Consider the following 70,381-nt stretch of genomic DNA (forward strand, 5'->3'; position numbering starts at 1 on the left):
AGCCGCATCTGGTTTATGCTGCTACCTGTTGTTAGGCGACAACAAGGGCACATGTAGCAAATGCTTTTTCTTGTTTCATTTTGCTAGACCACGCTCTTCTGTGGCTCTTTAGTGCTTGCCAAACTCCTATGTGCGTGTTGCTGCTTCCATCTGACAAGGAGCACAGCCTTCTGACAGCAGCTTTCAACTTGCCTAAGAAAGAGCTTGGCCATTGAGATATGCTGCAAACCTGTGTGTGCGGAAGGGGCAGGTGCCAGCCTCTGACCAAGGTGTTCTCCCCCTTCAGTTTCTATTTGCCAGATGCATTGGAAATATTTTCCTCTGGCATTCGCATCAAGAGTTGCAGATTGCTTAACTCAAGAGCTCAGAGAATGGAGCGGCAAGATGTGTTCCGCTTTCATCATAAACAGTGCTCCAGAGCGCTTAGCAACGGGCAAAACGAATCGTGTGTGCGGGATAGTGAGCATTCACGCCTAGTGCTGGCAATGCACGAGCACTGCCAAAAGGCAAAGGAAGGCGCTTAGCATGCGGCTTGTGCGCAAAGCTTTCAGACTGCCGGAGGACCGTAGCTGTGGTAAGCCGGCTTGCTCATTTGACGTTAAATGTCACCTGCAAGAACTTCACCCGCATCTGCTTTATGCTGCTACCTGTTGTTAGGCGACAACAAGGGCACATGTAGGAAATGCTTTTTCTTGCCGCGTTTTGCTAGACCGCTCTCTTCTGTGGTTCTTTAGTGCTTGCCAAACTGCTATGTGCTTGCTGCTTCTTCCATCTGAGAAGGAGCACAGCCTTCTGACAGCAGCTTTCAACTTGTCTAAGAAAGAGCTTGGCCATTTAGATGTGCTGCAAATCTGTGTGTGTGTAAGGTGCAGGTGCCAGCTCCTAACAAATGTGTTCTCCGGGTTCATTTTCTCCCTGCCAGACACATTGGAAATGTTTTCCTCTGGCATTCGCATCAAGAGTTGCAGATTGCTTAACTCAAGAGCTCAGAGAATGGAGCGGCAAGATGAGTTCCGCTTTCGTCATAAACAGTGTTCCAAAGCGCTTGGCACCGGGTACAACGAATCGTGTGTGCGGGATAGTGAGCATTCACGCCTAGTGCTGGCAATGCACGAGCACTGCCAAAAGGCAAAGGAAGGCGCTTAGCATGCGGCTTGTGCGCAAAGCTTTCAGACTGCCAGAAGACCATAGCTGTGGTAAGCCGGCTTGCTCATTTGACGTTAGGTGTCACCTGCAAGAACTTCAGCCTCATCTGGTTTATGCTGCTACCTGTTGTTAGGCGACAACAAGGGCACATGTAGCAAATGCTTTTTCCTGTTTCATTTTGCTATGCCACGCTCTTCTGTGGCTCTTTAGTGCTTGCCAAACTGCTATGTGCGTGCTGTTGCTTCCATCTGAAAAGGAGCACAGCCTTCAGACAGCAGCTTTCAACTTGCCTAAGAAAAAGCTTGGCCATTTAAATGTGATGTAAATCTGTGTGTGTGTAAGGTGCAGGTGCCAGCTCCTGACAAAGGTTTTGTACAGTTTCGGTTTCTCCCTGCCAGACACATTGGAAATGTTTTCCTCTGGCATTCGCATCAAGAGTTGCAGATTGCTTAACTCAGGAGCTCTGAGAATGGAGCGGCAAGTTGTGTTCCGCTTTCATCATAAACAGTGCTCCAGAGCGCTTGGTAACGGGCAAAACGAATCGTGTGTGCGGGATAGTGAGCATTCACGCCTAGTGCTGGCAATGCACGAGCACTGCCAAAAGGCAAAGGAAGGCGCTTAGCTTGCGGCTTGTGCGCAAAGCTTTAAGACTGCCAGAGGGCCGTAGCTGTGGTAAGCCGGCTTGCTCATTTGACATTAGCTGTCACCTGCAAGAACTTCAGCCGCATCTGGTTTATGCTGCTACCTGTTGTTAGGCGACAACAAGGGCACATGTAGCAAATGCTTTTTCCTGTTTCATTTTGCTATGCCACGCTCTTCTGTGGCTCTTTAGTGCTTGCCAAACTGCTATGTGCGTGCTGTTGCTTCCATCTGAAAAGGAGCACAGCCTTCAGACAGCAGCTTTCAACTTGCCTAAGAAAAAGCTTGGCCATTTAAATGTGATGTAAATCTGTGTGTGTGTAAGGTGCAGGTGCCAGCTCCTGACAAAGGTTTTGTACAGTTTCGGTTTCTCCCTGCCAGACACATTGGAAATGTTTTCCTCTGGCATTCGCATCAAGAGTTGCAGATTGCTTAACTCAGGAGCTCTGAGAATGGAGCGGCAAGTTGTGTTCCGCTTTCATCATAAACAGTGCTCCAGAGCGCTTGGTAACGGGCAAAACGAATCGTGTCTGCGGGATAGTGAGCATTCACGCCTAGTGCTGGCAAGGCACGAGCACTGCCAAAAGGCAAAGGAAGGCGTTTAAGCATGCGGCTTGTGGGCAAAGCTTTAAGACTGCCAGAGGGCCGTAGCTGTGGTAAGCCGGCTTGCTCATTTGACATTAGCTGTCACCTGCAAGAACTTCAGCCGCATCTGGTTTATGCTGCTACCTGTTGTTAGGCGACAACAAGGGCACATGTAGGAAATGCTTTTTCTTGCCGCGTTTTGCTAGACCACGCTCTTCTGTGGCTCTTTAGTGCTTGCCAAACTCCTATGTGCGTGTTGCTGCTTCCATCTGACAAGGAGCACAGCCTTCTGACAACAGCTTTCAACTTGCCTAAGAAAGAGCTTGGCCATTGAGATATGCTGCAAACCTGTGTGTGCGGAAGGGGCAGGTGCCAGCCTCTGACCAAGGTGTTCTCCCCCTTCAGTTTCTATTTGCCAGATGCATTGGAAATGTTTTCCTCTGGCATTCGCATCAAGAGTCGCAGATTGCTTAACTCAGGAGCTCTGAGAATGGAGCGGCAAGATGTGTTCCGCTTTCATCATAAACAGTGCTCCAGAGCGCTTAGCAACGGGCACAACGAATCGTGTGTGCGGGATAGTGAGCATTCACGCCTAGTGCTGGCAATGCACGAGCACTGCCAAAAGGCAAAGGAAGGCGCTTAGCATGCGGCTTGTGCGCAAAGCTTTCAGACTGCCGGAGGACCGTAGCTGTGGTAAGCCGGCTTGCTCATTTGACGTTAAATGTCACCTGCAAGAACTTCACCCGCATCTGCTTTATGCTGCTACCTGTTGTTAGGCGACAACAAGGGCACATGTAGGAAATGCTTTTTCTTGCCGCGTTTTGCTAGACCGCTCTCTTCTGTGGTTCTTTAGTGCTTGCCAAACTGCTATGTGCTTGCTGCTTCTTCCATCTGACAAGGAGCACAGCCTTCTGACAGCAGCTTTCAACTTGTCTAAGAAAGAGCTTGGCCATTTAGATGTGCTGCAAATCTGTGTGTGTGTAAGGTGCAGGTGCCAGCTCCTAACAAATGTGTTCTCCGGGTTCATTTTCTCCCTGCCAGACACATTGGAAATGTTTTCCTCTGGCATTCGCATCAAGAGTTGCAGATTGCTTAACTCAAGAGCTCAGAGAATGGAGCGGCAAGATGAGTTCCGCTTTCGTCATAAACAGTGTTCCAAAGCGCTTGGCACCGGGTACAACGAATCGTGTGTGCGGGATAGTGAGCATTCACGCCTAGTGCTGGCAATGCACGAGCACTACCAAAAGGCAAAGGAAGGCGCTTAGCTTGCGGCTTGTGCGCAAAGCTTTCAGACTGCCAGAAGACCATAGCTGTTGTAAGCCGGCTTGCTCATTTGACGTTAGGTGTCACCTGCAAGAACTTCAGCCTCATCTGGTTTATGCTGCTACCTGTTGTTAGGCGACAACAAGGGCACATGTAGCAAATGCTTTTTCCTGTTTCATTTTGCTATGCCACGCTCTTCTGTGGCTCGTTAGTGCTTGCCAAACTGCTATGTGCGTGCTGTTGCTTCCATCTGAAAAGGAGCACAGCCTTCAGACAGCAGCTTTCAACTTGCCTAAGAAAAAGCTTGGCCATTTAAATGTGATGTAAATCTGTGTGTGTGTAAGGTGCAGGTGCCAGCTCCTGACAAAGGTTTTGTACAGTTTCGGTTTCTCCGTGCCAGACACATTGGAAATGTTTTCCTCTGGCATTCGCATCAAGAGTTGCAGATTGCTTAACTCAGGAGCTCTGAGAATGGAGCGGCAAGTTGTGTTCCGCTTTCATCATAAACAGTGCTCCAGAGCGCTTGGTAACGGGCAAAACGAATCGTGTCTGCGGGATAGTGAGCATTCACGCCTAGTGCTGGCAAGGCACGAGCACTGCCAAAAGGCAAAGGAAGGCGTTTAAGCATGCGGCTTGTGGGCAAAGCTTTAAGACTGCCAGAGGGCCGTAGCTGTGGTAAGCCGGCTTGCTCATTTGACATTAGCTGTCACCTGCAAGAACTTCAGCCGCATCTGGTTTATGCTGCTACCTGTTGTTAGGCGACAACAAGGGCACATGTAGCAAATGCTTTTTCTTGTTTCATTTTGCTAGACCACGCTCTTCTGTGGTTCTTTAGTGCTTGCCAAACTCCTATGTGCGTGTTGCTGCTTCCATCTGACAAGGAGCACAGCCTTCTGACAACAGCTTTCAACTTGCCTAAGAAAGAGCTTGGCCATTGAGATATGCTGCAAACCTGTGTGTGCGGAAGGGGCAGGTGCCAGCCTCTGACCAAGGTGTTCTCCCCCTTCAGTTTCTATTTGCCAGATGCATTGGAAATGTTTTCCTCTGGCATTCGCATCAAGAGTCGCAGATTGCTTAACTCAGGAGCTCTGAGAATGGAGCGGCAAGATGTGTTCCGCTTTCATCATAAACAGTGCTCCAGAGCGCTTAGCAACGGGCACAACAAATCGTGTGTGCGGGATAGTGAGCATTCACGCCTAGTGCTGGCAATGCACGAGCACTGCCAAAAGGCAAAGGAAGGCGCTTAGCTTGCGGCTTGTGCGCAATGCTTTCAGACTGCCAGAAGACCATAGCTGTTGTAAGCCGGCTTGCTCATTTGACGTTAGGTGTCACCTGCAAGAACTTCAGCCTCATCTGGTTTATGCTGCTTCCTGTTGTTAGGCGACAACAAGGGCACATGTAGCAAATGCTTTTTCCTGTTTCATTTTGCTATGCCACGCTCTTCTGTGGCTCTTTAGTGCTTGCCAAACTGCTATGTGCGTGCTGTTGCTTCCATCTGAAAAGGAGCACAGCCTTCAGACAGCAGCTTTCAACTTGCCTAAGAAAAAGCTTGGCCATTTAAATGTGATGTAAATCTGTGTGTGTGTAAGGTGCAGGTGCCAGCTCCTGACAAAGGTTTTGTACAGTTTCGGTTTCTCCCTGCCAGACACATTGGAAATGTTTTCCTCTGGCATTCGCATCAAGAGTTGCAGATTGCTTAACTCAGGAGCTCTGAGAATGGAGCGGCAAGTTGTGTTCCGCTTTCATCATAAACAGTGCTCCAGAGCGCTTGGTAACGGGCAAAACGAATCGTGTCTGCGGGATAGTGAGCATTCACGCCTAGTGCTGGCAATGCACGAGCACTGCCAAAAGGCAAAGGAAGGCGCTTAGCTTGCGGCTTGTGCGCAAAGCTTTAAGACTGCCAGAGGGCCGTAGCTGTGGTAAGCCGGCTTGCTCATTTGACATTAGCTGTCACCTGCAAGAACTTCAGCCGCATCTGGTTTATGCTGCTACCTGTTGTTAGGCGACAACAAGGGCACATGTAGCAAATGCTTTTTCTTGTTTCATTTTGCTAGACCATGCTCTTCTGTGGTTCTTTAGTGCTTGCCAAACTGCTATGTGCGTGTTGCTGCTTCCATCTGACAAGGAGCACAGCCTTCTGACAACAGCTTTCAACTTGCCTAAGAAAGAGCTTGGCCATTGAGATATGCTGCAAACCTGTGTGTGCGGAAGGGGCAGGTGCCAGCCTCTGACCAAGGTGTTCTCCCCCTTCAGTTTCTATTTGCCAGATGCATTGGAAATGTTTTCCTCTGGCATTCGCATCAAGAGTCGCAGATTGCTTAACTCAGGAGCTCTGAGAATGGAGCGGCAAGATGTGTTCCGCTTTCATCATAAACAGTGCTCCAGAGCGCTTAGCAACGGGCACAACGAATCGTGTGTGCGGGATAGTGAGCATTCACGCCTAGTGCTGGCAATGCACGAGCACTGCCAAAAGGCAAAGGAAGGCGCTTAGCATGCGGCTTGTGCGCAAAGCTTTCAGACTGCCGGAGGACCGTAGCTGTGGTAAGCCGGCTTGCTCATTTGACGTTAAATGTCACCTGCAAGAACTTCACCCGCATCTGCTTTATGCTGCTACCTGTTGTTAGGCGACAACAAGGGCACATGTAGGAAATGCTTTTTCTTGCCGCGTTTTGCTAGACCGCTCTCTTCTGTGGTTCTTTAGTGCTTGCCAAACTGCTATGTGCTTGCTGCTTCTTCCATCTGAGAAGGAGCACAGCCTTCTGACAGCAGCTTTCAACTTGTCTAAGAAAGAGCTTGGCCATTTAGATGTGCTGCAAATCTGTGTGTGTGTAAGGTGCAGGTGCCAGCTCCTAACAAATGTGTTCTCCGGGTTCATTTTCTCCCTGCCAGACACATTGGAAATGTTTTCCTCTGGCATTCGCATCAAGAGTTGCAGATTGCTTAACTCAAGAGCTCAGAGAATGGAGCGGTAAGATGAGTTCCGCTTTCGTCATAAACAGTGTTCCAAAGCGCTTGGCACCGGGTACAACGAATCGTGTGTGCGGGATAGTGAGCATTCACGCCTAGTGCTGGCAATGCACGAGCACTGCCAAAAGGCAAAGGAAGGCGCTTAGCTTGCGGCTTGTGCGCAAAGCTTTCAGACTGCCAGAAGACCATAGCTGTTGTAAGCCGGCTTGCTCATTTGACGTTAGGTGTCACCTGCAAGAACTTCAGCCTCATCTGGTTTATGCTGCTACCTGTTGTTAGGCGACAACAAGGGCACATGTAGCAAATGCTTTTTCCTGTTTCATTTTGCTATGCCACGCTCTGCTGTGGCTCTTTAGTGCTTGCCAAACTGCTATGTGCGTGCTGTTGCTTCCATCTGAAAAGGAGCACAGCCTTCAGACAGCAGCTTTCAACTTGCCTAAGAAAAAGCTTGGCCATTTAAATGTGATGTAAATCTGTGTGTGTGTAAGGTGCAGGTGCCAGCTCCTGACAAAGGTTTTGTACAGTTTCGGTTTCTCCGTGCCAGACACATTGGAAATGTTTTCCTCTGGCATTCGCATCAAGAGTTGCAGATTGCTTAACTCAGGAGCTCTGAGAATGGAGCGGCAAGTTGTGTTCCGCTTTCATCATAAACAGTGCTCCAGAGCGCTTGGTAACGGGCAAAACGAATCGTGTCTGCGGGATAGTGAGCATTCACGCCTAGTGCTGGCAAGGCACGAGCACTGCCAAAAGGCAAAGGAAGGCGTTTAAGCATGCGGCTTGTGGGCAAAGCTTTAAGACTGCCAGAGGGCCGTAGCTGTGGTAAGCCGGCTTGCTCATTTGACATTAGCTGTCACCTGCAAGAACTTCAGCCGCATCTGGTTTATGCTGCTACCTGTTGTTAGGCGACAACAAGGGCACATGTAGCAAATGCTTTTTCTTGTTTCATTTTGCTAGACCACGCTCTTCTGTGGTTCTTTAGTGCTTGCCAAACTCCTATGTGCGTGTTGCTGCTTCCATCTGACAAGGAGCACAGCCTTCTGACAACAGCTTTCAACTTGCCTAAGAAAGAGCTTGGCCATTGAGATATGCTGCAAACCTGTGTGTGCGGAAGGGGCAGGTGCCAGCCTCTGACCAAGGTGTTCTCCCCCTTCAGTTTCTATTTGCCAGATGCATTGGAAATGTTTTCCTCTGGCATTCGCATCAAGAGTCGCAGATTGCTTAACTCAGGAGCTCTGAGAATGGAGCGGCAAGATGTGTTCCGCTTTCATCATAAACAGTGCTCCAGAGCGCTTAGCAACGGGCACAACGAATCGTGTGTGCGGGATAGTGAGCATTCACGCCTAGTGCTGGCAATGCACGAGCACTGCCAAAAGGCAAAGGAAGGCGCTTAGCTTGCGGCTTGTGCGCAATGCTTTCAGACTGCCAGAAGACCATAGCTGTTGTAAGCCGGCTTGCTCATTTGACGTTAGGTGTCACCTGCAAGAACTTCAGCCTCATCTGGTTTATGCTGCTTCCTGTTGTTAGGCGACAACAAGGGCACATGTAGCAAATGCTTTTTCCTGTTTCATTTTGCTATGCCACGCTCTTCTGTGGCTCTTTAGTGCTTGCCAAACTGCTATGTGCGTGCTGTTGCTTCCATCTGAAAAGGAGCACAGCCTTCAGACAGCAGCTTTCAACTTGCCTAAGAAAAAGCTTGGCCATTTAAATGTGATGTAAATCTGTGTGTGTGTAAGGTGCAGGTGCCAGCTCCTGACAAAGGTTTTGTACAGTTTCGGTTTCTCCCTGCCAGACACATTGGAAATGTTTTCCTCTGGCATTCGCATCAAGAGTTGCAGATTGCTTAACTCAGGAGCTCTGAGAATGGAGCGGCAAGTTGTGTTCCGCTTTCATCATAAACAGTGCTCCAGAGCGCTTGGTAACGGGCAAAACGAATCGTGTCTGCGGGATAGTGAGCATTCACGCCTAGTGCTGGCAATGCACGAGCACTGCCAAAAGGCAAAGGAAGGCGCTTAGCTTGCGGCTTGTGCGCAAAGCTTTAAGACTGCCAGAGGGCCGTAGCTGTGGTAAGCCGGCTTGCTCATTTGACATTAGCTGTCACCTGCAAGAACTTCAGCCGCATCTGGTTTATGCTGCTACCTGTTGTTAGGCGACAACAAGGGCACATGTAGCAAATGCTTTTTCTTGTTTCATTTTGCTAGACCATGCTCTTCTGTGGTTCTTTAGTGCTTGCCAAACTGCTATGTGCGTGTTGCTGCTTCCATCTGACAAGGAGCACAGCCTTCTGACAACAGCTTTCAACTTGCCTAAGAAAGAGCTTGGCCATTGAGATATGCTGCAAACCTGTGTGTGCGGAAGGGGCAGGTGCCAGCCTCTGACCAAGGTGTTCTCCCCCTTCAGTTTCTATTTGCCAGATGCATTGGAAATGTTTTCCTCTGGCATTCGCATCAAGAGTCGCAGATTGCTTAACTCAGGAGCTCTGAGAATGGAGCGGCAAGATGTGTTCCGCTTTCATCATAAACAGTGCTCCAGAGCGCTTAGCAACGGGCACAACGAATCGTGTGTGCGGGATAGTGAGCATTCACGCCTAGTGCTGGCAATGCACGAGCACTGCCAAAAGGCAAAGGAAGGCGCTTAGCATGCGGCTTGTGCGCAAAGCTTTCAGACTGCCGGAGGACCGTAGCTGTGGTAAGCCGGCTTGCTCATTTGACGTTAAATGTCACCTGCAAGAACTTCACCCGCATCTGCTTTATGCTGCTACCTGTTGTTAGGCGACAACAAGGGCACATGTAGGAAATGCTTTTTCTTGCCGCGTTTTGCTAGACCGCTCTCTTCTGTGGTTCTTTAGTGCTTGCCAAACTGCTATGTGCTTGCTGCTTCTTCCATCTGAGAAGGAGCACAGCCTTCTGACAGCAGCTTTCAACTTGTCTAAGAAAGAGCTTCGCCATTTAGATGTGATGCAAATCTGTGTGTGTGTAAGGTGCAGGTGCCAGCTCCTAACAAATGTGTTCTCCGGGTTCATTTTCTCCCTGCCAGACACATTGGAAATGTTTTCCTCTGGCATTCGCATCAAGAGTTGCAGATTGCTTAACTCAAGAGCTCAGAGAATGGAGCGGTAAGATGAGTTCCGCTTTCGTCATAAACAGTGTTCCAAAGCGCTTGGCACCGGGTACAACGAATCGTGTGTGCGGGATAGTGAGCATTCACGCCTAGTGCTGGCAATGCACGAGCACTGCCAAAAGGCAAAGGAAGGCGCTTAGCTTGCGGCTTGTGCGCAAAGCTTTCAGACTGCCAGAAGACCATAGCTGTTGTAAGCCGGCTTGCTCATTTGACGTTAGGTGTCACCTGCAAGAACTTCAGCCTCATCTGGTTTATGCTGCTACCTGTTGTTAGGCGACAACAAGGGCACATGTAGCAAATGCTTTTTCCTGTTTCATTTTGCTATGCCACGCTCTGCTGTGGCTCTTTAGTGCTTGCCAAACTGCTATGTGCGTGCTGTTGCTTCCATCTGAAAAGGAGCACAGCCTTCAGACAGCAGCTTTCAACTTGCCTAAGAAAAAGCTTGGCCATTTAAATGTGATGTAAATCTGTGTGTGTGTAAGGTGCAGGTGCCAGCTCCTGACAAAGGTTTTGTACAGTTTCGGTTTCTCCCTGCCAGACACATTGGAAATGTTTTCCTCTGGCATTCGCATCAAGAGTTGCAGATTGCTTAACTCAGGAGCTCTGAGAATGGAGCGGCAAGTTGTGTTCCGCTTTCATCATAAACAGTGCTCCAGAGCGCTTGGTAACGGGCAAAACGAATCGTGTCTGCGGGATAGTGAGCATTCACGCCTAGTGCTGGCAATGCACGAGCACTGCCAAAAGGCAAAGGAAGGCGCTTAGCTTGCGGCTTGTGCGCAAAGCTTTAAGACTGCCAGAGGGCCGTAGCTGTGGTAAGCCGGCTTGCTCATTTGACGTTAAATGTCACCTGCAAGAACTTCAGCCTCATCTGGTTTATGCTGCTACCTGTTGTTAGGCGACAACAAGGGCACATGTAGCAAATGCTTTTTCTTGTTTCATTTTGCTAGACCACGCTCTTCTGTGGTTCTTTAGTGCTTGCCAAACTCCTATGTGCGTGTTGCTGCTTCCATCTGACAAGGAGCACAGCCTTCTGACAACAGCTTTCAACTTGCCTAAGAAAGAGCTTGGCCATTGAGATATGCTGCAAACCTGTGTGTGCGGAACGGGCAGGTGCCAGCCTCTGACCAAGGTGTTCTCCCCCTTCAGTTTCTATTTGCCAGATGCATTGGAAATGTTTTCCTCTGGCATTCGCATCAAGAGTCGCAGATTGCTTAACTCAGGAGCTCTGAGAATGGAGCGGCAAGATGTGTTCCGCTTTCATCATAAACAGTGCTCCAGAGCGCTTAGCAACGGGCACAACAAATCGTGTGTGCGGGATAGTGAGCATTCACGCCTAGTGCTGGCAATGCACGAGCACTGCCAAAAGGCAAAGGAAGGCGCTTAGCATGCGGCTTGTGCGCAAAGCTTTCAGACTGCCGGAGGACCGTAGCTGTGGTAAGCCGGCTTGCTCATTTGACGTTAAATGTCACCTGCAAGAACTTCACCCGCATCTGCTTTATGCTGCTACCTGTTGTTAGGCGACAACAAGGGCACATGTAGGAAATGCTTTTTCTTGCCGCGTTTTGCTAGACCGCTCTCTTCTGTGGTTCTTTAGTGCTTGCCAAACTGCTATGTGCTTGCTGCTTCTTCCATCTGAGAAGGAGCACAGCCTTCTGACAGCAGCTTTCAACTTGTCTAAGAAAGAGCTTGGCCATTTAGATGTGCTGCAAATCTGTGTGTGTGTAAGGTGCAGGTGCCAGCTCCTAACAAATGTGTTCTCCGGGTTCATTTTCTCCCTGCCAGACACATTGGAAATGTTTTCCTCTGGCATTCGCATCAAGAGTTGCAGATTGCTTAACTCAAGAGCTCAGAGAATGGAGCGGCAAGATGAGTTCCGCTTTCGTCATAAACAGTGTTCCAAAGCGCTTGGCACCGGGTACAACGAATCGTGTGTGCGGGATAGTGAGCATTCACGCCTAGTGCTGGCAATGCACGAGCACTGCCAAAAGGCAAAGGAAGGCGCTTAGCTTGCGGCTTGTGCGCAAAGCTTTCAGACTGCCAGAAGACCATAGCTGTTGTAAGCCGGCTTGCTCATTTGACGTTAGGTGTCACCTGCAAGAACTTCAGCCTCATCTGGTTTATGCTGCTACCTGTTGTTAGGCGACAACAAGGGCACATGTAGCAAATGCTTTTTCCTGTTTCATTTTGCTATGCCACGCTCTTCTGTGGCTCTTTAGTGCTTGCCAAACTGCTATGTGCGTGCTGTTGCTTCCATCTGAAAAGGAGCACAGCCTTCAGACAGCAGCTTTCAACTTGCCTAAGAAAAAGCTTGGCCATTTAAATGTGATGTAAATCTGTGTGTGTGTAAGGTGCAGGTGCCAGCTCCTGACAAAGGTTTTGTACAGTTTCGGTTTCTCCCTGCCAGACACATTGGAAATGTTTTCCTCTAGCATTCGCATCAAGAGTTGCAGATTGCTTAACTCAGGAGCTCTGAGAATGGAGCGGCAAGTTGTGTTCCGCTTTCATCATAAACAGTGCTCCAGAGCGCTTGGTAACGGGCAAAACGAATCGTGTGTGCGGGATAGTGAGCATTCACGCCTAGTGCTGGCAATGCACGAGCACTGCCAAAAGGCAAAGGAAGGCGCTTAGCTTGCGGCTTGTGCGCAAAGCTTTAAGACTGCCAGAGGGCCGTAGCTGTGGTAAGCCGGCTTGCTCATTTGACGTTAAATGTCACCTGCAAGAACTTCAGCCGCATCTGGTTTATGCTGCTACCTGTTTTTAGGCGACAACAAGGGCACATGTAGCAAATGCTTTTTCTTGTTTCATTTTGCTAGACCACGCTCTTCTGTGGTTCTTTAGTGCTTGCCAAACTCCTATGTGCGTGTTGCTGCTTCCATCTGACAAGGAGCACAGCCTTCTGACAACAGCTTTCAACTTGCCTAAGAAAGAGCTTGGCCATTGAGATATGCTGCAAACCTGTGTGTGCGGAAGGGGCAGGTGCCAGCCTCTGACCAAGGTGTTCTCCCCCTTCAGTTTCTATTTGCCAGATGCATTGGAAATGTTTTCCTCTGGCATTCGCATCAAGAGTCGCAGATTGCTTAACTCAGGAGCTCTGAGAATGGAGCGGCAAGATGTGTTCCGCTTTCATCATAAACAGTGCTCCAGAGCGCTTAGCAACGGGCACAACGAATCGTGTGTGCGGGATAGTGAGCATTCACGCCTAGTGCTGGCAATGCACGAGCACTGCCAAAAGGCAAAGGAAGGCGCTTAGCATGCGGCTTGTGCGCAAAGCTTTCAGACTGCCGGAGGACCGTAGCTGTGGTAAGCCGGCTTGCTCATTTGACGTTAAATGTCACCTGCAAGAACTTCACCCGCATCTGCTTTATGCTGCTACCTGTTGTTAGGCGACAACAAGGGCACATGTAGGAAATGCTTTTTCTTGCCGCGTTTTGCTAGACCGCTCTCTTCTGTGGTTCTTTAGTGCTTGCCAAACTGCTATGTGCTTGCTGCTTCTTCCATCTGAGAAGGAGCACAGCCTTCTGACAGCAGCTTTCAACTTGTCTAAGAAAGAGCTTCGCCATTTAGATGTGATGCAAATCTGTGTGTGTGTAAGGTGCAGGTGCCAGCTCCTAACAAATGTGTTCTCCGGGTTCATTTTCTCCCTGCCAGACACATTGGAAATGTTTTCCTCTGGCATTCGCATCAAGAGTTGCAGATTGCTTAACTCAAGAGCTCAGAGAATGGAGCGGTAAGATGAGTTCCGCTTTCGTCATAAACAGTGTTCCAAAGCGCTTGGCACCGGGTACAACGAATCGTGTGTGCGGGATAGTGAGCATTCACGCCTAGTGCTGGCAATGCACGAGCACTGCCAAAAGGCAAAGGAAGGCGCTTAGCTTGCGGCTTGTGCGCAAAGCTTTCAGACTGCCAGAAGACCATAGCTGTTGTAAGCCGGCTTGCTCATTTGACGTTAGGTGTCACCTGCAAGAACTTCAGCCTCATCTGGTTTATGCTGCTACCTGTTGTTAGGCGACAACAAGGGCACATGTAGCAAATGCTTTTTCCTGTTTCATTTTGCTATGCCACGCTCTTCTGTGGCTCTTTAGTGCTTGCCAAACTGCTATGTGCGTGCTGTTGCTTCCATCTGAAAAGGAGCACAGCCTTCAGACAGCAGCTTTCAACTTGCCTAAGAAAAAGCTTGGCCATTGGAATGTGATGTAAATCTGTGTGTGTGTAAGGTGCAGGTGCCAGCTCCTGACAAAGGTTTTGTACAGTTTCGGTTTCTCCCTGCCAGACACATTGGAAATGTTTTCCTCTGGCATTCGCATCAAGAGTTGCAGATTGCTTAACTCAGGAGCTCTGAGAATGGAGCGGCAAGTTGTGTTCCGCTTTCATCATAAACAGTGCTCCAGAGCGCTTGGTAACGGGCAAAACGAATCGTGTCTGCGGGATAGTGAGCATTCACGCCTAGTGCTGGCAATGCACGAGCACTGCCAAAAGGCAAAGGAAGGCGCTTAGCTTGCGGCTTGTGCGCAAAGCTTTAAGACTGCCAGAGGGCCGTAGCTGTGGTAAGCCGGCTTGCTCATTTGACATTAGCTGTCACCTGCAAGAACTTCAGCCGCATCTGGTTTATGCTGCTACCTGTTGTTAGGCGACAACAAGGGCACATGTAGCAAATGCTTTTTCTTGTTTCATTTTGCTAGACCACGCTCTTCTGTGGTTCTTTAGTGCTTGCCAAACTCCTATGTGCGTGTTGCTGCTTCCATCTGACAAGGAGCACAGCCTTCTGACAACAGCTTTCAACTTGCCTAAGAAAGAGCTTGGCCATTGAGATATGCTGCAAACCTGTGTGTGCGGAAGGGGCAGGTGCCAGCCTCTGACCAAGGTGTTCTCCCCCTTCAGTTTCTATTTGCCAGATGCATTGGAAATGTTTTCCTCTGGCATTCGCATCAAGAGTCGCAGATTGCTTAACTCAGGAGCTCTGAGAATGGAGCGGCAAGATGTGTTCCGCTTTCATCATAAACAGTGCTCCAGAGCGCTTAGCAACGGGCACAACGAATCGTGTGTGCGGGATAGTGAGCATTCACGCCTAGTGCTGGCAATGCACGAGCACTGCCAAAAGGCAAAGGAAGGCGCTTAGCATGCGGCTTGTGCGCAAAGCTTTCAGACTGCCGGAGGACCGTAGCTGTGGTAAGCCGGCTTGCTCATTTGACGTTAAATGTCACCTGCAAGAACTTCACCCGCATCTGCTTTATGCTGCTACCTGTTGTTAGGCGACAACAAGGGCACATGTAGGAAATGCTTTTTCTTGCCGCGTTTTGCTAGACCGCTCTCTTCTGTGGTTCTTTAGTGCTTGCCAAACTGCTATGTGCTTGCTGCTTCTTCCATCTGAGAAGGAGCACAGCCTTCTGACAGCAGCTTTCAACTTGTCTAAGAAAGAGCTTGGCCATTTAGATGTGCTGCAAATCTGTGTGTGTGTAAGGTGCAGGTGCCAGCTCCTAACAAATGTGTTCTCCGGGTTCATTTTCTCCCTGCCAGACACATTGGAAATGTTTTCCTCTGGCATTCGCATCAAGAGTTGCAGATTGCTTAACTCAAGAGCTCAGAGAATGGAGCGGCAAGATGAGTTCCGCTTTCGTCATAAACAGTGTTCCAAAGCGCTTGGCACCGGGTACAACGAATCGTGTGTGCGGGATAGTGAGCATTCACGCCTAGTGCTGGCAATGCACGAGCACTGCCAAAAGGCAAAGGAAGGCGCTTAGCTTGCGGCTTGTGCGCAAAGCTTTCAGACTGCCAGAAGACCATAGCTGTTGTAAGCCGGCTTGCTCATTTGACGTTAGGTGTCACCTGCAAGAACTTCAGCCTCATCTGGTTTATGCTGCTACCTGTTGTTAGGCGACAACAAGGGCACATGTAGCAAATGCTTTTTCCTGTTTCATTTTGCTATGCCACGCTCTTCTGTGGCTCTTTAGTGCTTGCCAAACTGCTATGTGCGTGCTGTTGCTTCCATCTGAAAAGGAGCACAGCCTTCAGACAGCAGCTTTCAACTTGCCTAAGAAAAAGCTTGGCCATTTAAATGTGATGTAAATCTGTGTGTGTGTAAGGTGCAGGTGCCAGCTCCTGACAAAGGTTTTGTACAGTTTCGGTTTCTCCCTGCCAGACACATTGGAAATGTTTTCCTCTGGCATTCGCATCAAGAGTTGCAGATTGCTTAACTCAGGAGCTCTGAGAATGGAGCGGCAAGTTGTGTTCCGCTTTCATCATAAACAGTGCTCCAGAGCGCTTGGTAACGGGCAAAACGAATCGTGTCTGCGGGATAGTGAGCATTCACGCCTAGTGCTGGCAAGGCACGAGCACTGCCAAAAGGCAAAGGAAGGCGTTTAAGCATGCGGCTTGTGGGCAAAGCTTTAAGACTGCCAGAGGGCCGTAGCTGTGGTAAGCCGGCTTGCTCATTTGACATTAGCTGTCACCTGCAAGAACTTCAGCCGCATCTGGTTTATGCTGCTACCTGTTGTTAGGCGACAACAAGGGCACATGTAGCAAATGCTTTTTCTTGTTTCATTTTGCTAGACCACGCTCTTCTGTGGCTCTTTAGTGCTTGCCAAACTCCTATGTGCGTGTTGCTGCTTCCATCTGACAAGGAGCACAGCCTTCTGACAACAGCTTTCAACTTGCCTAAGAAAGAGCTTGGCCATTGAGATATGCTGCAAACCTGTGTGTGCGGAAGGGGCAGGTGCCAGCCTCTGACCAAGGTGTTCTCCCCCTTCAGTTTCTATTTGCCAGATGCATTGGAAATGTTTTCCTCTGGCATTCGCATCAAGAGTCGCAGATTGCTTAACTCAGGAGCTCTGAGAATGGAGCGGCAAGATGTGTTCCGCTTTCATCATAAACAGTGCTCCAGAGCGCTTAGCAACGGGCACAACGAATCGTGTGTGCGGGATAGTGAGCATTCACGCCTAGTGCTGGCAATGCACGAGCACTGCCAAAAGGCAAAGGAAGGCGCTTAGCATGCGGCTTGTGCGCAAAGCTTTCAGACTGCCGGAGGACCGTAGCTGTGGTAAGCCGGCTTGCTCATTTGACGTTAAATGTCACCTGCAAGAACTTCACCCGCATCTGCTTTATGCTGCTACCTGTTGTTAGGCGACAACAAGGGCACATGTAGGAAATGCTTTTTCTTGCCGCGTTTTGCTAGACCGCTCTCTTCTGTGGTTCTTTAGTGCTTGCCAAACTGCTATGTGCTTGCTGCTTCTTCCATCTGAGAAGGAGCACAGCCTTCTGACAGCAGCTTTCAACTTGTCTAAGAAAGAGCTTGGCCATTTAGATGTGCTGCAAATCTGTGTGTGTGTAAGGTGCAGGTGCCAGCTCCTAACAAATGTGTTCTCCGGGTTCATTTTCTCCCTGCCAGACACATTGGAAATGTTTTCCTCTGGCATTCGCATCAAGAGTTGCAGATTGCTTAACTCAAGAGCTCAGAGAATGGAGCGGCAAGATGAGTTCCGCTTTCGTCATAAACAGTGTTCCAAAGCGCTTGGCACCGGGTACAACGAATCGTGTGTGCGGGATAGTGAGCATTCACGCCTAGTGCTGGCAATGCACGAGCACTGCCAAAAGGCAAAGGAAGGCGCTTAGCTTGCGGCTTGTGCGCAAAGCTTTCAGACTGCCAGAAGACCATAGCTGTTGTAAGCCGGCTTGCTCATTTGACGTTAGGTGTCACCTGCAAGAACTTCAGCCTCATCTGGTTTATGCTGCTACCTGTTGTTAGGCGACAACAAGGGCACATGTAGCAAATGCTTTTTCCTGTTTCATTTTGCTATGCCACGCTCTTCTGTGGCTCTTTAGTGCTTGCCAAACTGCTATGTGCGTGCTGTTGCTTCCATCTGAAAAGGAGCACAGCCTTCAGACAGCAGCTTTCAACTTGCCTAAGAAAAAGCTTGGCCATTGGAATGTGATGTAAATCTGTGTGTGTGTAAGGTGCAGGTGCCAGCTCCTGACAAAGGTTTTGTACAGTTTCGGTTTCTCCCTGCCAGACACATTGGAAATGTTTTCCTCTGGCATTCGCATCAAGAGTTGCAGATTGCTTAACTCAGGAGCTCTGAGAATGGAGCGGCAAGTTGTGTTCCGCTTTCATCATAAACAGTGCTCCAGAGCGCTTGGTAACGGGCAAAACGAATCGTGTCTGCGGGATAGTGAGCATTCACGCCTAGTGCTGGCAATGCACGAGCACTGCCAAAAGGCAAAGGAAGGCGCTTAGCTTGCGGCTTGTGCGCAAAGCTTTAAGACTGCCAGAGGGCCGTAGCTGTGGTAAGCCGGCTTGCTCATTTGACGTTAAATGTCACCTGCAAGAACTTCAGCCTCATCTGGTTTATGCTGCTACCTGTTGTTAGGCGACAACAAGGGCACATGTAGCAAATGCTTTTTCCTGTTTCATTTTGCTATGCCACGCTCTTCTGTGGCTCTTTAGTGCTTGCCAAACTGCTATGTGCGTGCTGTTGCTTCCATCTGACAAGGAGCACAGCCTTCTGACAACAGCTTTCAACTTGCCTAAGAAAGAGCTTGGCCATTGAGATATGCTGCAAACCTGTGTGTGCGGAAGGGGCAGGTGCCAGCCTCTGACCAAGGTGTTCTCCCCCTTCAGTTTCTATTTGCCAGATGCATTGGAAATGTTTTCCTCTGGCATTCGCATCAAGAGTCGCAGATTGCTTAACTCAGGAGCTCTGAGAATGGAGCGGCAAGATGTGTTCCGCTTTCATCATAAACAGTGCTCCAGAGCGCTTAGCAACGGGCACAACGAATCGTGTGTGCGGGATAGTGAGCATTCACGCCTAGTGCTGGCAATGCACGAGCACTGCCAAAAGGCAAAGGAAGGCGCTTAGCTTGCGGCTTGTGCGCAAAGCTTTCAGACTGCCAGAAGACCATAGCTGTTGTAAGCCGGCTTGCTCATTTGACGTTAGGTGTCACCTGCAAGAACTTCAGCCTCATCTGGTTTATGCTGCTACCTGTTGTTAGGCGACAACAAGGGCACATGTAGCAAATGCTTTTTCCTGTTTCATTTTGCTATGCCACGCTCTTCTGTGGCTCTTTAGTGCTTGCCAAACTGCTATGTGCGTGCTGTTGCTTCCATCTGAAAAGGAGCACAGCCTTCAGACAGCAGCTTTCAACTTGCCTAAGAAAAAGCTTGGCCATTTAAATGTGATGTAAATCTGTGTGTGTGTAAGGTGCAGGTGCCAGCTCCTGACAAAGGTTTTGTACAGTTTCGGTTTCTCCCTGCCAGACACATTGGAAATGTTTTCCTCTGGCATTCGCATCAAGAGTTGCAGATTGCTTAACTCAGGAGCTCTGAGAATGGAGCGGCAAGTTGTGTTCCGCTTTCATCATAAACAGTGCTCCAGAGCGCTTGGTAACGGGCAAAACGAATCGTGTCTGCGGGATAGTGAGCATTCACGCCTAGTGCTGGCAAGGCACGAGCACTGCCAAAAGGCAAAGGAAGGCGTTTAAGCATGCGGCTTGTGGGCAAAGCTTTAAGACTGCCAGAGGGCCGTAGCTGTGGTAAGCCGGCTTGCTCATTTGACATTAGCTGTCACCTGCAAGAACTTCAGCCGCATCTGGTTTATGCTGCTACCTGTTGTTAGGCGACAACAAGGGCACATGTAGGAAATGCTTTTTCTTGCCGCGTTTTGCTAGACCACGCTCTTCTGTGGCTCTTTAGTGCTTGCCAAACTCCTATGTGCGTGTTGCTGCTTCCATCTGACAAGGAGCACAGCCTTCTGACAACAGCTTTCAACTTGCCTAAGAAAGAGCTTGGCCATTGAGATATGCTGCAAACCTGTGTGTGCGGAAGGGGCAGGTGCCAGCCTCTGACCAAGGTGTTCTCCCCCTTCAGTTTCTATTTGCCAGATGCATTGGAAATGTTTTCCTCTGGCATTCGCATCAAGAGTCGCAGATTGCTTAACTCAGGAGCTCTGAGAATGGAGCGGCAAGATGTGTTCCGCTTTCATCATAAACAGTGCTCCAGAGCGCTTAGCAACGGGCACAACGAATCGTGTGTGCGGGATAGTGAGCATTCACGCCTAGTGCTGGCAATGCACGAGCACTGCCAAAAGGCAAAGGAAGGCGCTTAGCATGCGGCTTGTGCGCAAAGCTTTCAGACTGCCGGAGGACCGTAGCTGTGGTAAGCCGGCTTGCTCATTTGACGTTAAATGTCACCTGCAAGAACTTCACCCGCATCTGCTTTATGCTGCTACCTGTTGTTAGGCGACAACAAGGGCACATGTAGGAAATGCTTTTTCTTGCCGCGTTTTGCTAGACCGCTCTCTTCTGTGGTTCTTTAGTGCTTGCCAAACTGCTATGTGCTTGCTGCTTCTTCCATCTGACAAGGAGCACAGCCTTCTGACAGCAGCTTTCAACTTGTCTAAGAAAGAGCTTGGCCATTTAGATGTGCTGCAAATCTGTGTGTGTGTAAGGTGCAGGTGCCAGCTCCTAACAAATGTGTTCTCCGGGTTCATTTTCTCCCTGCCAGACACATTGGAAATGTTTTCCTCTGGCATTCGCATCAAGAGTTGCAGATTGCTTAACTCAAGAGCTCAGAGAATGGAGCGGCAAGATGAGTTCCGCTTTCGTCATAAACAGTGTTCCAAAGCGCTTGGCACCGGGTACAACGAATCGTGTGTGCGGGATAGTGAGCATTCACGCCTAGTGCTGGCAATGCACGAGCACTACCAAAAGGCAAAGGAAGGCGCTTAGCTTGCGGCTTGTGCGCAAAGCTTTCAGACTGCCAGAAGACCATAGCTGTTGTAAGCCGGCTTGCTCATTTGACGTTAGGTGTCACCTGCAAGAACTTCAGCCTCATCTGGTTTATGCTGCTACCTGTTGTTAGGCGACAACAAGGGCACATGTAGCAAATGCTTTTTCCTGTTTCATTTTGCTATGCCACGCTCTTCTGTGGCTCTTTAGTGCTTGCCAAACTGCTATGTGCGTGCTGTTGCTTCCATCTGAAAAGGAGCACAGCCTTCAGACAGCAGCTTTCAACTTGCCTAAGAAAAAGCTTGGCCATTTAAATGTGATGTAAATCTGTGTGTGTGTAAGGTGCAGGTGCCAGCTCCTGACAAAGGTTTTGTACAGTTTCGGTTTCTCCGTGCCAGACACATTGGAAATGTTTTCCTCTGGCATTCGCATCAAGAGTTGCAGATTGCTTAACTCAGGAGCTCTGAGAATGGAGCGGCAAGTTGTGTTCCGCTTTCATCATAAACAGTGCTCCAGAGCGCTTGGTAACGGGCAAAACGAATCGTGTCTGCGGGATAGTGAGCATTCACGCCTAGTGCTGGCAAGGCACGAGCACTGCCAAAAGGCAAAGGAAGGCGTTTAAGCATGCGGCTTGTGGGCAAAGCTTTAAGACTGCCAGAGGGCCGTAGCTGTGGTAAGCCGGCTTGCTCATTTGACATTAGCTGTCACCTGCAAGAACTTCAGCCTCATCTGGTTTATGCTGCTACCTGTTGTTAGGCGACAACAAGGGCACATGTAGCAAATGCTTTTTCTTGTTTCATTTTGCTAGACCACGCTCTTCTGTGGTTCTTTAGTGCTTGCCAAACTGCTATGTGCGTGTTGCTGCTTCCATCTGACAAGGAGCACAGCCTTCTGACAACAGCTTTCAACTTGCCTAAGAAAGAGCTTGGCCATTGAGATATGCTGCAAACCTGTGTGTGCGGAAGGGGCAGGTGCCAGCCTCTGACCAAGGTGTTCTCCCCCTTCAGTTTCTATTTGCCAGATGCATTGGAAATGTTTTCCTCTGGCATTCGCATCAAGAGTCGCAGATTGCTTAACTCAGGAGCTCTGAGAATGGAGCGGCAAGATGTGTTCCGCTTTCATCATAAACAGTGCTCCAGAGCGCTTAGCAACGGGCACAACAAATCGTGTGTGCGGGATAGTGAGCATTCACGCCTAGTGCTGGCAATGCACGAGCACTGCCAAAAGGCAAAGGAAGGCGCTTAGCTTGCGGCTTGTGCGCAATGCTTTCAGACTGCCAGAAGACCATAGCTGTTGTAAGCCGGCTTGCTCATTTGACGTTAGGTGTCACCTGCAAGAACTTCAGCCTCATCTGGTTTATGCTGCTTCCTGTTGTTAGGCGACAACAAGGGCACATGTAGCAAATGCTTTTTCCTGTTTCATTTTGCTATGCCACGCTCTTCTGTGGCTCTTTAGTGCTTGCCAAACTGCTATGTGCGTGCTGTTGCTTCCATCTGAAAAGGAGCACAGCCTTCAGACAGCAGCTTTCAACTTGCCTAAGAAAAAGCTTGGCCATTTAAATGTGATGTAAATCTGTGTGTGTGTAAGGTGCAGGTGCCAGCTCCTGACAAAGGTTTTGTACAGTTTCGGTTTCTCCCTGCCAGACACATTGGAAATGTTTTCCTCTGGCATTCGCATCAAGAGTTGCAGATTGCTTAACTCAGGAGCTCTGAGAATGGAGCGGCAAGTTGTGTTCCGCTTTCATCATAAACAGTGCTCCAGAGCGCTTGGTAACGGGCAAAACGAATCGTGTCTGCGGGATAGTGAGCATTCACGCCTAGTGCTGGCAATGCACGAGCACTGCCAAAAGGCAAAGGAAGGCGCTTAGCTTGCGGCTTGTGCGCAAAGCTTTAAGACTGCCAGAGGGCCGTAGCTGTGGTAAGCCGGCTTGCTCATTTGACATTAGCTGTCACCTGCAAGAACTTCAGCCGCATCTGGTTTATGCTGCTACCTGTTGTTAGGCGACAACAAGGGCACATGTAGCAAATGCTTTTTCTTGTTTCATTTTGCTAGACCATGCTCTTCTGTGGTTCTTTAGTGCTTGCCAAACTGCTATGTGCGTGTTGCTGCTTCCATCTGACAAGGAGCACAGCCTTCTGACAACAGCTTTCAACTTGCCTAAGAAAGAGCTTGGCCATTGAGATATGCTGCAAACCTGTGTGTGCGGAAGGGGCAGGTGCCAGCCTCTGACCAAGGTGTTCTCCCCCTTCAGTTTCTATTTGCCAGATGCATTGGAAATGTTTTCCTCTGGCATTCGCATCAAGAGTCGCAGATTGCTTAACTCAGGAGCTCTGAGAATGGAGCGGCAAGATGTGTTCCGCTTTCATCATAAACAGTGCTCCAGAGCGCTTAGCAACGGGCACAACGAATCGTGTGTGCGGGATAGTGAGCATTCACGCCTAGTGCTGGCAATGCACGAGCACTGCCAAAAGGCAAAGGAAGGCGCTTAGCATGCGGCTTGTGCGCAAAGCTTTCAGACTGCCGGAGGACCGTAGCTGTGGTAAGCCGGCTTGCTCATTTGACGTTAAATGTCACCTGCAAGAACTTCACCCGCATCTGGTTTATGCTGCTTCCTGTTGTTAGGCGACAACAAGGGCACATGTAGCAAATGCTTTTTCCTGTTTCATTTTGCTATGCCACGCTCTTCTGTGGCTCTTTAGTGCTTGCCAAACTGCTATGTGCGTGCTGTTGCTTCCATCTGAAAAGGAGCACAGCCTTCAGACAGCAGCTTTCAACTTGCCTAAGAAAAAGCTTGGCCATTTAAATGTGATGTAAATCTGTGTGTGTGTAAGGTGCAGGTGCCAGCTCCTGACAAAGGTTTTGTACAGTTTCGGTTTCTCCCTGCCAGACACATTGGAAATGTTTTCCTCTGGCATTCGCATCAAGAGTTGCAGATTGCTTAACTCAGGAGCTCTGAGAATGGAGCGGCAAGTTGTGTTCCGCTTTCATCATAAACAGTGCTCCAGAGCGCTTGGTAACGGGCAAAACGAATCGTGTCTGCGGGATAGTGAGCATTCACGCCTAGTGCTGGCAATGCACGAGCACTGCCAAAAGGCAAAGGAAGGCGCTTAGCTTGCGGCTTGTGCGCAAAGCTTTAAGACTGCCAGAGGGCCGTAGCTGTGGTAAGCCGGCTTGCTCATTTGACATTAGCTGTCACCTGCAAGAACTTCAGCCGCATCTGGTTTATGCTGCTACCTGTTGTTAGGCGACAACAAGGGCACATGTAGCAAATGCTTTTTCTTGTTTCATTTTGCTAGACCATGCTCTTCTGTGGTTCTTTAGTGCTTGCCAAACTGCTATGTGCGTGTTGCTGCTTCCATCTGACAAGGAGCACAGCCTTCTGACAACAGCTTTCAACTTGCCTAAGAAAGAGCTTGGCCATTGAGATATGCTGCAAACCTGTGTGTGCGGAAGGGGCAGGTGCCAGCCTCTGACCAAGGTGTTCTCCCCCTTCAGTTTCTATTTGCCAGATGCATTGGAAATGTTTTCCTCTGGCATTCGCATCAAGAGTCGCAGATTGCTTAACTCAGGAGCTCTGAGAATGGAGCGGCAAGATGTGTTCCGCTTTCATCATAAACAGTGCTCCAGAGCGCTTAGCAACGGGCACAACGAATCGTGTGTGCGGGATAGTGAGCATTCACGCCTAGTGCTGGCAATGCACGAGCACTGCCAAAAGGCAAAGGAAGGCGCTTAGCATGCGGCTTGTGCGCAAAGCTTTCAGACTGCCGGAGGACCGTAGCTGTGGTAAGCCGGCTTGCTCATTTGACGTTAAATGTCACCTGCAAGAACTTCACCCGCATCTGCTTTATGCTGCTACCTGTTGTTAGGCGACAACAAGGGCACATGTAGGAAATGCTTTTTCTTGCCGCGTTTTGCTAGACCGCTCTCTTCTGTGGTTCTTTAGTGCTTGCCAAACTGCTATGTGCTTGCTGCTTCTTCCATCTGAGAAGGAGCACAGCCTTCTGACAGCAGCTTTCAACTTGTCTAAGAAAGAGCTTCGCCATTTAGATGTGATGCAAATCTGTGTGTGTGTAAGGTGCAGGTGCCAGCTCCTAACAAATGTGTTCTCCGGGTTCATTTTCTCCCTGCCAGACACATTGGAAATGTTTTCCTCTGGCATTCGCATCAAGAGTTGCAGATTGCTTAACTCAAGAGCTCAGAGAATGGAGCGGTAAGATGAGTTCCGCTTTCGTCATAAACAGTGTTCCAAAGCGCTTGGCACCGGGTACAACGAATCGTGTGTGCGGGATAGTGAGCATTCACGCCTAGTGCTGGCAATGCACGAGCACTGCCAAAAGGCAAAGGAAGGCGCTTAGCTTGCGGCTTGTGCGCAAAGCTTTCAGACTGCCAGAAGACCATAGCTGTTGTAAGCCGGCTTGCTCATTTGACGTTAGGTGTCACCTGCAAGAACTTCAGCCTCATCTGGTTTATGCTGCTACCTGTTGTTAGGCGACAACAAGGGCACATGTAGCAAATGCTTTTTCCTGTTTCATTTTGCTATGCCACGCTCTGCTGTGGCTCTTTAGTGCTTGCCAAACTGCTATGTGCGTGCTGTTGCTTCCATCTGAAAAGGAGCACAGCCTTCAGACAGCAGCTTTCAACTTGCCTAAGAAAAAGCTTGGCCATTTAAATGTGATGTAAATCTGTGTGTGTGTAAGGTGCAGGTGCCAGCTCCTGACAAAGGTTTTGTACAGTTTCGGTTTCTCCCTGCCAGACACATTGGAAATGTTTTCCTCTGGCATTCGCATCAAGAGTTGCAGATTGCTTAACTCAGGAGCTCTGAGAATGGAGCGGCAAGTTGTGTTCCGCTTTCATCATAAACAGTGCTCCAGAGCGCTTGGTAACGGGCAAAACGAATCGTGTCTGCGGGATAGTGAGCATTCACGCCTAGTGCTGGCAATGCACGAGCACTGCCAAAAGGCAAAGGAAGGCGCTTAGCTTGCGGCTTGTGCGCAAAGCTTTAAGACTGCCAGAGGGCCGTAGCTGTGGTAAGCCGGCTTGCTCATTTGACGTTAAATGTCACCTGCAAGAACTTCAGCCTCATCTGGTTTATGCTGCTACCTGTTGTTAGGCGACAACAAGGGCACATGTAGCAAATGCTTTTTCTTGTTTCATTTTGCTAGACCACGCTCTTCTGTGGTTCTTTAGTGCTTGCCAAACTCCTATGTGCGTGTTGCTGCTTCCATCTGACAAGGAGCACAGCCTTCTGACAACAGCTTTCAACTTGCCTAAGAAAGAGCTTGGCCATTGAGATATGCTGCAAACCTGTGTGTGCGGAAGGGGCAGGTGCCAGCCTCTGACCAAGGTGTTCTCCCCCTTCAGTTTCTATTTGCCAGATGCATTGGAAATGTTTTCCTCTGGCATTCGCATCAAGAGTCGCAGATTGCTTAACTCAGGAGCTCTGAGAATGGAGCGGCAAGATGTGTTCCGCTTTCATCATAAACAGTGCTCCAGAGCGCTTAGCAACGGGCACAACAAATCGTGTGTGCGGGATAGTGAGCATTCACGCCTAGTGCTGGCAATGCACGAGCACTGCCAAAAGGCAAAGGAAGGCGCTTAGCATGCGGCTTGTGCGCAAAGCTTTCAGACTGCCGGAGGACCGTAGCTGTGGTAAGCCGGCTTGCTCATTTGACGTTAAATGTCACCTGCAAGAACTTCACCCGCATCTGCTTTATGCTGCTACCTGTTGTTAGGCGACAACAAGGGCACATGTAGGAAATGCTTTTTCTTGCCGCGTTTTGCTAGACCGCTCTCTTCTGTGGTTCTTTAGTGCTTGCCAAACTGCTATGTGCTTGCTGCTTCTTCCATCTGAGAAGGAGCACAGCCTTCTGACAGCAGCTTTCAACTTGTCTAAGAAAGAGCTTGGCCATTTAGATGTGCTGCAAATCTGTGTGTGTGTAAGGTGCAGGTGCCAGCTCCTAACAAATGTGTTCTCCGGGTTCATTTTCTCCCTGCCAGACACATTGGAAATGTTTTCCTCTGGCATTCGCATCAAGAGTTGCAGATTGCTTAACTCAAGAGCTCAGAGAATGGAGCGGCAAGATGAGTTCCGCTTTCGTCATAAACAGTGTTCCAAAGCGCTTGGCACCGGGTACAACGAATCGTGTGTGCGGGATAGTGAGCATTCACGCCTAGTGCTGGCAATGCACGAGCACTGCCAAAAGGCAAAGGAAGGCGCTTAGCTTGCGGCTTGTGCGCAAAGCTTTCAGACTGCCAGAAGACCATAGCTGTTGTAAGCCGGCTTGCTCATTTGACGTTAGGTGTCACCTGCAAGAACTTCAGCCTCATCTGGTTTATGCTGCTACCTGTTGTTAGGCGACAACAAGGGCACATGTAGCAAATGCTTTTTCCTGTTTCATTTTGCTATGCCACGCTCTTCTGTGGCTCTTTAGTGCTTGCCAAACTGCTATGTGCGTGCTGTTGCTTCCATCTGAAAAGGAGCACAGCCTTCAGACAGCAGCTTTCAACTTGCCTAAGAAAAAGCTTGGCCATTTAAATGTGATGTAAATCTGTGTGTGTGTAAGGTGCAGGTGCCAGCTCCTGACAAAGGTTTTGTACAGTTTCGGTTTCTCCCTGCCAGACACATTGGAAATGTTTTCCTCTAGCATTCGCATCAAGAGTTGCAGATTGCTTAACTCAGGAGCTCTGAGAATGGAGCGGCAAGTTGTGTTCCGCTTTCATCATAAACAGTGCTCCAGAGCGCTTGGTAACGGGCAAAACGAATCGTGTGTGCGGGATAGTGAGCATTCACGCCTAGTGCTGGCAATGCACGAGCACTGCCAAAAGGCAAAGGAAGGCGCTTAGCTTGCGGCTTGTGCGCAAAGCTTTAAGACTGCCAGAGGGCCGTAGCTGTGGTAAGCCGGCTTGCTCATTTGACGTTAAATGTCACCTGCAAGAACTTCAGCCGCATCTGGTTTATGCTGCTACCTGTTTTTAGGCGACAACAAGGGCACATGTAGCAAATGCTTTTTCTTGTTTCATTTTGCTAGACCACGCTCTTCTGTGGTTCTTTAGTGCTTGCCAAACTCCTATGTGCGTGTTGCTGCTTCCATCTGACAAGGAGCACAGCCTTCTGACAACAGCTTTCAACTTGCCTAAGAAAGAGCTTGGCCATTGAGATATGCTGCAAACCTGTGTGTGCGGAAGGGGCAGGTGCCAGCCTCTGACCAAGGTGTTCTCCCCCTTCAGTTTCTATTTGCCAGATGCATTGGAAATGTTTTCCTCTGGCATTCGCATCAAGAGTCGCAGATTGCTTAACTCAGGAGCTCTGAGAATGGAGCGGCAAGATGTGTTCCGCTTTCATCATAAACAGTGCTCCAGAGCGCTTAGCAACGGGCACAACGAATCGTGTGTGCGGGATAGTGAGCATTCACGCCTAGTGCTGGCAATGCACGAGCACTGCCAAAAGGCAAAGGAAGGCGCTTAGCATGCGGCTTGTGCGCAAAGCTTTCAGACTGCCGGAGGACCGTAGCTGTGGTAAGCCGGCTTGCTCATTTGACGTTAAATGTCACCTGCAAGAACTTCACCCGCATCTGCTTTATGCTGCTACCTGTTGTTAGGCGACAACAAGGGCACATGTAGGAAATGCTTTTTCTTGCCGCGTTTTGCTAGACCGCTCTCTTCTGTGGTTCTTTAGTGCTTGCCAAACTGCTATGTGCTTGCTGCTTCTTCCATCTGAGAAGGAGCACAGCCTTCTGACAGCAGCTTTCAACTTGTCTAAGAAAGAGCTTCGCCATTTAGATGTGATGCAAATCTGTGTGTGTGTAAGGTGCAGGTGCCAGCTCCTAACAAATGTGTTCTCCGGGTTCATTTTCTCCCTGCCAGACACATTGGAAATGTTTTCCTCTGGCATTCGCATCAAGAGTTGCAGATTGCTTAACTCAAGAGCTCAGAGAATGGAGCGGTAAGATGAGTTCCGCTTTCGTCATAAACAGTGTTCCAAAGCGCTTGGCACCGGGTACAACGAATCGTGTGTGCGGGATAGTGAGCATTCACGCCTAGTGCTGGCAATGCACGAGCACTGCCAAAAGGCAAAGGAAGGCGCTTAGCTTGCGGCTTGTGCGCAAAGCTTTCAGACTGCCAGAAGACCATAGCTGTTGTAAGCCGGCTTGCTCATTTGACGTTAGGTGTCACCTGCAAGAACTTCAGCCTCATCTGGTTTATGCTGCTACCTGTTGTTAGGCGACAACAAGGGCACATGTAGCAAATGCTTTTTCCTGTTTCATTTTGCTATGCCACGCTCTTCTGTGGCTCTTTAGTGCTTGCCAAACTGCTATGTGCGTGCTGTTGCTTCCATCTGAAAAGGAGCACAGCCTTCAGACAGCAGCTTTCAACTTGCCTAAGAAAAAGCTTGGCCATTGGAATGTGATGTAAATCTGTGTGTGTGTAAGGTGCAGGTGCCAGCTCCTGACAAAGGTTTTGTACAGTTTCGGTTTCTCCCTGCCAGACACATTGGAAATGTTTTCCTCTGGCATTCGCATCAAGAGTTGCAGATTGCTTAACTCAGGAGCTCTGAGAATGGAGCGGCAAGTTGTGTTCCGCTTTCATCATAAACAGTGCTCCAGAGCGCTTGGTAACGGGCAAAACGAATCGTGTGTGCGGGATAGTGAGCATTCACGCCTAGTGCTGGCAATGCACGAGCACTGCCAAAAGGCAAAGGAAGGCGCTTAGCTTGCGGCTTGTGCGCAAAGCTTTAAGACTGCCAGAGGGCCGTAGCTGTGGTAAGCCGGCTTGCTCATTTGACATTAGCTGTCACCTGCAAGAACTTCAGCCGCATCTGGTTTATGCTGCTACCTGTTGTTAGGCGACAACAAGGGCACATGTAGCAAATGCTTTTTCTTGTTTCATTTTGCTAGACCACGCTCTTCTGTGGTTCTTTAGTGCTTGCCAAACTGCTATGTGCGTGTTGCTGCTTCCATCTGACAAGGAGCACAGCCTTCTGACAACAGCTTTCAACTTGCCTAAGAAAGAGCTTGGCCATTGAGATATGCTGCAAACCTGTGTGTGCGGAAGGGGCAGGTGCCAGCCTCTGACCAAGGTGTTCTCCCCCTTCAGTTTCTATTTGCCAGATGCATTGGAAATGTTTTCCTCTGGCATTCGCATCAAGAGTCGCAGATTGCTTAACTCAGGAGCTCTGAGAATGGAGCGGCAAGATGTGTTCCGCTTTCATCATAAACAGTGCTCCAGAGCGCTTAGCAACGGGCACAACGAATCGTGTGTGCGGGATAGTGAGCATTCACGCCTAGTGCTGGCAATGCACGAGCACTGCCAAAAGGCAAAGGAAGGCGCTTAGCATGCGGCTTGTGCGCAAAGCTTTCAGACTGCCGGAGGACCGTAGCTGTGGTAAGCCGGCTTGCTCATTTGACGTTAAATGTCACCTGCAAGAACTTCACCCGCATCTGCTTTATGCTGCTACCTGTTGTTAGGCGACAACAAGGGCACATGTAGGAAATGCTTTTTCTTGCCGCGTTTTGCTAGACCGCTCTCTTCTGTGGTTCTTTAGTGCTTGCCAAACTGCTATGTGCTTGCTGCTTCTTCCATCTGAGAAGGAGCACAGCCTTCTGACAGCAGCTTTCAACTTGTCTAAGAAAGAGCTTGGCCATTTAGATGTGCTGCAAATCTGTGTGTGTGTAAGGTGCAGGTGCCAGCTCCTAACAAATGTGTTCTCCGGGTTCATTTTCTCCCTGCCAGACACATTGGAAATGTTTTCCTCTGGCATTCGCATCAAGAGTTGCAGATTGCTTAACTCAAGAGCTCAGAGAATGGAGCGGCAAGATGAGTTCCGCTTTCGTCATAAACAGTGTTCCAAAGCGCTTGGCACCGGGTACAACGAATCGTGTGTGCGGGATAGTGAGCATTCACGCCTAGTGCTGGCAATGCACGAGCACTGCCAAAAGGCAAAGGAAGGCGCTTAGCTTGCGGCTTGTGCGCAAAGCTTTCAGACTGCCAGAAGACCATAGCTGTTGTAAGCCGGCTTGCTCATTTGACGTTAGGTGTCACCTGCAAGAACTTCAGCCTCATCTGGTTTATGCTGCTACCTGTTGTTAGGCGACAACAAGGGCACATGTAGCAAATGCTTTTTCCTGTTTCATTTTGCTATGCCACGCTCTTCTGTGGCTCTTTAGTGCTTGCCAAACTGCTATGTGCGTGCTGTTGCTTCCATCTGAAAAGGAGCACAGCCTTCAGACAGCAGCTTTCAACTTGCCTAAGAAAAAGCTTGGCCATTTAAATGTGATGTAAATCTGTGTGTGTGTAAGGTGCAGGTGCCAGCTCCTGACAAAGGTTTTGTACAGTTTCGGTTTCTCCCTGCCAGACACATTGGAAATGTTTTCCTCTGGCATTCGCATCAAGAGTTGCAGATTGCTTAACTCAGGAGCTCTGAGAATGGAGCGGCAAGTTGTGTTCCGCTTTCATCATAAACAGTGCTCCAGAGCGCTTGGTAACGGGCAAAACGAATCGTGTCTGCGGGATAGTGAGCATTCACGCCTAGTGCTGGCAAGGCACGAGCACTGCCAAAAGGCAAAGGAAGGCGTTTAAGCATGCGGCTTGTGGGCAAAGCTTTAAGACTGCCAGAGGGCCGTAGCTGTGGTAAGCCGGCTTGCTCATTTGACATTAGCTGTCACCTGCAAGAACTTCAGCCGCATCTGGTTTATGCTGCTACCTGTTGTTAGGCGACAACAAGGGCACATGTAGCAAATGCTTTTTCTTGTTTCATTTTGCTAGACCACGCTCTTCTGTGGCTCTTTAGTGCTTGCCAAACTCCTATGTGCGTGTTGCTGCTTCCATCTGACAAGGAGCACAGCCTTCTGACAACAGCTTTCAACTTGCCTAAGAAAGAGCTTGGCCATTGAGATATGCTGCAAACCTGTGTGTGCGGAAGGGGCAGGTGCCAGCCTCTGACCAAGGTGTTCTCCCCCTTCAGTTTCTATTTGCCAGATGCATTGGAAATGTTTTCCTCTGGCATTCGCATCAAGAGTCGCAGATTGCTTAACTCAGGAGCTCTGAGAATGGAGCGGCAAGATGTGTTCCGCTTTCATCATAAACAGTGCTCCAGAGCGCTTAGCAACGGGCACAACGAATCGTGTGTGCGGGATAGTGAGCATTCACGCCTAGTGCTGGCAATGCACGAGCACTGCCAAAAGGCAAAGGAAGGCGCTTAGCATGCGGCTTGTGCGCAAAGCTTTCAGACTGCCGGAGGACCGTAGCTGTGGTAAGCCGGCTTGCTCATTTGACGTTAAATGTCACCTGCAAGAACTTCACCCGCATCTGCTTTATGCTGCTACCTGTTGTTAGGCGACAACAAGGGCACATGTAGGAAATGCTTTTTCTTGCCGCGTTTTGCTAGACCGCTCTCTTCTGTGGTTCTTTAGTGCTTGCCAAACTGCTATGTGCTTGCTGCTTCTTCCATCTGAGAAGGAGCACAGCCTTCTGACAGCAGCTTTCAACTTGTCTAAGAAAGAGCTTGGCCATTTAGATGTGCTGCAAATCTGTGTGTGTGTAAGGTGCAGGTGCCAGCTCCTAACAAATGTGTTCTCCGGGTTCATTTTCTCCCTGCCAGACACATTGGAAATGTTTTCCTCTGGCATTCGCATCAAGAGTTGCAGATTGCTTAACTCAAGAGCTCAGAGAATGGAGCGGCAAGATGAGTTCCGCTTTCGTCATAAACAGTGTTCCAAAGCGCTTGGCACCGGGTACAACGAATCGTGTGTGCGGGATAGTGAGCATTCACGCCTAGTGCTGGCAATGCACGAGCACTGCCAAAAGGCAAAGGAAGGCGCTTAGCTTGCGGCTTGTGCGCAAAGCTTTCAGACTGCCAGAAGACCATAGCTGTTGTAAGCCGGCTTGCTCATTTGACGTTAGGTGTCACCTGCAAGAACTTCAGCCTCATCTGGTTTATGCTGCTACCTGTTGTTAGGCGACAACAAGGGCACATGTAGCAAATGCTTTTTCCTGTTTCATTTTGCTATGCCACGCTCTTCTGTGGCTCTTTAGTGCTTGCCAAACTGCTATGTGCGTGCTGTTGCTTCCATCTGAAAAGGAGCACAGCCTTCAGACAGCAGCTTTCAACTTGCCTAAGAAAAAGCTTGGCCATTGGAATGTGATGTAAATCTGTGTGTGTGTAAGGTGCAGGTGCCAGCTCCTGACAAAGGTTTTGTACAGTTTCGGTTTCTCCCTGCCAGACACATTGGAAATGTTTTCCTCTGGCATTCGCATCAAGAGTTGCAGATTGCTTAACTCAGGAGCTCTGAGAATGGAGCGGCAAGTTGTGTTCCGCTTTCATCATAAACAGTGCTCCAGAGCGCTTGGTAACGGGCAAAACGAATCGTGTCTGCGGGATAGTGAGCATTCACGCCTAGTGCTGGCAATGCACGAGCACTGCCAAAAGGCAAAGGAAGGCGCTTAGCTTGCGGCTTGTGCGCAAAGCTTTAAGACTGCCAGAGGGCCGTAGCTGTGGTAAGCCGGCTTGCTCATTTGACGTTAAATGTCACCTGCAAGAACTTCAGCCTCATCTGGTTTATGCTGCTACCTGTTGTTAGGCGACAACAAGGGCACATGTAGCAAATGCTTTTTCCTGTTTCATTTTGCTATGCCACGCTCTTCTGTGGCTCTTTAGTGCTTGCCAAACTGCTATGTGCGTGCTGTTGCTTCCATCTGACAAGGAGCACAGCCTTCTGACAACAGCTTTCAACTTGCCTAAGAAAGAGCTTGGCCATTGAGATATGCTGCAAACCTGTGTGTGCGGAAGGGGCAGGTGCCAGCCTCTGACCAAGGTGTTCTCCCCCTTCAGTTTCTATTTGCCAGATGCATTGGAAATGTTTTCCTCTGGCATTCGCATCAAGAGTCGCAGATTGCTTAACTCAGGAGCTCTGAGAATGGAGCGGCAAGATGTGTTCCGCTTTCATCATAAACAGTGCTCCAGAGCGCTTAGCAACGGGCACAACGAATCGTGTGTGCGGGATAGTGAGCATTCACGCCTAGTGCTGGCAATGCACGAGCACTGCCAAAAGGCAAAGGAAGGCGCTTAGCTTGCGGCTTGTGCGCAAAGCTTTCAGACTGCCAGAAGACCATAGCTGTTGTAAGCCGGCTTGCTCATTTGACGTTAGGTGTCACCTGCAAGAACTTCAGCCTCATCTGGTTTATGCTGCTACCTGTTGTTAGGCGACAACAAGGGCACATGTAGCAAATGCTTTTTCCTGTTTCATTTTGCTATGCCACGCTCTTCTGTGGCTCTTTAGTGCTTGCCAAACTGCTATGTGCGTGCTGTTGCTTCCATCTGAAAAGGAGCACAGCCTTCAGACAGCAGCTTTCAACTTGCCTAAGAAAAAGCTTGGCCATTTAAATGTGATGTAAATCTGTGTGTGTGTAAGGTGCAGGTGCCAGCTCCTGACAAAGGTTTTGTACAGTTTCGGTTTCTCCCTGCCAGACACATTGGAAATGTTTTCCTCTGGCATTCGCATCAAGAGTTGCAGATTGCTTAACTCAGGAGCTCTGAGAATGGAGCGGCAAGTTGTGTTCCGCTTTCATCATAAACAGTGCTCCAGAGCGCTTGGTAACGGGCAAAACGAATCGTGTCTGCGGGATAGTGAGCATTCACGCCTAGTGCTGGCAAGGCACGAGCACTGCCAAAAGGCAAAGGAAGGCGTTTAAGCATGCGGCTTGTGGGCAAAGCTTTAAGACTGCCAGAGGGCCGTAGCTGTGGTAAGCCGGCTTGCTCATTTGACATTAGCTGTCACCTGCAAGAACTTCAGCCGCATCTGGTTTATGCTGCTACCTGTTGTTAGGCGACAACAAGGGCACATGTAGGAAATGCTTTTTCTTGCCGCGTTTTGCTAGACCACGCTCTTCTGTGGCTCTTTAGTGCTTGCCAAACTCCTATGTGCGTGTTGCTGCTTCCATCTGACAAGGAGCACAGCCTTCTGACAACAGCTTTCAACTTGCCTAAGAAAGAGCTTGGCCATTGAGATATGCTGCAAACCTGTGTGTGCGGAAGGGGCAGGTGCCAGCCTCTGACCAAGGTGTTCTCCCCCTTCAGTTTCTATTTGCCAGATGCATTGGAAATGTTTTCCTCTGGCATTCGCATCAAGAGTCGCAGATTGCTTAACTCAGGAGCTCTGAGAATGGAGCGGCAAGATGTGTTCCGCTTTCATCATAAACAGTGCTCCAGAGCGCTTAGCAACGGGCACAACGAATCGTGTGTGCGGGATAGTGAGCATTCACGCCTAGTGCTGGCAATGCACGAGCACTGCCAAAAGGCAAAGGAAGGCGCTTAGCATGCGGCTTGTGCGCAAAGCTTTCAGACTGCCGGAGGACCGTAGCTGTGGTAAGCCGGCTTGCTCATTTGACGTTAAATGTCACCTGCAAGAACTTCACCCGCATCTGCTTTATGCTGCTACCTGTTGTTAGGCGACAACAAGGGCACATGTAGGAAATGCTTTTTCTTGCCGCGTTTTGCTAGACCGCTCTCTTCTGTGGTTCTTTAGTGCTTGCCAAACTGCTATGTGCTTGCTGCTTCTTCCATCTGACAAGGAGCACAGCCTTCTGACAGCAGCTTTCAACTTGTCTAAGAAAGAGCTTGGCCATTTAGATGTGCTGCAAATCTGTGTGTGTGTAAGGTGCAGGTGCCAGCTCCTAACAAATGTGTTCTCCGGGTTCATTTTCTCCCTGCCAGACACATTGGAAATGTTTTCCTCTGGCATTCGCATCAAGAGTTGCAGATTGCTTAACTCAAGAGCTCAGAGAATGGAGCGGCAAGATGAGTTCCGCTTTCGTCATAAACAGTGTTCCAAAGCGCTTGGCACCGGGTACAACGAATCGTGTGTGCGGGATAGTGAGCATTCACGCCTAGTGCTGGCAATGCACGAGCACTACCAAAAGGCAAAGGAAGGCGCTTAGCTTGCGGCTTGTGCGCAAAGCTTTCAGACTGCCAGAAGACCATAGCTGTTGTAAGCCGGCTTGCTCATTTGACGTTAGGTGTCACCTGCAAGAACTTCAGCCTCATCTGGTTTATGCTGCTACCTGTTGTTAGGCGACAACAAGGGCACATGTAGCAAATGCTTTTTCCTGTTTCATTTTGCTATGCCACGCTCTTCTGTGGCTCTTTAGTGCTTGCCAAACTGCTATGTGCGTGCTGTTGCTTCCATCTGAAAAGGAGCACAGCCTTCAGACAGCAGCTTTCAACTTGCCTAAGAAAAAGCTTGGCCATTTAAATGTGATGTAAATCTGTGTGTGTGTAAGGTGCAGGTGCCAGCTCCTGACAAAGGTTTTGTACAGTTTCGGTTTCTCCGTGCCAGACACATTGGAAATGTTTTCCTCTGGCATTCGCATCAAGAGTTGCAGATTGCTTAACTCAGGAGCTCTGAGAATGGAGCGGCAAGTTGTGTTCCGCTTTCATCATAAACAGTGCTCCAGAGCGCTTGGTAACGGGCAAAACGAATCGTGTCTGCGGGATAGTGAGCATTCACGCCTAGTGCTGGCAAGGCACGAGCACTGCCAAAAGGCAAAGGAAGGCGTTTAAGCATGCGGCTTGTGGGCAAAGCTTTAAGACTGCCAGAGGGCCGTAGCTGTGGTAAGCCGGCTTGCTCATTTGACATTAGCTGTCACCTGCAAGAACTTCAGCCGCATCTGGTTTATGCTGCTACCTGTTGTTAGGCGACAACAAGGGCACATGTAGCAAATGCTTTTTCTTGTTTCATTTTGCTAGACCACGCTCTTCTGTGGTTCTTTAGTGCTTGCCAAACTCCTATGTGCGTGTTGCTGCTTCCATCTGACAAGGAGCACAGCCTTCTGACAACAGCTTTCAACTTGCCTAAGAAAGAGCTTGGCCATTGAGATATGCTGCAAACCTGTGTGTGCGGAAGGGGCAGGTGCCAGCCTCTGACCAAGGTGTTCTCCCCCTTCAGTTTCTATTTGCCAGATGCATTGGAAATGTTTTCCTCTGGCATTCGCATCAAGAGTCGCAGATTGCTTAACTCAGGAGCTCTGAGAATGGAGCGGCAAGATGTGTTCCGCTTTCATCATAAACAGTGCTCCAGAGCGCTTAGCAACGGGCACAACAAATCGTGTGTGCGGGATAGTGAGCATTCACGCCTAGTGCTGGCAATGCACGAGCACTGCCAAAAGGCAAAGGAAGGCGCTTAGCTTGCGGCTTGTGCGCAATGCTTTCAGACTGCCAGAAGACCATAGCTGTTGTAAGCCGGCTTGCTCATTTGACGTTAGGTGTCACCTGCAAGAACTTCAGCCTCATCTGGTTTATGCTGCTTCCTGTTGTTAGGCGACAACAAGGGCACATGTAGCAAATGCTTTTTCCTGTTTCATTTTGCTATGCCACGCTCTTCTGTGGCTCTTTAGTGCTTGCCAAACTGCTATGTGCGTGCTGTTGCTTCCATCTGAAAAGGAGCACAGCCTTCAGACAGCAGCTTTCAACTTGCCTAAGAAAAAGCTTGGCCATTTAAATGTGATGTAAATCTGTGTGTGTGTAAGGTGCAGGTGCCAGCTCCTGACAAAGGTTTTGTACAGTTTCGGTTTCTCCCTGCCAGACACATTGGAAATGTTTTCCTCTGGCATTCGCATCAAGAGTTGCAGATTGCTTAACTCAGGAGCTCTGAGAATGGAGCGGCAAGTTGTGTTCCGCTTTCATCATAAACAGTGCTCCAGAGCGCTTGGTAACGGGCAAAACGAATCGTGTCTGCGGGATAGTGAGCATTCACGCCTAGTGCTGGCAATGCACGAGCACTGCCAAAAGGCAAAGGAAGGCGCTTAGCTTGCGGCTTGTGCGCAAAGCTTTAAGACTGCCAGAGGGCCGTAGCTGTGGTAAGCCGGCTTGCTCATTTGACATTAGCTGTCACCTGCAAGAACTTCAGCCGCATCTGGTTTATGCTGCTACCTGTTGTTAGGCGACAACAAGGGCACATGTAGCAAATGCTTTTTCTTGTTTCATTTTGCTAGACCATGCTCTTCTGTGGTTCTTTAGTGCTTGCCAAACTGCTATGTGCGTGTTGCTGCTTCCATCTGACAAGGAGCACAGCCTTCTGACAACAGCTTTCAACTTGCCTAAGAAAGAGCTTGGCCATTGAGATATGCTGCAAACCTGTGTGTGCGGAAGGGGCAGGTGCCAGCCTCTGACCAAGGTGTTCTCCCCCTTCAGTTTCTATTTGCCAGATGCATTGGAAATGTTTTCCTCTGGCATTCGCATCAAGAGTCGCAGATTGCTTAACTCAGGAGCTCTGAGAATGGAGCGGCAAGATGTGTTCCGCTTTCATCATAAACAGTGCTCCAGAGCGCTTAGCAACGGGCACAACGAATCGTGTGTGCGGGATAGTGAGCATTCACGCCTAGTGCTGGCAATGCACGAGCACTGCCAAAAGGCAAAGGAAGGCGCTTAGCATGCGGCTTGTGCGCAAAGCTTTCAGACTGCCGGAGGACCGTAGCTGTGGTAAGCCGGCTTGCTCATTTGACGTTAAATGTCACCTGCAAGAACTTCACCCGCATCTGCTTTATGCTGCTACCTGTTGTTAGGCGACAACAAGGGCACATGTAGGAAATGCTTTTTCTTGCCGCGTTTTGCTAGACCGCTCTCTTCTGTGGTTCTTTAGTGCTTGCCAAACTGCTATGTGCTTGCTGCTTCTTCCATCTGAGAAGGAGCACAGCCTTCTGACAGCAGCTTTCAACTTGTCTAAGAAAGAGCTTCGCCATTTAGATGTGATGCAAATCTGTGTGTGTGTAAGGTGCAGGTGCCAGCTCCTAACAAATGTGTTCTCCGGGTTCATTTTCTCCCTGCCAGACACATTGGAAATGTTTTCCTCTGGCATTCGCATCAAGAGTTGCAGATTGCTTAACTCAAGAGCTCAGAGAATGGAGCGGTAAGATGAGTTCCGCTTTCGTCATAAACAGTGTTCCAAAGCGCTTGGCACCGGGTACAACGAATCGTGTGTGCGGGATAGTGAGCATTCACGCCTAGTGCTGGCAATGCACGAGCACTGCCAAAAGGCAAAGGAAGGCGCTTAGCTTGCGGCTTGTGCGCAAAGCTTTCAGACTGCCAGAAGACCATAGCTGTTGTAAGCCGGCTTGCTCATTTGACGTTAGGTGTCACCTGCAAGAACTTCAGCCTCATCTGGTTTATGCTGCTACCTGTTGTTAGGCGACAACAAGGGCACATGTAGCAAATGCTTTTTCCTGTTTCATTTTGCTATGCCACGCTCTGCTGTGGCTCTTTAGTGCTTGCCAAACTGCTATGTGCGTGCTGTTGCTTCCATCTGAAAAGGAGCACAGCCTTCAGACAGCAGCTTTCAACTTGCCTAAGAAAAAGCTTGGCCATTTAAATGTGATGTAAATCTGTGTGTGTGTAAGGTGCAGGTGCCAGCTCCTGACAAAGGTTTTGTACAGTTTCGGTTTCTCCGTGCCAGACACATTGGAAATGTTTTCCTCTGGCATTCGCATCAAGAGTTGCAGATTGCTTAACTCAGGAGCTCTGAGAATGGAGCGGCAAGTTGTGTTCCGCTTTCATCATAAACAGTGCTCCAGAGCGCTTGGTAACGGGCAAAACGAATCGTGTCTGCGGGATAGTGAGCATTCACGCCTAGTGCTGGCAAGGCACGAGCACTGCCAAAAGGCAAAGGAAGGCGTTTAAGCATGCGGCTTGTGGGCAAAGCTTTAAGACTGCCAGAGGGCCGTAGCTGTGGTAAGCCGGCTTGCTCATTTGACATTAGCTGTCACCTGCAAGAACTTCAGCCGCATCTGGTTTATGCTGCTACCTGTTGTTAGGCGACAACAAGGGCACATGTAGCAAATGCTTTTTCTTGTTTCATTTTGCTAGACCACGCTCTTCTGTGGTTCTTTAGTGCTTGCCAAACTCCTATGTGCGTGTTGCTGCTTCCATCTGACAAGGAGCACAGCCTTCTGACAACAGCTTTCAACTTGCCTAAGAAAGAGCTTGGCCATTGAGATATGCTGCAAACCTGTGTGTGCGGAAGGGGCAGGTGCCAGCCTCTGACCAAGGTGTTCTCCCCCTTCAGTTTCTATTTGCCAGATGCATTGGAAATGTTTTCCTCTGGCATTCGCATCAAGAGTCGCAGATTGCTTAACTCAGGAGCTCTGAGAATGGAGCGGCAAGATGTGTTCCGCTTTCATCATAAACAGTGCTCCAGAGCGCTTAGCAACGGGCACAACGAATCGTGTGTGCGGGATAGTGAGCATTCACGCCTAGTGCTGGCAATGCACGAGCACTGCCAAAAGGCAAAGGAAGGCGCTTAGCTTGCGGCTTGTGCGCAATGCTTTCAGACTGCCAGAAGACCATAGCTGTTGTAAGCCGGCTTGCTCATTTGACGTTAGGTGTCACCTGCAAGAACTTCAGCCTCATCTGGTTTATGCTGCTTCCTGTTGTTAGGCGACAACAAGGGCACATGTAGCAAATGCTTTTTCCTGTTTCATTTTGCTATGCCACGCTCTTCTGTGGCTCTTTAGTGCTTGCCAAACTGCTATGTGCGTGCTGTTGCTTCCATCTGAAAAGGAGCACAGCCTTCAGACAGCAGCTTTCAACTTGCCTAAGAAAAAGCTTGGCCATTTAAATGTGATGTAAATCTGTGTGTGTGTAAGGTGCAGGTGCCAGCTCCTGACAAAGGTTTTGTACAGTTTCGGTTTCTCCCTGCCAGACACATTGGAAATGTTTTCCTCTGGCATTCGCATCAAGAGTTGCAGATTGCTTAACTCTGGAGCTCTGAGAATGGAGCGGCAAGTTGTGTTCCGCTTTCATCATAAACAGTGCTCCAGAGCGCTTGGTAACGGGCAAAACGAATCGTGTCTGCGGGATAGTGAGCATTCACGCCTAGTGCTGGCAATGCACGAGCACTGCCAAAAGGCAAAGGAAGGCGCTTAGCTTGCGGCTTGTGCGCAAAGCTTTAAGACTGCCAGAGGGCCGTAGCTGTGGTAAGCCGGCTTGCTCATTTGACATTAGCTGTCACCTGCAAGAACTTCAGCCGCATCTGGTTTATGCTGCTACCTGTTGTTAGGCGACAACAAGGGCACATGTAGCAAATGCTTTTTCTTGTTTCATTTTGCTAGACCATGCTCTTCTGTGGTTCTTTAGTGCTTGCCAAACTCCTATGTGCGTGTTGCTGCTTCCATCTGACAAGGAGCACAGCCTTCTGACAACAGCTTTCAACTTGCCTAAGAAAGAGCTTGGCCATTGAGATATGCTGCAAACCTGTGTGTGCGGAAGGGGCAGGTGCCAGCCTCTGACCAAGGTGTTCTCCCCCTTCAGTTTCTATTTGCCAGATGCATTGGAAATGTTTTCCTCTGGCATTCGCATCAAGAGTCGCAGATTGCTTAACTCAGGAGCTCTGAGAATGGAGCGGCAAGATGTGTTCCGCTTTCATCATAAACAGTGCTCCAGAGCGCTTAGCAACGGGCACAACGAATCGTGTGTGCGGGATAGTGAGCATTCACGCCTAGTGCTGGCAATGCACGAGCACTGCCAAAAGGCAAAGGAAGGCGCTTAGCATGCGGCTTGTGCGCAAAGCTTTCAGACTGCCGGAGGACCGTAGCTGTGGTAAGCCGGCTTGCTCATTTGACGTTAAATGTCACCTGCAAGAACTTCACCCGCATCTGCTTTATGCTGCTACCTGTTGTTAGGCGACAACAAGGGCACATGTAGGAAATGCTTTTTCTTGCCGCGTTTTGCTAGACCGCTCTCTTCTGTGGTTCTTTAGTGCTTGCCAAACTGCTATGTGCTTGCTGCTTCTTCCATCTGAGAAGGAGCACAGCCTTCTGACAGCAGCTTTCAACTTGTCTAAGAAAGAGCTTCGCCATTTAGATGTGATGCAAATCTGTGTGTGTGTAAGGTGCAGGTGCCAGCTCCTAACAAATGTGTTCTCCGGGTTCATTTTCTCCCTGCCAGACACATTGGAAATGTTTTCCTCTGGCATTCGCATCAAGAGTTGCAGATTGCTTAACTCAAGAGCTCAGAGAATGGAGCGGTAAGATGAGTTCCGCTTTCGTCATAAACAGTGTTCCAAAGCGCTTGGCACCGGGTACAACGAATCGTGTGTGCGGGATAGTGAGCATTCACGCCTAGTGCTGGCAATGCACGAGCACTGCCAAAAGGCAAAGGAAGGCGCTTAGCTTGCGGCTTGTGCGCAAAGCTTTCAGACTGCCAGAAGACCATAGCTGTTGTAAGCCGGCTTGCTCATTTGACGTTAGGTGTCACCTGCAAGAACTTCAGCCTCATCTGGTTTATGCTGCTACCTGTTGTTAGGCGACAACAAGGGCACATGTAGCAAATGCTTTTTCCTGTTTCATTTTGCTATGCCACGCTCTGCTGTGGCTCTTTAGTGCTTGCCAAACTGCTATGTGCGTGCTGTTGCTTCCATCTGAAAAGGAGCACAGCCTTCAGACAGCAGCTTTCAACTTGCCTAAGAAAAAGCTTGGCCATTTAAATGTGATGTAAATCTGTGTGTGTGTAAGGTGCAGGTGCCAGCTCCTGACAAAGGTTTTGTACAGTTTCGGTTTCTCCCTGCCAGACACATTGGAAATGTTTTCCTCTGGCATTCGCATCAAGAGTTGCAGATTGCTTAACTCAGGAGCTCTGAGAATGGAGCGGCAAGTTGTGTTCCGCTTTCATCATAAACAGTGCTCCAGAGCGCTTGGTAACGGGCAAAACGAATCGTGTCTGCGGGATAGTGAGCATTCACGCCTAGTGCTGGCAATGCACGAGCACTGCCAAAAGGCAAAGGAAGGCGCTTAGCTTGCGGCTTGTGCGCAAAGCTTTAAGACTGCCAGAGGGCCGTAGCTGTGGTAAGCCGGCTTGCTCATTTGACGTTAAATGTCACCTGCAAGAACTTCAGCCTCATCTGGTTTATGCTGCTACCTGTTGTTAGGCGACAACAAGGGCACATGTAGCAAATGCTTTTTCTTGTTTCATTTTGCTAGACCACGCTCTTCTGTGGTTCTTTAGTGCTTGCCAAACTCCTATGTGCGTGTTGCTGCTTCCATCTGACAAGGAGCACAGCCTTCTGACAACAGCTTTCAACTTGCCTAAGAAAGAGCTTGGCCATTGAGATATGCTGCAAACCTGTGTGTGCGGAAGGGGCAGGTGCCAGCCTCTGACCAAGGTGTTCTCCCCCTTCAGTTTCTATTTGCCAGATGCATTGGAAATGTTTTCCTCTGGCATTCGCATCAAGAGTCGCAGATTGCTTAACTCAGGAGCTCTGAGAATGGAGCGGCAAGATGTGTTCCGCTTTCATCATAAACAGTGCTCCAGAGCGCTTAGCAACGGGCACAACAAATCGTGTGTGCGGGATAGTGAGCATTCACGCCTAGTGCTGGCAATGCACGAGCACTGCCAAAAGGCAAAGGAAGGCGCTTAGCATGCGGCTTGTGCGCAAAGCTTTCAGACTGCCGGAGGACCGTAGCTGTGGTAAGCCGGCTTGCTCATTTGACGTTAAATGTCACCTGCAAGAACTTCACCCGCATCTGCTTTATGCTGCTACCTGTTGTTAGGCGACAACAAGGGCACATGTAGGAAATGCTTTTTCTTGCCGCGTTTTGCTAGACCGCTCTCTTCTGTGGTTCTTTAGTGCTTGCCAAACTGCTATGTGCTTGCTGCTTCTTCCATCTGAGAAGGAGCACAGCCTTCTGACAGCAGCTTTCAACTTGTCTAAGAAAGAGCTTGGCCATTTAGATGTGCTGCAAATCTGTGTGTGTGTAAGGTGCAGGTGCCAGCTCCTAACAAATGTGTTCTCCGGGTTCATTTTCTCCCTGCCAGACACATTGGAAATGTTTTCCTCTGGCATTCGCATCAAGAGTTGCAGATTGCTTAACTCAAGAGCTCAGAGAATGGAGCGGCAAGATGAGTTCCGCTTTCGTCATAAACAGTGTTCCAAAGCGCTTGGCACCGGGTACAACGAATCGTGTGTGCGGGATAGTGAGCATTCACGCCTAGTGCTGGCAATGCACGAGCACTGCCAAAAGGCAAAGGAAGGCGCTTAGCTTGCGGCTTGTGCGCAAAGCTTTCAGACTGCCAGAAGACCATAGCTGTTGTAAGCCGGCTTGCTCATTTGACGTTAGGTGTCACCTGCAAGAACTTCAGCCTCATCTGGTTTATGCTGCTACCTGTTGTTAGGCGACAACAAGGGCACATGTAGCAAATGCTTTTTCCTGTTTCATTTTGCTATGCCACGCTCTTCTGTGGCTCTTTAGTGCTTGCCAAACTGCTATGTGCGTGCTGTTGCTTCCATCTGAAAAGGAGCACAGCCTTCAGACAGCAGCTTTCAACTTGCCTAAGAAAAAGCTTGGCCATTTAAATGTGATGTAAATCTGTGTGTGTGTAAGGTGCAGGTGCCAGCTCCTGACAAAGGTTTTGTACAGTTTCGGTTTCTCCCTGCCAGACACATTGGAAATGTTTTCCTCTAGCATTCGCATCAAGAGTTGCAGATTGCTTAACTCAGGAGCTCTGAGAATGGAGCGGCAAGTTGTGTTCCGCTTTCATCATAAACAGTGCTCCAGAGCGCTTGGTAACGGGCAAAACGAATCGTGTGTGCGGGATAGTGAGCATTCACGCCTAGTGCTGGCAATGCACGAGCACTGCCAAAAGGCAAAGGAAGGCGCTTAGCTTGCGGCTTGTGCGCAAAGCTTTAAGACTGCCAGAGGGCCGTAGCTGTGGTAAGCCGGCTTGCTCATTTGACGTTAAATGTCACCTGCAAGAACTTCAGCCGCATCTGGTTTATGCTGCTACCTGTTTTTAGGCGACAACAAGGGCACATGTAGCAAATGCTTTTTCTTGTTTCATTTTGCTAGACCACGCTCTTCTGTGGTTCTTTAGTGCTTGCCAAACTCCTATGTGCGTGTTGCTGCTTCCATCTGACAAGGAGCACAGCCTTCTGACAACAGCTTTCAACTTGCCTAAGAAAGAGCTTGGCCATTGAGATATGCTGCAAACCTGTGTGTGCGGAAGGGGCAGGTGCCAGCCTCTGACCAAGGTGTTCTCCCCCTTCAGTTTCTATTTGCCAGATGCATTGGAAATGTTTTCCTCTGGCATTCGCATCAAGAGTCGCAGATTGCTTAACTCAGGAGCTCTGAGAATGGAGCGGCAAGATGTGTTCCGCTTTCATCATAAACAGTGCTCCAGAGCGCTTAGCAACGGGCACAACGAATCGTGTGTGCGGGATAGTGAGCATTCACGCCTAGTGCTGGCAATGCACGAGCACTGCCAAAAGGCAAAGGAAGGCGCTTAGCATGCGGCTTGTGCGCAAAGCTTTCAGACTGCCGGAGGACCGTAGCTGTGGTAAGCCGGCTTGCTCATTTGACGTTAAATGTCACCTGCAAGAACTTCACCCGCATCTGCTTTATGCTGCTACCTGTTGTTAGGCGACAACAAGGGCACATGTAGGAAATGCTTTTTCTTGCCGCGTTTTGCTAGACCGCTCTCTTCTGTGGTTCTTTAGTGCTTGCCAAACTGCTATGTGCTTGCTGCTTCTTCCATCTGAGAAGGAGCACAGCCTTCTGACAGCAGCTTTCAACTTGTCTAAGAAAGAGCTTGGCCATTTAGATGTGCTGCAAATCTGTGTGTGTGTAAGGTGCAGGTGCCAGCTCCTAACAAATGTGTTCTCCGGGTTCATTTTCTCCCTGCCAGACACATTGGAAATGTTTTCCTCTGGCATTCGCATCAAGAGTTGCAGATTGCTTAACTCAAGAGCTCAGAGAATGGAGCGGTAAGATGAGTTCCGCTTTCGTCATAAACAGTGTTCCAAAGCGCTTGGCACCGGGTACAACGAATCGTGTGTGCGGGATAGTGAGCATTCACGCCTAGTGCTGGCAATGCACGAGCACTGCCAAAAGGCAAAGGAAGGCGCTTAGCTTGCGGCTTGTGCGCAAAGCTTTCAGACTGCCAGAAGACCATAGCTGTTGTAAGCCGGCTTGCTCATTTGACGTTAGGTGTCACCTGCAAGAACTTCAGCCTCATCTGGTTTATGCTGCTACCTGTTGTTAGGCGACAACAAGGGCACATGTAGCAAATGCTTTTTCCTGTTTCATTTTGCTATGCCACGCTCTTCTGTGGCTCTTTAGTGCTTGCCAAACTGCTATGTGCGTGCTGTTGCTTCCATCTGAAAAGGAGCACAGCCTTCAGACAGCAGCTTTCAACTTGCCTAAGAAAAAGCTTGGCCATTGGAATGTGATGTAAATCTGTGTGTGTGTAAGGTGCAGGTGCCAGCTCCTGACAAAGGTTTTGTACAGTTTCGGTTTCTCCCTGCCAGACACATTGGAAATGTTTTCCTCTGGCATTCGCATCAAGAGTTGCAGATTGCTTAACTCAGGAGCTCTGAGAATGGAGCGGCAAGTTGTGTTCCGCTTTCATCATAAACAGTGCTCCAGAGCGCTTGGTAACGGGCAAAACGAATCGTGTGTGCGGGATAGTGAGCATTCACGCCTAGTGCTGGCAATGCACGAGCACTGCCAAAAGGCAAAGGAAGGCGCTTAGCTTGCGGCTTGTGCGCAAAGCTTTAAGACTGCCAGAGGGCCGTAGCTGTGGTAAGCCGGCTTGCTCATTTGACATTAGCTGTCACCTGCAAGAACTTCAGCCGCATCTGGTTTATGCTGCTACCTGTTGTTAGGCGACAACAAGGGCACATGTAGCAAATGCTTTTTCTTGTTTCATTTTGCTAGACCACGCTCTTCTGTGGTTCTTTAGTGCTTGCCAAACTCCTATGTGCGTGTTGCTGCTTCCATCTGACAAGGAGCACAGCCTTCTGACAACAGCTTTCAACTTGCCTAAGAAAGAGCTTGGCCATTGAGATATGCTGCAAACCTGTGTGTGCGGAAGGGGCAGGTGCCAGCCTCTGACCAAGGTGTTCTCCCCCTTCAGTTTCTATTTGCCAGATGCATTGGAAATGTTTTCCTCTGGCATTCGCATCAAGAGTCGCAGATTGCTTAACTCAGGAGCTCTGAGAATGGAGCGGCAAGATGTGTTCCGCTTTCATCATAAACAGTGCTCCAGAGCGCTTAGCAACGGGCACAACAAATCGTGTGTGCGGGATAGTGAGCATTCACGCCTAGTGCTGGCAATGCACGAGCACTGCCAAAAGGCAAAGGAAGGCGCTTAGCTTGCGGCTTGTGCGCAATGCTTTCAGACTGCCAGAAGACCATAGCTGTTGTAAGCCGGCTTGCTCATTTGACGTTAGGTGTCACCTGCAAGAACTTCAGCCTCATCTGGTTTATGCTGCTTCCTGTTGTTAGGCGACAACAAGGGCACATGTAGCAAATGCTTTTTCCTGTTTCATTTTGCTATGCCACGCTCTTCTGTGGCTCTTTAGTGCTTGCCAAACTGCTATGTGCGTGCTGTTGCTTCCATCTGAAAAGGAGCACAGCCTTCAGACAGCAGCTTTCAACTTGCCTAAGAAAAAGCTTGGCCATTTAAATGTGATGTAAATCTGTGTGTGTGTAAGGTGCAGGTGCCAGCTCCTGACAAAGGTTTTGTACAGTTTCGGTTTCTCCCTGCCAGACACATTGGAAATGTTTTCCTCTGGCATTCGCATCAAGAGTTGCAGATTGCTTAACTCAGGAGCTCTGAGAATGGAGCGGCAAGTTGTGTTCCGCTTTCATCATAAACAGTGCTCCAGAGCGCTTGGTAACGGGCAAAACGAATCGTGTCTGCGGGATAGTGAGCATTCACGCCTAGTGCTGGCAATGCACGAGCACTGCCAAAAGGCAAAGGAAGGCGCTTAGCTTGCGGCTTGTGCGCAAAGCTTTAAGACTGCCAGAGGGCCGTAGCTGTGGTAAGCCGGCTTGCTCATTTGACATTAGCTGTCACCTGCAAGAACTTCAGCCGCATCTGGTTTATGCTGCTACCTGTTGTTAGGCGACAACAAGGGCACATGTAGCAAATGCTTTTTCTTGTTTCATTTTGCTAGACCATGCTCTTCTGTGGTTCTTTAGTGCTTGCCAAACTGCTATGTGCGTGTTGCTGCTTCCATCTGACAAGGAGCACAGCCTTCTGACAACAGCTTTCAACTTGCCTAAGAAAGAGCTTGGCCATTGAGATATGCTGCAAACCTGTGTGTGCGGAAGGGGCAGGTGCCAGCCTCTGACCAAGGTGTTCTCCCCCTTCAGTTTCTATTTGCCAGATGCATTGGAAATGTTTTCCTCTGGCATTCGCATCAAGAGTCGCAGATTGCTTAACTCAGGAGCTCTGAGAATGGAGCGGCAAGATGTGTTCCGCTTTCATCATAAACAGTGCTCCAGAGCGCTTAGCAACGGGCACAACGAATCGTGTGTGCGGGATAGTGAGCATTCACGCCTAGTGCTGGCAATGCACGAGCACTGCCAAAAGGCAAAGGAAGGCGCTTAGCATGCGGCTTGTGCGCAAAGCTTTCAGACTGCCGGAGGACCGTAGCTGTGGTAAGCCGGCTTGCTCATTTGACGTTAAATGTCACCTGCAAGAACTTCACCCGCATCTGCTTTATGCTGCTACCTGTTGTTAGGCGACAACAAGGGCACATGTAGGAAATGCTTTTTCTTGCCGCGTTTTGCTAGACCGCTCTCTTCTGTGGTTCTTTAGTGCTTGCCAAACTGCTATGTGCTTGCTGCTTCTTCCATCTGAGAAGGAGCACAGCCTTCTGACAGCAGCTTTCAACTTGTCTAAGAAAGAGCTTCGCCATTTAGATGTGATGCAAATCTGTGTGTGTGTAAGGTGCAGGTGCCAGCTCCTAACAAATGTGTTCTCCGGGTTCATTTTCTCCCTGCCAGACACATTGGAAATGTTTTCCTCTGGCATTCGCATCAAGAGTTGCAGATTGCTTAACTCAAGAGCTCAGAGAATGGAGCGGTAAGATGAGTTCCGCTTTCGTCATAAACAGTGTTCCAAAGCGCTTGGCACCGGGTACAACGAATCGTGTGTGCGGGATAGTGAGCATTCACGCCTAGTGCTGGCAATGCACGAGCACTGCCAAAAGGCAAAGGAAGGCGCTTAGCTTGCGGCTTGTGCGCAAAGCTTTCAGACTGCCAGAAGACCATAGCTGTTGTAAGCCGGCTTGCTCATTTGACGTTAGGTGTCACCTGCAAGAACTTCAGCCTCATCTGGTTTATGCTGCTACCTGTTGTTAGGCGACAACAAGGGCACATGTAGCAAATGCTTTTTCCTGTTTCATTTTGCTATGCCACGCTCTGCTGTGGCTCTTTAGTGCTTGCCAAACTGCTATGTGCGTGCTGTTGCTTCCATCTGAAAAGGAGCACAGCCTTCAGACAGCAGCTTTCAACTTGCCTAAGAAAAAGCTTGGCCATTTAAATGTGATGTAAATCTGTGTGTGTGTAAGGTGCAGGTGCCAGCTCCTGACAAAGGTTTTGTACAGTTTCGGTTTCTCCGTGCCAGACACATTGGAAATGTTTTCCTCTGGCATTCGCATCAAGAGTTGCAGATTGCTTAACTCAGGAGCTCTGAGAATGGAGCGGCAAGTTGTGTTCCGCTTTCATCATAAACAGTGCTCCAGAGCGCTTGGTAACGGGCAAAACGAATCGTGTCTGCGGGATAGTGAGCATTCACGCCTAGTGCTGGCAAGGCACGAGCACTGCCAAAAGGCAAAGGAAGGCGTTTAAGCATGCGGCTTGTGGGCAAAGCTTTAAGACTGCCAGAGGGCCGTAGCTGTGGTAAGCCGGCTTGCTCATTTGACATTAGCTGTCACCTGCAAGAACTTCAGCCGCATCTGGTTTATGCTGCTACCTGTTGTTAGGCGACAACAAGGGCACATGTAGCAAATGCTTTTTCTTGTTTCATTTTGCTAGACCACGCTCTTCTGTGGTTCTTTAGTGCTTGCCAAACTCCTATGTGCGTGTTGCTGCTTCCATCTGACAAGGAGCACAGCCTTCTGACAACAGCTTTCAACTTGCCTAAGAAAGAGCTTGGCCATTGAGATATGCTGCAAACCTGTGTGTGCGGAAGGGGCAGGTGCCAGCCTCTGACCAAGGTGTTCTCCCCCTTCAGTTTCTATTTGCCAGATGCATTGGAAATGTTTTCCTCTGGCATTCGCATCAAGAGTCGCAGATTGCTTAACTCAGGAGCTCTGAGAATGGAGCGGCAAGATGTGTTCCGCTTTCATCATAAACAGTGCTCCAGAGCGCTTAGCAACGGGCACAACGAATCGTGTGTGCGGGATAGTGAGCATTCACGCCTAGTGCTGGCAATGCACGAGCACTGCCAAAAGGCAAAGGAAGGCGCTTAGCTTGCGGCTTGTGCGCAATGCTTTCAGACTGCCAGAAGACCATAGCTGTTGTAAGCCGGCTTGCTCATTTGACGTTAGGTGTCACCTGCAAGAACTTCAGCCTCATCTGGTTTATGCTGCTTCCTGTTGTTAGGCGACAACAAGGGCACATGTAGCAAATGCTTTTTCCTGTTTCATTTTGCTATGCCACGCTCTTCTGTGGCTCTTTAGTGCTTGCCAAACTGCTATGTGCGTGCTGTTGCTTCCATCTGAAAAGGAGCACAGCCTTCAGACAGCAGCTTTCAACTTGCCTAAGAAAAAGCTTGGCCATTTAAATGTGATGTAAATCTGTGTGTGTGTAAGGTGCAGGTGCCAGCTCCTGACAAAGGTTTTGTACAGTTTCGGTTTCTCCCTGCCAGACACATTGGAAATGTTTTCCTCTGGCATTCGCATCAAGAGTTGCAGATTGCTTAACTCTGGAGCTCTGAGAATGGAGCGGCAAGTTGTGTTCCGCTTTCATCATAAACAGTGCTCCAGAGCGCTTGGTAACGGGCAAAACGAATCGTGTCTGCGGGATAGTGAGCATTCACGCCTAGTGCTGGCAATGCACGAGCACTGCCAAAAGGCAAAGGAAGGCGCTTAGCTTGCGGCTTGTGCGCAAAGCTTTAAGACTGCCAGAGGGCCGTAGCTGTGGTAAGCCGGCTTGCTCATTTGACATTAGCTGTCACCTGCAAGAACTTCAGCCGCATCTGGTTTATGCTGCTACCTGTTGTTAGGCGACAACAAGGGCACATGTAGCAAATGCTTTTTCTTGTTTCATTTTGCTAGACCATGCTCTTCTGTGGTTCTTTAGTGCTTGCCAAACTCCTATGTGCGTGTTGCTGCTTCCATCTGACAAGGAGCACAGCCTTCTGACAACAGCTTTCAACTTGCCTAAGAAAGAGCTTGGCCATTGAGATATGCTGCAAACCTGTGTGTGCGGAAGGGGCAGGTGCCAGCCTCTGACCAAGGTGTTCTCCCCCTTCAGTTTCTATTTGCCAGATGCATTGGAAATGTTTTCCTCTGGCATTCGCATCAAGAGTCGCAGATTGCTTAACTCAGGAGCTCTGAGAATGGAGCGGCAAGATGTGTTCCGCTTTCATCATAAACAGTGCTCCAGAGCGCTTAGCAACGGGCACAACGAATCGTGTGTGCGGGATAGTGAGCATTCACGCCTAGTGCTGGCAATGCACGAGCACTGCCAAAAGGCAAAGGAAGGCGCTTAGCATGCGGCTTGTGCGCAAAGCTTTCAGACTGCCGGAGGACCGTAGCTGTGGTAAGCCGGCTTGCTCATTTGACGTTAAATGTCACCTGCAAGAACTTCACCCGCATCTGCTTTATGCTGCTACCTGTTGTTAGGCGACAACAAGGGCACATGTAGGAAATGCTTTTTCTTGCCGCGTTTTGCTAGACCGCTCTCTTCTGTGGTTCTTTAGTGCTTGCCAAACTGCTATGTGCTTGCTGCTTCTTCCATCTGAGAAGGAGCACAGCCTTCTGACAGCAGCTTTCAACTTGTCTAAGAAAGAGCTTCGCCATTTAGATGTGATGCAAATCTGTGTGTGTGTAAGGTGCAGGTGCCAGCTCCTAACAAATGTGTTCTCCGGGTTCATTTTCTCCCTGCCAGACACATTGGAAATGTTTTCCTCTGGCATTCGCATCAAGAGTTGCAGATTGCTTAACTCAAGAGCTCAGAGAATGGAGCGGTAAGATGAGTTCCGCTTTCGTCATAAACAGTGTTCCAAAGCGCTTGGCACCGGGTACAACGAATCGTGTGTGCGGGATAGTGAGCATTCACGCCTAGTGCTGGCAATGCACGAGCACTGCCAAAAGGCAAAGGAAGGCGCTTAGCTTGCGGCTTGTGCGCAAAGCTTTCAGACTGCCAGAAGACCATAGCTGTTGTAAGCCGGCTTGCTCATTTGACGTTAGGTGTCACCTGCAAGAACTTCAGCCTCATCTGGTTTATGCTGCTACCTGTTGTTAGGCGACAACAAGGGCACATGTAGCAAATGCTTTTTCCTGTTTCATTTTGCTATGCCACGCTCTGCTGTGGCTCTTTAGTGCTTGCCAAACTGCTATGTGCGTGCTGTTGCTTCCATCTGAAAAGGAGCACAGCCTTCAGACAGCAGCTTTCAACTTGCCTAAGAAAAAGCTTGGCCATTTAAATGTGATGTAAATCTGTGTGTGTGTAAGGTGCAGGTGCCAGCTCCTGACAAAGGTTTTGTACAGTTTCGGTTTCTCCCTGCCAGACACATTGGAAATGTTTTCCTCTGGCATTCGCATCAAGAGTTGCAGATTGCTTAACTCAGGAGCTCTGAGAATGGAGCGGCAAGTTGTGTTCCGCTTTCATCATAAACAGTGCTCCAGAGCGCTTGGTAACGGGCAAAACGAATCGTGTCTGCGGGATAGTGAGCATTCACGCCTAGTGCTGGCAATGCACGAGCACTGCCAAAAGGCAAAGGAAGGCGCTTAGCTTGCGGCTTGTGCGCAAAGCTTTAAGACTGCCAGAGGGCCGTAGCTGTGGTAAGCCGGCTTGCTCATTTGACGTTAAATGTCACCTGCAAGAACTTCAGCCTCATCTGGTTTATGCTGCTACCTGTTGTTAGGCGACAACAAGGGCACATGTAGCAAATGCTTTTTCTTGTTTCATTTTGCTAGACCACGCTCTTCTGTGGTTCTTTAGTGCTTGCCAAACTCCTATGTGCGTGTTGCTGCTTCCATCTGACAAGGAGCACAGCCTTCTGACAACAGCTTTCAACTTGCCTAAGAAAGAGCTTGGCCATTGAGATATGCTGCAAACCTGTGTGTGCGGAAGGGGCAGGTGCCAGCCTCTGACCAAGGTGTTCTCCCCCTTCAGTTTCTATTTGCCAGATGCATTGGAAATGTTTTCCTCTGGCATTCGCATCAAGAGTCGCAGATTGCTTAACTCAGGAGCTCTGAGAATGGAGCGGCAAGATGTGTTCCGCTTTCATCATAAACAGTGCTCCAGAGCGCTTAGCAACGGGCACAACAAATCGTGTGTGCGGGATAGTGAGCATTCACGCCTAGTGCTGGCAATGCACGAGCACTGCCAAAAGGCAAAGGAAGGCGCTTAGCATGCGGCTTGTGCGCAAAGCTTTCAGACTGCCGGAGGACCGTAGCTGTGGTAAGCCGGCTTGCTCATTTGACGTTAAATGTCACCTGCAAGAACTTCACCCGCATCTGCTTTATGCTGCTACCTGTTGTTAGGCGACAACAAGGGCACATGTAGGAAATGCTTTTTCTTGCCGCGTTTTGCTAGACCGCTCTCTTCTGTGGTTCTTTAGTGCTTGCCAAACTGCTATGTGCTTGCTGCTTCTTCCATCTGAGAAGGAGCACAGCCTTCTGACAGCAGCTTTCAACTTGTCTAAGAAAGAGCTTGGCCATTTAGATGTGCTGCAAATCTGTGTGTGTGTAAGGTGCAGGTGCCAGCTCCTAACAAATGTGTTCTCCGGGTTCATTTTCTCCCTGCCAGACACATTGGAAATGTTTTCCTCTGGCATTCGCATCAAGAGTTGCAGATTGCTTAACTCAAGAGCTCAGAGAATGGAGCGGCAAGATGAGTTCCGCTTTCGTCATAAACAGTGTTCCAAAGCGCTTGGCACCGGGTACAACGAATCGTGTGTGCGGGATAGTGAGCATTCACGCCTAGTGCTGGCAATGCACGAGCACTGCCAAAAGGCAAAGGAAGGCGCTTAGCTTGCGGCTTGTGCGCAAAGCTTTCAGACTGCCAGAAGACCATAGCTGTTGTAAGCCGGCTTGCTCATTTGACGTTAGGTGTCACCTGCAAGAACTTCAGCCTCATCTGGTTTATGCTGCTACCTGTTGTTAGGCGACAACAAGGGCACATGTAGCAAATGCTTTTTCCTGTTTCATTTTGCTATGCCACGCTCTTCTGTGGCTCTTTAGTGCTTGCCAAACTGCTATGTGCGTGCTGTTGCTTCCATCTGAAAAGGAGCACAGCCTTCAGACAGCAGCTTTCAACTTGCCTAAGAAAAAGCTTGGCCATTTAAATGTGATGTAAATCTGTGTGTGTGTAAGGTGCAGGTGCCAGCTCCTGACAAAGGTTTTGTACAGTTTCGGTTTCTCCCTGCCAGACACATTGGAAATGTTTTCCTCTAGCATTCGCATCAAGAGTTGCAGATTGCTTAACTCAGGAGCTCTGAGAATGGAGCGGCAAGTTGTGTTCCGCTTTCATCATAAACAGTGCTCCAGAGCGCTTGGTAACGGGCAAAACGAATCGTGTGTGCGGGATAGTGAGCATTCACGCCTAGTGCTGGCAATGCACGAGCACTGCCAAAAGGCAAAGGAAGGCGCTTAGCTTGCGGCTTGTGCGCAAAGCTTTAAGACTGCCAGAGGGCCGTAGCTGTGGTAAGCCGGCTTGCTCATTTGACGTTAAATGTCACCTGCAAGAACTTCAGCCGCATCTGGTTTATGCTGCTACCTGTTTTTAGGCGACAACAAGGGCACATGTAGCAAATGCTTTTTCTTGTTTCATTTTGCTAGACCACGCTCTTCTGTGGTTCTTTAGTGCTTGCCAAACTCCTATGTGCGTGTTGCTGCTTCCATCTGACAAGGAGCACAGCCTTCTGACAACAGCTTTCAACTTGCCTAAGAAAGAGCTTGGCCATTGAGATATGCTGCAAACCTGTGTGTGCGGAAGGGGCAGGTGCCAGCCTCTGACCAAGGTGTTCTCCCCCTTCAGTTTCTATTTGCCAGATGCATTGGAAATGTTTTCCTCTGGCATTCGCATCAAGAGTCGCAGATTGCTTAACTCAGGAGCTCTGAGAATGGAGCGGCAAGATGTGTTCCGCTTTCATCATAAACAGTGCTCCAGAGCGCTTAGCAACGGGCACAACGAATCGTGTGTGCGGGATAGTGAGCATTCACGCCTAGTGCTGGCAATGCACGAGCACTGCCAAAAGGCAAAGGAAGGCGCTTAGCATGCGGCTTGTGCGCAAAGCTTTCAGACTGCCGGAGGACCGTAGCTGTGGTAAGCCGGCTTGCTCATTTGACGTTAAATGTCACCTGCAAGAACTTCACCCGCATCTGCTTTATGCTGCTACCTGTTGTTAGGCGACAACAAGGGCACATGTAGGAAATGCTTTTTCTTGCCGCGTTTTGCTAGACCGCTCTCTTCTGTGGTTCTTTAGTGCTTGCCAAACTGCTATGTGCTTGCTGCTTCTTCCATCTGAGAAGGAGCACAGCCTTCTGACAGCAGCTTTCAACTTGTCTAAGAAAGAGCTTGGCCATTTAGATGTGCTGCAAATCTGTGTGTGTGTAAGGTGCAGGTGCCAGCTCCTAACAAATGTGTTCTCCGGGTTCATTTTCTCCCTGCCAGACACATTGGAAATGTTTTCCTCTGGCATTCGCATCAAGAGTTGCAGATTGCTTAACTCAAGAGCTCAGAGAATGGAGCGGTAAGATGAGTTCCGCTTTCGTCATAAACAGTGTTCCAAAGCGCTTGGCACCGGGTACAACGAATCGTGTGTGCGGGATAGTGAGCATTCACGCCTAGTGCTGGCAATGCACGAGCACTGCCAAAAGGCAAAGGAAGGCGCTTAGCTTGCGGCTTGTGCGCAAAGCTTTCAGACTGCCAGAAGACCATAGCTGTTGTAAGCCGGCTTGCTCATTTGACGTTAGGTGTCACCTGCAAGAACTTCAGCCTCATCTGGTTTATGCTGCTACCTGTTGTTAGGCGACAACAAGGGCACATGTAGCAAATGCTTTTTCCTGTTTCATTTTGCTATGCCACGCTCTTCTGTGGCTCTTTAGTGCTTGCCAAACTGCTATGTGCGTGCTGTTGCTTCCATCTGAAAAGGAGCACAGCCTTCAGACAGCAGCTTTCAACTTGCCTAAGAAAAAGCTTGGCCATTGGAATGTGATGTAAATCTGTGTGTGTGTAAGGTGCAGGTGCCAGCTCCTGACAAAGGTTTTGTACAGTTTCGGTTTCTCCCTGCCAGACACATTGGAAATGTTTTCCTCTGGCATTCGCATCAAGAGTTGCAGATTGCTTAACTCAGGAGCTCTGAGAATGGAGCGGCAAGTTGTGTTCCGCTTTCATCATAAACAGTGCTCCAGAGCGCTTGGTAACGGGCAAAACGAATCGTGTGTGCGGGATAGTGAGCATTCACGCCTAGTGCTGGCAATGCACGAGCACTGCCAAAAGGCAAAGGAAGGCGCTTAGCTTGCGGCTTGTGCGCAAAGCTTTAAGACTGCCAGAGGGCCGTAGCTGTGGTAAGCCGGCTTGCTCATTTGACATTAGCTGTCACCTGCAAGAACTTCAGCCGCATCTGGTTTATGCTGCTACCTGTTGTTAGGCGACAACAAGGGCACATGTAGCAAATGCTTTTTCTTGTTTCATTTTGCTAGACCACGCTCTTCTGTGGTTCTTTAGTGCTTGCCAAACTCCTATGTGCGTGTTGCTGCTTCCATCTGACAAGGAGCACAGCCTTCTGACAACAGCTTTCAACTTGCCTAAGAAAGAGCTTGGCCATTGAGATATGCTGCAAACCTGTGTGTGCGGAAGGGGCAGGTGCCAGCCTCTGACCAAGGTGTTCTCCCCCTTCAGTTTCTATTTGCCAGATGCATTGGAAATGTTTTCCTCTGGCATTCGCATCAAGAGTCGCAGATTGCTTAACTCAGGAGCTCTGAGAATGGAGCGGCAAGATGTGTTCCGCTTTCATCATAAACAGTGCTCCAGAGCGCTTAGCAACGGGCACAACGAATCGTGTGTGCGGGATAGTGAGCATTCACGCCTAGTGCTGGCAATGCACGAGCACTGCCAAAAGGCAAAGGAAGGCGCTTAGCATGCGGCTTGTGCGCAAAGCTTTCAGACTGCCGGAGGACCGTAGCTGTGGTAAGCCGGCTTGCTCATTTGACGTTAAATGTCACCTGCAAGAACTTCACCCGCATCTGCTTTATGCTGCTACCTGTTGTTAGGCGACAACAAGGGCACATGTAGGAAATGCTTTTTCTTGCCGCGTTTTGCTAGACCGCTCTCTTCTGTGGTTCTTTAGTGCTTGCCAAACTGCTATGTGCTTGCTGCTTCTTCCATCTGAGAAGGAGCACAGCCTTCTGACAGCAGCTTTCAACTTGTCTAAGAAAGAGCTTGGCCATTTAGATGTGCTGCAAATCTGTGTGTGTGTAAGGTGCAGGTGCCAGCTCCTAACAAATGTGTTCTCCGGGTTCATTTTCTCCCTGCCAGACACATTGGAAATGTTTTCCTCTGGCATTCGCATCAAGAGTTGCAGATTGCTTAACTCAAGAGCTCAGAGAATGGAGCGGCAAGATGAGTTCCGCTTTCGTCATAAACAGTGTTCCAAAGCGCTTGGCACCGGGTACAACGAATCGTGTGTGCGGGATAGTGAGCATTCACGCCTAGTGCTGGCAATGCACGAGCACTGCCAAAAGGCAAAGGAAGGCGCTTAGCTTGCGGCTTGTGCGCAAAGCTTTCAGACTGCCAGAAGACCATAGCTGTTGTAAGCCGGCTTGCTCATTTGACGTTAGGTGTCACCTGCAAGAACTTCAGCCTCATCTGGTTTATGCTGCTACCTGTTGTTAGGCGACAACAAGGGCACATGTAGCAAATGCTTTTTCCTGTTTCATTTTGCTATGCCACGCTCTTCTGTGGCTCTTTAGTGCTTGCCAAACTGCTATGTGCGTGCTGTTGCTTCCATCTGAAAAGGAGCACAGCCTTCAGACAGCAGCTTTCAACTTGCCTAAGAAAAAGCTTGGCCATTTAAATGTGATGTAAATCTGTGTGTGTGTAAGGTGCAGGTGCCAGCTCCTGACAAAGGTTTTGTACAGTTTCGGTTTCTCCCTGCCAGACACATTGGAAATGTTTTCCTCTGGCATTCGCATCAAGAGTTGCAGATTGCTTAACTCAGGAGCTCTGAGAATGGAGCGGCAAGTTGTGTTCCGCTTTCATCATAAACAGTGCTCCAGAGCGCTTGGTAACGGGCAAAACGAATCGTGTCTGCGGGATAGTGAGCATTCACGCCTAGTGCTGGCAAGGCACGAGCACTGCCAAAAGGCAAAGGAAGGCGTTTAAGCATGCGGCTTGTGGGCAAAGCTTTAAGACTGCCAGAGGGCCGTAGCTGTGGTAAGCCGGCTTGCTCATTTGACATTAGCTGTCACCTGCAAGAACTTCAGCCGCATCTGGTTTATGCTGCTACCTGTTGTTAGGCGACAACAAGGGCACATGTAGCAAATGCTTTTTCTTGTTTCATTTTGCTAGACCACGCTCTTCTGTGGCTCTTTAGTGCTTGCCAAACTCCTATGTGCGTGTTGCTGCTTCCATCTGACAAGGAGCACAGCCTTCTGACAACAGCTTTCAACTTGCCTAAGAAAGAGCTTGGCCATTGAGATATGCTGCAAACCTGTGTGTGCGGAAGGGGCAGGTGCCAGCCTCTGACCAAGGTGTTCTCCCCCTTCAGTTTCTATTTGCCAGATGCATTGGAAATGTTTTCCTCTGGCATTCGCATCAAGAGTCGCAGATTGCTTAACTCAGGAGCTCTGAGAATGGAGCGGCAAGATGTGTTCCGCTTTCATCATAAACAGTGCTCCAGAGCGCTTAGCAACGGGCACAACGAATCGTGTGTGCGGGATAGTGAGCATTCACGCCTAGTGCTGGCAATGCACGAGCACTGCCAAAAGGCAAAGGAAGGCGCTTAGCATGCGGCTTGTGCGCAAAGCTTTCAGACTGCCGGAGGACCGTAGCTGTGGTAAGCCGGCTTGCTCATTTGACGTTAAATGTCACCTGCAAGAACTTCACCCGCATCTGCTTTATGCTGCTACCTGTTGTTAGGCGACAACAAGGGCACATGTAGGAAATGCTTTTTCTTGCCGCGTTTTGCTAGACCGCTCTCTTCTGTGGTTCTTTAGTGCTTGCCAAACTGCTATGTGCTTGCTGCTTCTTCCATCTGAGAAGGAGCACAGCCTTCTGACAGCAGCTTTCAACTTGTCTAAGAAAGAGCTTGGCCATTTAGATGTGCTGCAAATCTGTGTGTGTGTAAGGTGCAGGTGCCAGCTCCTAACAAATGTGTTCTCCGGGTTCATTTTCTCCCTGCCAGACACATTGGAAATGTTTTCCTCTGGCATTCGCATCAAGAGTTGCAGATTGCTTAACTCAAGAGCTCAGAGAATGGAGCGGCAAGATGAGTTCCGCTTTCGTCATAAACAGTGTTCCAAAGCGCTTGGCACCGGGTACAACGAATCGTGTGTGCGGGATAGTGAGCATTCACGCCTAGTGCTGGCAATGCACGAGCACTGCCAAAAGGCAAAGGAAGGCGCTTAGCTTGCGGCTTGTGCGCAAAGCTTTCAGACTGCCAGAAGACCATAGCTGTTGTAAGCCGGCTTGCTCATTTGACGTTAGGTGTCACCTGCAAGAACTTCAGCCTCATCTGGTTTATGCTGCTACCTGTTGTTAGGCGACAACAAGGGCACATGTAGCAAATGCTTTTTCCTGTTTCATTTTGCTATGCCACGCTCTTCTGTGGCTCTTTAGTGCTTGCCAAACTGCTATGTGCGTGCTGTTGCTTCCATCTGAAAAGGAGCACAGCCTTCAGACAGCAGCTTTCAACTTGCCTAAGAAAAAGCTTGGCCATTGGAATGTGATGTAAATCTGTGTGTGTGTAAGGTGCAGGTGCCAGCTCCTGACAAAGGTTTTGTACAGTTTCGGTTTCTCCCTGCCAGACACATTGGAAATGTTTTCCTCTGGCATTCGCATCAAGAGTTGCAGATTGCTTAACTCAGGAGCTCTGAGAATGGAGCGGCAAGTTGTGTTCCGCTTTCATCATAAACAGTGCTCCAGAGCGCTTGGTAACGGGCAAAACGAATCGTGTGTGCGGGATAGTGAGCATTCACGCCTAGTGCTGGCAATGCACGAGCACTGCCAAAAGGCAAAGGAAGGCGCTTAGCTTGCGGCTTGTGCGCAAAGCTTTAAGACTGCCAGAGGGCCGTAGCTGTGGTAAGCCGGCTTGCTCATTTGACGTTAAATGTCACCTGCAAGAACTTCAGCCTCATCTGGTTTATGCTGCTACCTGTTGTTAGGCGACAACAAGGGCACATGTAGCAAATGCTTTTTCCTGTTTCATTTTGCTATGCCACGCTCTTCTGTGGCTCTTTAGTGCTTGCCAAACTGCTATGTGCGTGCTGTTGCTTCCATCTGACAAGGAGCACAGCCTTCTGACAACAGCTTTCAACTTGCCTAAGAAAGAGCTTGGCCATTGAGATATGCTGCAAACCTGTGTGTGCGGAAGGGGCAGGTGCCAGCCTCTGACCAAGGTGTTCTCCCCCTTCAGTTTCTATTTGCCAGATGCATTGGAAATGTTTTCCTCTGGCATTCGCATCAAGAGTCGCAGATTGCTTAACTCAGGAGCTCTGAGAATGGAGCGGCAAGATGTGTTCCGCTTTCATCATAAACAGTGCTCCAGAGCGCTTAGCAACGGGCACAACGAATCGTGTGTGCGGGATAGTGAGCATTCACGCCTAGTGCTGGCAATGCACGAGCACTGCCAAAAGGCAAAAGAAGGCGCTTAGCATGCGGCTTGTGCGCAAAGCTTTCAGACTGCCGGAGGACCGTAGCTGTGGTAAGCCGGCTTGCTCATTTGACGTTAAATGTCACCTGCAAGAACTTCACCCGCATCTGCTTTATGCTGCTACCTGTTGTTAGGCGACAACAAGGGCACATGTAGGAAATGCTTTTTCTTGCCGCGTTTTGCTAGACCGCTCTCTTCTGTGGTTCTTTAGTGCTTGCCAAACTGCTATGTGCTTGCTGCTTCTTCCATCTGACAAGGAGCACAGCCTTCTGACAGCAGCTTTCAACTTGTCTAAGAAAGAGCTTGGCCATTTAGATGTGCTGCAAATCTGTGTGTGTGTAAGGTGCAGGTGCCAGCTCCTAACAAATGTGTTCTCCGGGTTCATTTTCTCCCTGCCAGACACATTGGAAATGTTTTCCTCTGGCATTCGCATCAAGAGTTGCAGATTGCTTAACTCAAGAGCTCAGAGAATGGAGCGGCAAGATGAGTTCCGCTTTCGTCATAAACAGTGTTCCAAAGCGCTTGGCACCGGGTACAACGAATCGTGTGTGCGGGATAGTGAGCATTCACGCCTAGTGCTGGCAATGCACGAGCACTGCCAAAAGGCAAAGGAAGGCGCTTAGCTTGCGGCTTGTGCGCAAAGCTTTCAGACTGCCAGAAGACCATAGCTGTTGTAAGCCGGCTTGCTCATTTGACGTTAGGTGTCACCTGCAAGAACTTCAGCCTCATCTGGTTTATGCTGCTACCTGTTGTTAGGCGACAACAAGGGCACATGTAGGAAATGCTTTTTCCTGTTTCATTTTGCTATGCCACGCTCTTCTGTGGCTCTTTAGTGCTTGCCAAACTGCTATGTGCGTGCTGTTGCTTCCATCTGAAAAGGAGCACAGCCTTCAGACAGCAGCTTTCAACTTGCCTAAGAAAAAGCTTGGCCATTGGAATGTGATGTAAATCTGTGTGTGTGTAAGGTGCAGGTGCCAGCTCCTGACAAAGGTTTTGTACAGTTTCGGTTTCTCCCTGCCAGACACATTGGAAATGTTTTCCTCTGGCATTCGCATCAAGAGTTGCAGATTGCTTAACTCAGGAGCTCTGAGAATGGAGCGGCAAGTTGTGTTCCGCTTTCATCATAAACAGTGCTCCAGAGCGCTTGGTAACGGGCAAAACGAATCGTGTCTGCGGGATAGTGAGCATTCACGCCTAGTGCTGGCAAGGCACGAGCACTGCCAAAAGGCAAAGGAAGGCGTTTAAGCATGCGGCTTGTGGGCAAAGCTTTAAGACTGCCAGAGGGCCGTAGCTGTGGTAAGCCGGCTTGCTCATTTGACATTAGCTGTCACCTGCAAGAACTTCAGCCGCATCTGGTTTATGCTGCTACCTGTTGTTAGGCGACAACAAGGGCACATGTAGCAAATGCTTTTTCTTGTTTCATTTTGCTAGACCACGCTCTTCTGTGGCTCTTTAGTGCTTGCCAAACTCCTATGTGCGTGTTGCTGCTTCCATCTGACAAGGAGCACAGCCTTCTGACAACAGCTTTCAACTTGCCTAAGAAAGAGCTTGGCCATTGAGATATGCTGCAAACCTGTGTGTGCGGAAGGGGCAGGTGCCAGCCTCTGACCAAGGTGTTCTCCCCCTTCAGTTTCTATTTGCCAGATGCATTGGAAATGTTTTCCTCTGGCATTCGCATCAAGAGTCGCAGATTGCTTAACTCAGGAGCTCTGAGAATGGAGCGGCAAGATGTGTTCCGCTTTCATCATAAACAGTGCTCCAGAGCGCTTAGCAACGGGCACAACGAATCGTGTGTGCGGGATAGTGAGCATTCACGCCTAGTGCTGGCAATGCACGAGCACTGCCAAAAGGCAAAGGAAGGCGCTTAGCATGCGGCTTGTGCGCAAAGCTTTCAGACTGCCGGAGGACCGTAGCTGTGGTAAGCCGGCTTGCTCATTTGACGTTAAATGTCACCTGCAAGAACTTCACCCGCATCTGCTTTATGCTGCTACCTGTTGTTAGGCGACAACAAGGGCACATGTAGGAAATGCTTTTTCTTGCCGCGTTTTGCTAGACCGCTCTCTTCTGTGGTTCTTTAGTGCTTGCCAAACTGCTATGTGCTTGCTGCTTCTTCCATCTGAGAAGGAGCACAGCCTTCTGACAGCAGCTTTCAACTTGTCTAAGAAAGAGCTTGGCCATTTAGATGTGCTGCAAATCTGTGTGTGTGTAAGGTGCAGGTGCCAGCTCCTAACAAATGTGTTCTCCGGGTTCATTTTCTCCCTGCCAGACACATTGGAAATGTTTTCCTCTGGCATTCGCATCAAGAGTTGCAGATTGCTTAACTCAAGAGCTCAGAGAATGGAGCGGCAAGATGAGTTCCGCTTTCGTCATAAACAGTGTTCCAAAGCGCTTGGCACCGGGTACAACGAATCGTGTGTGCGGGATAGTGAGCATTCACGCCTAGTGCTGGCAATGCACGAGCACTGCCAAAAGGCAAAGGAAGGCGCTTAGCTTGCGGCTTGTGCGCAAAGCTTTCAGACTGCCAGAAGACCATAGCTGTTGTAAGCCGGCTTGCTCATTTGACGTTAGGTGTCACCTGCAAGAACTTCAGCCTCATCTGGTTTATGCTGCTACCTGTTGTTAGGCGACAACAAGGGCACATGTAGCAAATGCTTTTTCCTGTTTCATTTTGCTATGCCACGCTCTTCTGTGGCTCTTTAGTGCTTGCCAAACTGCTATGTGCGTGCTGTTGCTTCCATCTGAAAAGGAGCACAGCCTTCAGACAGCAGCTTTCAACTTGCCTAAGAAAAAGCTTGGCCATTGGAATGTGATGTAAATCTGTGTGTGTGTAAGGTGCAGGTGCCAGCTCCTGACAAAGGTTTTGTACAGTTTCGGTTTCTCCCTGCCAGACACATTGGAAATGTTTTCCTCTGGCATTCGCATCAAGAGTTGCAGATTGCTTAACTCAGGAGCTCTGAGAATGGAGCGGCAAGTTGTGTTCCGCTTTCATCATAAACAGTGCTCCAGAGCGCTTGGTAACGGGCAAAACGAATCGTGTGTGCGGGATAGTGAGCATTCACGCCTAGTGCTGGCAATGCACGAGCACTGCCAAAAGGCAAAGGAAGGCGCTTAGCTTGCGGCTTGTGCGCAAAGCTTTAAGACTGCCAGAGGGCCGTAGCTGTGGTAAGCCGGCTTGCTCATTTGACGTTAAATGTCACCTGCAAGAACTTCAGCCTCATCTGGTTTATGCTGCTACCTGTTGTTAGGCGACAACAAGGGCACATGTAGCAAATGCTTTTTCCTGTTTCATTTTGCTATGCCACGCTCTTCTGTGGCTCTTTAGTGCTTGCCAAACTGCTATGTGCGTGCTGTTGCTTCCATCTGACAAGGAGCACAGCCTTCTGACAACAGCTTTCAACTTGCCTAAGAAAGAGCTTGGCCATTGAGATATGCTGCAAACCTGTGTGTGCGGAAGGGGCAGGTGCCAGCCTCTGACCAAGGTGTTCTCCCCCTTCAGTTTCTATTTGCCAGATGCATTGGAAATGTTTTCCTCTGGCATTCGCATCAAGAGTCGCAGATTGCTTAACTCAGGAGCTCTGAGAATGGAGCGGCAAGATGTGTTCCGCTTTCATCATAAACAGTGCTCCAGAGCGCTTAGCAACGGGCACAACGAATCGTGTGTGCGGGATAGTGAGCATTCACGCCTAGTGCTGGCAATGCACGAGCACTGCCAAAAGGCAAAAGAAGGCGCTTAGCATGCGGCTTGTGCGCAAAGCTTTCAGACTGCCGGAGGACCGTAGCTGTGGTAAGCCGGCTTGCTCATTTGACGTTAAATGTCACCTGCAAGAACTTCACCCGCATCTGCTTTATGCTGCTACCTGTTGTTAGGCGACAACAAGGGCACATGTAGGAAATGCTTTTTCTTGCCGCGTTTTGCTAGACCGCTCTCTTCTGTGGTTCTTTAGTGCTTGCCAAACTGCTATGTGCTTGCTGCTTCTTCCATCTGAGAAGGAGCACAGCCTTCTGACAGCAGCTTTCAACTTGTCTAAGAAAGAGCTTGGCCATTTAGATGTGCTGCAAATCTGTGTGTGTGTAAGGTGCAGGTGCCAGCTCCTAACAAATGTGTTCTCCGGGTTCATTTTCTCCCTGCCAGACACATTGGAAATGTTTTCCTCTGGCATTCGCATCAAGAGTTGCAGATTGCTTAACTCAAGAGCTCAGAGAATGGAGCGGCAAGATGAGTTCCGCTTTCGTCATAAACAGTGTTCCAAAGCGCTTGGCACCGGGTACAACGAATCGTGTGTGCGGGATAGTGAGCATTCACGCCTAGTGCTGGCAATGCACGAGCACTGCCAAAAGGCAAAGGAAGGCGCTTAGCTTGCGGCTTGTGCGCAAAGCTTTCAGACTGCCAGAAGACCATAGCTGTTGTAAGCCGGCTTGCTCATTTGACGTTAGGTGTCACCTGCAAGAACTTCAGCCTCATCTGGTTTATGCTGCTACCTGTTGTTAGGCGACAACAAGGGCACATGTAGGAAATGCTTTTTCCTGTTTCATTTTGCTATGCCACGCTCTTCTGTGGCTCTTTAGTGCTTGCCAAACTGCTATGTGCGTGCTGTTGCTTCCATCTGAAAAGGAGCACAGCCTTCAGACAGCAGCTTTCAACTTGCCTAAGAAAAAGCTTGGCCATTGGAATGTGATGTAAATCTGTGTGTGTGTAAGGTGCAGGTGCCAGCTCCTGACAAAGGTTTTGTACAGTTTCGGTTTCTCCCTGCCAGACACATTGGAAATGTTTTCCTCTGGCATTCGCATCAAGAGTTGCAGATTGCTTAACTCAGGAGCTCTGAGAATGGAGCGGCAAGTTGTGTTCCGCTTTCATCATAAACAGTGCTCCAGAGCGCTTGGTAACGGGCAAAACGAATCGTGTCTGCGGGATAGTGAGCATTCACGCCTAGTGCTGGCAAGGCACGAGCACTGCCAAAAGGCAAAGGAAGGCGTTTAAGCATGCGGCTTGTGGGCAAAGCTTTAAGACTGCCAGAGGGCCGTAGCTGTGGTAAGCCGGCTTGCTCATTTGACATTAGCTGTCACCTGCAAGAACTTCAGCCGCATCTGGTTTATGCTGCTACCTGTTGTTAGGCGACAACAAGGGCACATGTAGCAAATGCTTTTTCTTGTTTCATTTTGCTAGACCACGCTCTTCTGTGGCTCTTTAGTGCTTGCCAAACTGCTATGTGCGTGTTGCTGCTTCCATCTGACAAGGAGCACAGCCTTCTGACAACAGCTTTCAACTTGCCTAAGAAAGAGCTTGGCCATTGAGATATGCTGCAAACCTGTGTGTGCGGAAGGGGCAGGTGCCAGCCTCTGACCAAGGTGTTCTCCCCCTTCAGTTTCTATTTGCCAGATGCATTGGAAATGTTTTCCTCTGGCATTCGCATCAAGAGTCGCAGATTGCTTAACTCAGGAGCTCTGAAAATGGAGCGGCAAGATGTGTTCCGCTTTCATCATAAACAGTGCTCCAGAGCGCTTAGCAACGGGCACAACGAATCGTGTGTGCGGGATAGTGAGCATTCACGCCTAGTGCTGGCAATGCACGAGCACTGCCAAAAGGCAAAGGAAGGCGCTTAGCATGCGGCTTGTGCGCAAAGCTTTCAGACTGCCGGAGGACCGTAGCTGTGGTAAGCCGGCTTGCTCATTTGACGTTAAATGTCACCTGCAAGAACTTCACCCGCATCTGCTTTATGCTGCTACCTGTTGTTAGGCGACAACAAGGGCACATGTAGGAAATGCTTTTTCTTGCCGCGTTTTGCTAGACCGCTCTCTTCTGTGGTTCTTTAGTGCTTGCCAAACTGCTATGTGCTTGCTGCTTCTTCCATCTGACAAGGAGCACAGCCTTCTGACAGCAGCTTTCAACTTGTCTAAGAAAGAGCTTGGCCATTTAGATGTGCTGCAAATCTGTGTGTGTGTAAGGTGCAGGTGCCAGCTCCTAACAAATGTGTTCTCCGGGTTCATTTTCTCCCTGCCAGACACATTGGAAATGTTTTCCTCTGGCATTCGCATCAAGAGTTGCAGATTGCTTAACTCAAGAGCTCAGAGAATGGAGCGGCAAGATGAGTTCCGCTTTCGTCATAAACAGTGTTCCAAAGCGCTTGGCACCGGGTACAACGAATCGTGTGTGCGGGATAGTGAGCATTCACGCCTAGTGCTGGCAATGCACGAGCACTGCCAAAAGGCAAAGGAAGGCGCTTAGCTTGCGGCTTGTGCGCAAAGCTTTCAGACTGCCAGAAGACCATAGCTGTTGTAAGCCGGCTTGCTCATTTGACGTTAGGTGTCACCTGCAAGAACTTCAGCCTCATCTGGTTTATGCTGCTACCTGTTGTTAGGCGACAACAAGGGCACATGTAGCAAATGCTTTTTCCTGTTTCATTTTGCTATGCCACGCTCTTCTGTGGCTCTTTAGTGCTTGCCAAACTGCTATGTGCGTGCTGTTGCTTCCATCTGAAAAGGAGCACAGCCTTCAGACAGCAGCTTTCAACTTGCCTAAGAAAAAGCTTGGCCATTTAAATGTGATGTAAATCTGTGTGTGTGTAAGGTGCAGGTGCCAGCTCCTGACAAAGGTTTTGTACAGTTTCGGTTTCTCCCTGCCAGACACATTGGAAATGTTTTCCTCTAGCATTCGCATCAAGAGTTGCAGATTGCTTAACTCAGGAGCTCTGAGAATGGAGCGGCAAGTTGTGTTCCGCTTTCATCATAAACAGTGCTCCAGATCGCTTGGTAACGGGCAAAACGAATCGTGTGTGCGGGATAGTGAGCATTCACGCCTAGTGCTGGCAATGCACGAGCACTGCCAAAAGGCAAAGGAAGGCGTTTAAGCATGCGGCTTGTGGGCAAAGCTTTAAGACTGCCAGAGGGCCGTAGCTGTGGTAAGCCGGCTTGCTCATTTGACATTAGCTGTCACCTGCAAGAACTTCAGCCGCATCTGGTTTATGCTGCTACCTGTTGTTAGGCGACAACAAGGGCACATGTAGCAAATGCTTTTTCTTGTTTCATTTTGCTAGACCACGCTCTTCTGTGGCTCTTTAGTGCTTGCCAAACTGCTATGTGCGTGTTGCTGCTTCCATCTGACAAGGAGCACAGCCTTCTGACAACAGCTTTCAACTTGCCTAAGAAAGAGCTTGGCCATTGAGATATGCTGCAAACCTGTGTGTGCGGAAGGGGCAGGTGCCAGCCTCTGACCAAGGTGTTCTCCCCCTTCAGTTTCTATTTGCCAGATGCATTGGAAATGTTTTCCTCTGGCATTCGCATCAAGAGTCGCAGATTGCTTAACTCAGGAGCTCTGAGAATGGAGCGGCAAGATGTGTTCCGCTTTCATCATAAACAGTGCTCCAGAGCGCTTAGCAACGGGCACAACAAATCGTGTGTGCGGGATAGTGAGCATTCACGCCTAGTGCTGGCAATGCACGAGCACTGCCAAAAGGCAAAGGAAGGCGCTTAGCATGCGGCTTGTGCGCAAAGCTTTCAGACTGCCGGAGGACCGTAGCTGTGGTAAGCCGGCTTGCTCATTTGACGTTAAATGTCACCTGCAAGAACTTCACCCGCATCTGCTTTATGCTGCTACCTGTTGTTAGGCGACAACAAGGGCACATGTAGGAAATGCTTTTTCTTGCCGCGTTTTGCTAGACCGCTCTCTTCTGTGGTTCTTTAGTGCTTGCCAAACTGCTATGTGCTTGCTGCTTCTTCCATCTGAGAAGGAGCACAGCCTTCTGACAGCAGCTTTCAACTTGTCTAAGAAAGAGCTTGGCCATTTAGATGTGCTGCAAATCTGTGTGTGTGTAAGGTGCAGGTGCCAGCTCCTAACAAATGTGTTCTCCGGGTTCATTTTCTCCCTGCCAGACACATTGGAAATGTTTTCCTCTGGCATTCGCATCAAGAGTTGCAGATTGCTTAACTCAAGAGCTCAGAGAATGGAGCGGCAAGATGAGTTCCGCTTTCGTCATAAACAGTGTTCCAAAGCGCTTGGCACCGGGTACAACGAATCGTGTGTGCGGGATAGTGAGCATTCACGCCTAGTGCTGGCAATGCACGAGCACTGCCAAAAGGCAAAGGAAGGCGCTTAGCTTGCGGCTTGTGCGCAAAGCTTTCAGACTGCCAGAAGACCATAGCTGTTGTAAGCCGGCTTGCTCATTTGACGTTAGGTGTCACCTGCAAGAACTTCAGCCTCATCTGGTTTATGCTGCTACCTGTTGTTAGGCGACAACAAGGGCACATGTAGCAAATGCTTTTTCCTGTTTCATTTTGCTATGCCACGCTCTTCTGTGGCTCTTTAGTGCTTGCCAAACTGCTATGTGCGTGCTGTTGCTTCCATCTGAAAAGGAGCACAGCCTTCAGACAGCAGCTTTCAACTTGCCTAAGAAAAAGCTTGGCCATTTAAATGTGATGTAAATCTGTGTGTGTGTAAGGTGCAGGTGCCAGCTCCTGACAAAGGTTTTGTACAGTTTCGGTTTCTCCCTGCCAGACACATTGGAAATGTTTTCCTCTAGCATTCGCATCAAGAGTTGCAGATTGCTTAACTCAGGAGCTCTGAGAATGGAGCGGCAAGTTGTGTTCCGCTTTCATCATAAACAGTGCTCCAGAGCGCTTGGTAACGGGCAAAACGAATCGTGTCTGCGGGATAGTGAGCATTCACGCCTAGTGCTGGCAATGCACGAGCACTGCCAAAAGGCAAAGGAAGGCGCTTAGCTTGCGGCTTGTGCGCAAAGCTTTAAGACTGCCAGAGGGCCGTAGCTGTGGTAAGCCGGCTTGCTCATTTGACGTTAAATGTCACCTGCAAGAACTTCAGCCGCATCTGGTTTATGCTGCTACCTGTTTTTAGGCGACAACAAGGGCACATGTAGCAAATGCTTTTTCTTGTTTCATTTTGCTAGACCACGCTCTTCTGTGGTTCTTTAGTGCTTGCCAAACTCCTATGTGCGTGTTGCTGCTTCCATCTGACAAGGAGCACAGCCTTCTGACAACAGCTTTCAACTTGCCTAAGAAAGAGTTTGGCCATTGAGATATGCTGCAAACCTGTGTGTGCGGAAGGGGCAGGTGCCAGCCTCTGACCAAGGTGTTCTCCCCCTTCAGTTTCTATTTGCCAGATGCATTGGAAATGTTTTCCTCTGGCATTCGCATCAAGAGTCGCAGATTGCTTAACTCAGGAGCTCTGAGAATGGAGCGGCAAGATGAGTTCCGCTTTCATCATAAACAGTGCTCCAGAGCGCTTAGCAACGGGCACAACAAATCGTGTGTGCGGGATAGTGAGCATTCACGCCTAGTGCTGGCAATGCACGAGCACTGCCAAAAGGCAAAGGAAGGCGCTTAGCTTGCGGCTTGTGCGCAAAGCTTTCAGACTGCCAGAAGACCATAGCTGTTGTAAGCCGGCTTGCTCATTTGACGTTAGGTGTCACCTGCAAGAACTTCAGCCTCATCTGGTTTATGCTGCTACCTGTTGTTAGGCGACAACAAGGGCACATGTAGCAAATGCTTTTTCCTGTTTCATTTTGCTATGCCACGCTCTTCTGTGGCTCTTTAGTGCTTGCCAAACTGCTATGTGCGTGCTGTTGCTTCCATCTGAAAAGGAGCACAGCCTTCAGACAGCAGCTTTCAACTTGCCTAAGAAAAAGCTTGGCCATTTAAATGTGATGTAAATCTGTGTGTGTGTAAGGTGCAGGTGCCAGCTCCTGACAAAGGTTTTGTACAGTTTCGGTTTCTCCCTGCCAGACACATTGGAAATGTTTTCCTCTAGCATTCGCATCAAGAGTTGCAGATTGCTTAACTCAGGAGCTCTGAGAATGGAGCGGCAAGTTGTGTTCCGCTTTCATCATAAACAGTGCTCCAGAGCGCTTGGTAACGGGCAAAACGAATCGTGTCTGCGGGATAGTGAGCATTCACGCCTAGTGCTGGCAAGGCACGAGCACTGCCAAAAGGCAAAGGAAGGCGTTTAAGCATGCGGCTTGTGGGCAAAGCTTTAAGACTGCCAGAGGGCCGTAGCTGTGGTAAGCCGGCTTGCTCATTTGACATTAGCTGTCACCTGCAAGAACTTCAGCCGCATCTGGTTTATGCTGCTACCTGTTGTTAGGCGACAACAAGGGCACATGTAGCAAATGCTTTTTCTTGTTTCAT

The sequence above is a fragment of the Poecile atricapillus genome, chromosome 16 (genome assembly GCF_030490865.1).
Source record: "Poecile atricapillus isolate bPoeAtr1 chromosome 16, bPoeAtr1.hap1, whole genome shotgun sequence".
NCBI classification, from domain to species: Eukaryota; Metazoa; Chordata; class Aves; order Passeriformes; family Paridae; genus Poecile; species Poecile atricapillus.